Raw genomic sequence first — 60,483 nt, 5'->3', positions numbered from 1 at the left:
CGGGAGGTCCACCGGAGCCGCCTGCCGCCCTCCCACGGGACGCTGCCCCAATCGTGTGCTTGGCGTGCTGGGGTCTGGAGCTGGCCCTGGTCTGATCTGTCCTGTGGAGTTTTGAAAGAGCAGCATGTGGTTAAAAATCTATTTCAACTGACCTGAAAGCAGAGTGACACCAGAGCCACCACCAGCTCCCAGAACATTGGGCAGGCCAGGAACCTTTGAAACACAAACAGACTGGAGCTGGGGAGGGGAGAGCGGGGGCGGGTAGCTGTGTAACTTCAGGTCACTTGGTTCTGCACCAAGGCCTGGGCTTTCAGAAGGGCTAGAACCCACAGTCAGGGTCAGGTCGTCAAAAGAGCTCAGCTCCCATTGAGGACAATGGAAACTCAATAGAAGCTATTGGGCTCAACACTGGGGCATCAGGAGGGAATTTTCTGGCCTGGGTTAGACAGGAAGTCAGACCAGGGCCGGCTCCAGGCACCAGTGGAGGAAGCACGTGCCTGGGGCGGCACATGCTAAGGGGCGGCATTCCGGCCATTCCTGGGGCGGCACAGTCCGGGCGGCTTTTTTTTTTTTTTTTTTTGGCTTGGGGCAGCAAAAGCGGCAGAGCCGGCCCTGGGTCAGACTCGATGATCTAATGGTCCTTCTGGCCCCTTTATCTCTAGGAATCCTCCCTCCCCTCCAGTCCCTTGTTCTCGGTGGGAGCTGAGCTCCTTGGCAATCTGGCTGCAGTTTTGGGTACCACAATCTCTGGAATACGTGACCCTAGCTGGGCCCCCTGCCCTGCCTGTCAGCAGCCACTGGCATGGTGGGGAAACAGCCTCTGCTTTCACCCCCTGGGATTTGTTCTCTCTGGACAGGTGTAATACTGGGCTGCTGTAGCATGTAGTGGAGACGCTACCTGAGCCAATGGGAGCACTTCTCCTGTCAGCGTAGGCTTCTTTCGCCCCTCCCACCTGGTGCTTCTGCTGGAGAGCGGTGTCTTGGGGTGGGGTGGGGTGGGACTTCCACCGTCTGTGACTTCTGCTGGGGACGGGGTTGGGAGCCACTGGGGGGGATTCCTCTGCCCATCCTGCTTAGCACTGCTGCTGGGGAGTGGGGTCGGGGCGAGGGGGCTTCCTCCACCCTGCCCATCCGGTGGCCAGGGCTCCAGGGGCCCCCAGTTGGCCGGAGCCCCTCACCATGGACCCCAGGGGCCCAGTGGCTAATCCGCCACTGATCTCATGCATGCAAATTGCGCATGAAAGTCATGAAACGGGCTACAAATGCAATAAAACAATAGGATAATGAAATGTTTAACAAATGGGGGAGCGGGGGCGCCACAGATGCTCCTCGCTGGTACATCATTTGGTCTAGGGCCAGTCCTGATTCTGCCTCTTTAAATGGTTGGACGCTCTGTGCTCAGAGCCCAGCCTCATTTTCCTTGTTCCTGCTGGTGCCAGAAGACTCAAAGTCTCCACACAGCAGCTGGCTGTGATCAAATCAGCTTCCTCACTCTGGGCTGCAAATATAAAACACTGAGTAACTGGATTCAGGCCCAGCCTGCAGCTTTTGCGTGTGAGCGGGACACCACATAGGAAGTAAAGACACGTGGCCTGGCAGGCAGCCTGCGAGCCAGACTCGCCTCGTGGTGACCCCCTCGCTAAGCCACTAACCAACTGCTTCCCATGATCAACTCCATCTGCTCCAGAGAGGCTGCTTTGCACTGGGCGTTTCCCACACAGGTTCTCTAGCCAGAGCAGATCCCTTGTGCGCACGTGCAAAGTTTGAGCTCGACGGCTGTGACTTGCCCACGGTCGCCCAGGGAGTCTGGGGCAGAGCTGGAAACTGAGCCCACATCTGCCAAGACCCAGCCTGGTGCTGTAACCCCAAGGCCAGGTGCTCTCTCTCTCTCTCTCTCTCTCTCTCATTGAATTTATCTTTGTAAATCCATCAGTCTCTCCACCCATTGGGTAACTGATTGTACAAGGTTCAAGGCAGGAGTGGATCATGCTGCTCGTTCTCACTTGATGATGCTGCACAGCCCTGCCCCTGCCCACATCTCCATCCCTAGCCCTGCCCCCGTTCCAGTTCTTGGGCTGCACTCCCAGGATCACAGAGCTTGCCAGACTGGGGGTCCCTCTACCCACTCTCCTGTCTGTGACACTGGCCAGCACCAGAGGAAGGAGCAAGACACCCACAGTTCTAGGATAACCTGTGCCCAGGGGAAGGTCCCTCCTGACCCCACTCCACCACCTCCTTCCTCCTTGGGTCTTCATCTTCTCCCCCTTGAGCCTACAGGGTTTTGTTCATGGAGCCCCCAGTGTCTGGATTGGCCTCTCTCTCCCGGGGCTCAAAGGAGCCTCTCAATCCACCTTCAGATCCCTCTTCAAACCCCATTCGCTGGGCCAGCTCCCATCACCGCCCTTTGCTCTGCTGCTACCGGTCCTCCCCCGGGGCCCAGCCTCAGTCTGGGGTTTCATGACCTGCCCTTTCATGCTACACAACACTGGTCTGGCGTCTTCCTGTCGTTACCCTTCGCCCCTCCCCACCCCCATCCCCTGCAGCCCCGCCCATCTCAGCAGTGGGTGCGGCTGGTCTTTGGGACACAGGCAGAGCCCGGGGAGTGGGAGGTGAGAGCAGCAAATGGCAGCACCCAGCATGGACAGGAAGCGCCGATCTGAGCTAGCCCACAGGATCAGAGGATGCCGATGGTGTGAACAACCCCCCTGATGCTTCTTGACCAAAGACAATTTCCTGTGAGAGGCCGTGGGTCAGGCTCATGCACACTTGTTTGCTGAAGTGGCTACAATCAATTTCCAGCGAGCTCTCTGGCTGGCTGCAATCCTCCCTAGTTTCGAACCACCTGTGCTAATTCCAAAACCTTTCCATTGACCTGCTGGATTGTAGGTCACTGATGTATAAACACTCAGAGGGAAAATCCACACCCCGCAAAACAACCTTAACTCTGCCCTCTTTGAGCCCTGCCTCAGGGTGCCACTAACACACATACCAGCCCTCTGCCCTCACACGTGCTACAGGACACGCTGAGCACAAAGCCCATGAGCGCTGTAGGACAGAGAACTTTTGGGGTCATGGTGGATGATCAGATGAACACGAGCTGCAGCCAAACAGAGCCAGTGAGATCCTGGGACGTAGAAACAGGGGAATCTGGAGAAGGAGCCAGGAGGTTATTTTGCCTCTGGATTTGGCCCTGGTATGATCGCTGCTGGGATCCTGTGTCCAGTTCTGGTGCCCACAATCCAGGAAGGATGCTGATAAATTGGAGAGGGGTGAAAGAGGACACAGGAGGATGATTAGAGGATTGGAAACGCATCCGTGTGAGCACAACAAGCACCAGCAGGAACTGAACCAAGCCGCTTCAGAGCTAAAAGCGTGAGCCTCTCTACAGTGTGAACAAGAGAGCCAGGGGCTGTACGTGGGGCTGTAACAGACCCACATCCTCTGCAGATCAGCACAGCCGGGGACACAAAACACGCCGTGGCCAATGATTTATACAGGTCCATACACCCCCCCACCACTGCTGCCCCTCAATGCCCTGGTGGGGCTGCTGTGTTTCCCAGAATGCACTGCTTCTGGGGGCTGGGCTGGGAGGTGTGGAATCGGTACCCAAGGACATCTCTGTGGAAACCATTTAGGAGCCCGCAAGTGCGGACTCAGGGCGAACTTGCATCAGTTTGACACCCGGTTCAGCAAAGCCAGCCGGGGGCCCTGACCCGCTTGTATTCAGAGCTGTTCTGTCCAACCAGTGCAGGTCTCCAGCACAGTCCAGGGGAGGTTGGAGGAGAGATGTAGCTCAGAGCACACATGCGCTTGGTACCTGCATTTCCTGTGTGGTTTCCCTTGAAGAACGGTCAGTGCTGGTGGGAGCCCTGAGCTGCACAGACCGAGTCTGAGGGCCAGTTAATGGGGTGGGGGGGCTCCTTCCCCTCTCTGAGCACCTGCTGGGAAATCAAACCAGGGCCGCGCTTGGCCAATGGAGGATGAAGAGGGCTACACGGTATTAAACCTCCGGATGAAGCAGAGACAACCAGGCCGCCCTCCGGGAGCTGGGCCCCAAGGTAAGTGACTGAGCATCCTCCCGGGGCGTCCACTTTCACAACACAGCGATTACAGGGTGCGGCTGGGGCTTCACAGTGGGTAGGTCTACACTTACCTGCTGGGTCGACGTGGTGAGTTCGACTTTTCGGACTAACTATCGCGTCTAATTTAGACGCGATAGTTCGAACTCCGGAAGCGCTCCGTTCGACTCCGGTACTCCACCACTGCAAACGGCGGTGGCGGAGTCGACCTTGGAGCTGCGAAGTTCGGTCCCGCGGCGTCTGGACGGGTAAGTCAGTCAAACTAAGGTAGCTATTTGCGTAGCTGAAGTCGTGTACCTTAGTTCGACACCCCCCGCCCCCCGTAGTGTAGACCCACAGGAGCTGAAATTTACTGGGAGTTGGCGCCCAACTCCACTGGACGGCTCTGACAGTCCCAGCCTGGGCCTTTACACGCCGCATGTCAGCGAGGGGATGAGGGAAAGCGTCTCGGGGCATGTGGATGACCCACAGAGTGAAGCACAACTCCCTGCAGCAGAGAGTGAGTGAAGATACTCCCTGTATTTCCAGTGTCGCTGCTAAGGGCTTGATCTGGCTAATACTTACTCGTGGGTGTAGGATTTCCTACTGTGAGTAGCACCATTGACGTCTGGCATTTTCTTCAGCATTGCACAGCAGGAAAGTATCAAACCGACAAAGCGCCCAGTAAATGTTAGGGCTCCGATAAATCCACCGGTGCGGTGCGTGACTGACCACCAGTAAGTGTATTTTCAGCGGACATTGAATGCAAACAATGGGATACGTTGACACTGCTGTGATAGACAATGGAAAATGCCCTGTAGCCTTATTATGAAATCTGAATGTGCATCATCATTCAGGGGGTTCCCGCAGCCTAGGATCTTAGTCTAAATGAAGACTGATGCCACATTTTCCATAAGGACGAGGTAGCCAGACAATGTTGCACCAATTTAATGTGAACGTCAGTGGTCCCAGACGTTATTCTTTCCTTCCTTTGCCAGCGAGGACTGGGGAAATACTGTAACGGATCTTCCCAGAGATTTGTTTGAATTTTGAGCTGCGTTTGGGCCCCTTTTGTGCTCACTTCCTGCAAATATCCTAACTTACAAGCTCCTGGGCAGGAATAATTGCTCAGGAAATTATTACATGCTTGGAAACAGGGAATTTTTAGGCAAATATTGGAGAAGTTCCCCAGCAAGGGGCATGGTGAGTTTCCAGTCTGCAGGGGAAGGAGATCTGTAGGGGGCAGGGGAGGAAGTGTGGCACAGCGCCATCAGGTGGTCACTGCAGGTATCTCTCTGGATGGGCAGTGGCAGGAGGGGGAGGCTAGAGAGACACCTGGGATAGGTCTACACAGGGGCTGGACACGTGTCTCCCAGCCCAGGTAGCCAGACACACTCTGCCACCTCCCAGCTGCAGGGCAGGCAGGTACCCTTAGAGCTGCAGTTCCGGGGGTCTCTGAGCGAGGGCTGATCGGCCCCAGGTTTGGTACCACGGCAACTATCAGTTTAGAAACAACACAGTGACACTGGTGCAAGTGCTGGGGAGGATCCGGTTAGAAAGGTGCCTTGTGCTGCTCTAGCTCATTCCCGTCCTCGTGGGTATTAAACTGTTCTTCAACTTTCCAATGCTGCATTCTGGGGGCACTGCCCGGAGGATGCTCCGCTGGGGCTGAGGGGGAGAACGACCCCCGGTGGGGGCTGCGCTGGCCCCAGAGGGGGGCCCATCCCCGGGTGTGTTACTGTCCCTCCCGCTGGGGCTGATGGTGTGTTACCAAACACAACTCTTCCAGGTTCCCCTCGGTACCCGCGCTGGATCTGGGTGGCCCTAGGGCTGGCCGGGGGCCTCGTCCTGCTGGGAGCGGTGGTAGCGCTGGCTGTTTGGGGTGAGTAACTCAAGGCCACTGAGGCATTTAACAGGCTCACGGACGTTATTTGTACTAGAGGGTCGCACACTTCGTAGCTTATGTCGAGCTCACTGCACCGACCAGCGGCTCCTGGCAGCCCCCTCATCCCCCATTGCAGGGACTCCCTGCAACCCATCCCCCTCCCTCATCCCAGGGGTTCATTGTCCCCCATTCTCCCCCCATTTGCCAGGCACGCTGTGTACCCCTCCCCCCATGCCAGGGGTTCTGCACGTCTCTCCCATTCCTCCCTCCCCCCACACCAGATTCACACATTGTATCTCCCCCATGGCAGGGTCTAGATGTCCCCCCACTTCTGCCTCCCCATCTCCAGGTCCCCACTTTCCCCCCCTAGGTTTGCCGCCTGGCCAGGTTTTCCCAGGATTGCCCCTTTGTTGAGGTCGCTGTCCTGGGAGATCTGCCTGGGTGCTCAGTGCACGCTGCCAGCTGTGCAGCGTTATGGGCTCAGGATCACCCTGGGTATTTGTACCGCACAGGTGGCAACCTTCCCCTGCAACCCCATCTCCACTACAAGTGTCTGCTTCCCCCCACCACTGCCTCATCCCTCTCATCCCCACTCCGCTTCCCCCCTACTAACTGTGCCTGGCAGGCTTGTATTTCTGTTAGAGGTCAGGCTACAGACAGCGTCCACACGCAGCAAGTTAAGCTGCTCTCTGTGATCTGTGCAGGGGATGCCAGAGAGACTTTCTGCTGGCAGCACCGGGTAGCCTAGGAAGCCTGATTTTCCCCTGAATCCGACTTTCCTGGGGTTCCGATTTGCACCAGAATCAGCTGGATTCTGCCCATCAGTGCCTAGAACAGTCCTGGAATGGCAGGATGGGTCGGATGCAGCGTTCCAAAGTTACCACGTTACAAACAGAGAAATGCTGCCACATTGGGTCCAGGCCCCCACCCCAGTGCAGCAGCACCCAGAGGCTCAGGCGAGATCGGGGCTGCACAAACATACCACGAGACAATCCCTGCTCCAAGGGGCTCAGAGTTCAGCTAAGCACCATGAATTCCCCCCTCCTTTCACAACCCCGCTGTGAGTCCAGCTCTGAGTCCAGTCCATGTGTGACACTTAATCGCCACCCCGCGGGTCAGATGTTATCCCAGCAGGTGCAGTTAGGAGCTTAGTACATGACATTTGTGTGAGCTGACTGGGACAGCGTCACTGTTACACTTCCCCGGCGTGTGTGACACACCCAGCCTATGTGTAACCCCTCTGCCAGGTGGTGTCACCAGCAACAAGGGCCAAGTTCAACATCTAGGGGTTCCTCTTAACAACACAAATCAGAACTGGCTTGAGCCCCCAGCCAGTAATCTAGGAAAACTAAATATCCTTGGGTGCTTCTAACATACAAAACTTCCCATGTGTACAACAAACAAAAACTTTTAGTTAAAGGGAACCCAGCATTAATTTGGGAAAACACCCCCTCCCCCCCACGATTGGTAAGTCCAAATACCCACCCCCCTGTACGCTGGGCAGTGTCCTTTGCCTCAGTTTCCCACCTTCCAATGTGAAAGTCAGATGAACAAACATGCCACTCCCTGCTCCCTCCACTGCACCCCACTCACAGCTGCCGTCCTTAGTCAGTGAAGATCCAGAGTTTAGAGGTGCAGTCACATGGGCTCCCCCCTCACTGTCGCTGCTTGTCGCTCACTGCCGCCTGACGTCTAAGAATCAGCCCCTAGACCCGCTCAGCAGTGATCTCAGCTCTAGGAACCACTGAACAGAAACAAGGACTCTCAGTTGAGTCCAGTCAGCTCTCTTTAAACACTGGAGAAGGGAGGATGCGTCTACACTACAATTAAACACCTACAGCTGGCCTGGAGCAGCTGACTCAGGCTGTGGGTCTGTAAAATTGCTGTGTAAACATTTGGGTTTAGGTTAGAACCTAGGGTCTAGGACTCTCCCCACACTAGCAGACTCCCGGCACCCAGTTTCCAGCCTAAGCCTACATACGTACATTACAATTCTAAAATCCTGCAGCTCAAACCCAAGGCAACTAACACCAACCAACCACAGATATTTAACTACTGTGGAGACATAGCTTAACACTACTGGCAGACACCACAGACAATCATAACTCTATTTTACCCATACACCAATCCTTAATGAGAGTTGGCATCCCTACCCCGTGCTTAGCAAAGTGAGGTTCAGGTTAGGGTGACCCCCTCAATCAGGTCAGGCAAAGCACAGTTCTGCTGCCCTTGACCTGCACAATCAGTAGAACAACATTTCATTACCCTGCATTCAATTTGTAACCTATCACCAGCCAAAATTGATCACTTTGACAAAGCGGGTCTGTCTGCTGAATGCCTAGCCAGAGTAGGCGTGTCTATGCAAATACATTCTGCTCCTGAGACCTTCCCCCAGCTCATCACTAGATATCAGGGGAGAGCTCATCAGACCCTGTTTACAGGTGTAGTGAATGAGTTTCTCTCTCTCTGCCCCTGGCCTAGCTGTGATGGAACCTTGATTTTTACACCCTCTGCAGGCTGGTTTTTAATCCCTACATAGTTGCCTTAGAAGTGACTGTGATGATGTTTTGAAGTTTCCCAGTTGCACGTCTCGTGTGAAGGACAGACCAGAGGAGCTACAAACGCATCAGAGAATGATGGTGCCAGAATCATCAGCAGCACTGAATGCAGCTCCTGCCTGGAGGATTTCCGGTCTCGCTTGAAATCAATTCTGTGTGAACCCCATAATGGCAGCTTGGCAGGTAACCCCGACTCCTACTGTCCCAGAACCAGGAGTCACTCTCCCTGGAAGAGTTTGCAGACTCCCTGTGACTGAAAACCCAGTCACCGTGTTAAAGGGACACTGTCAGCTAGAAATACCATGGGCTAGATTCTCATTCGCACCAAGGTCCCTTTATTTACACCACTCTGGCATTGCCATCCCCTGCTGCTCAAAAACCATTAGTCAGGCACTCAAAAATCATAAGATTTTAGAAAAATAATACTTTTGCAGTTGGGTTTTTTTTTCTCTTACTCACTTTCTGGTTTCTGAGCTTCTAGGTTGCACTAAAGTCACATTTTCAAACTTTTCTTTTTTTAAAAAAAGTGAAATTCTCACAATCCCCTGACTCCAAGAGCTGGGGCTCAAAGGAAAAAACACCAAATATAATTAAACTTGTGATTAAATGTGAGAGTTGGCAACACTGCCACTTGGGCAGTGAAAAGGAGGCTAAATGTAGGAGGAAATTTACAGTTTCCAGGGGAACACGTTTATTTTAACCAAAAACTGGAAAATTTCAACTGAAACATTTTCTGCGGTGATTTTCATTCTGAAAGAAAAAGGCAATTTTTTGGGTCAAGAAAAGTGGACAGAAAATTTTCAATCAATTCTGCTCATAACTATGGCAGGAGAACAATGTTCAGCCAGCAGGGTGATGTTTAAGTTGATGGGGGGGCGGAACGGGATGACCTTTTAATATGCTTGAATGCTTTGGGTGTCATGATGTGCTATACACCCCAAGGGCCTCTGTCTTTTTTCACTTGATCCATCGCAGTGGGTGGGTGCAAGACACATGCTGTGGCTGCCTTTGTCTGTACCAATATGGCTGGGTTACTCTCCCTTGTTGGCTGCAGTGGTGTTGTGGCCGGGTTGGTCCCAGAAAGTTAGCGAGACAAGACCATGGGCTAACTTCTGATGGTGAAAGGTACAAACTTTGGAGCTCCACAGAGCTCTTCTTCGGGTTTCCTCTGATTTCCTCCCCCAGCCCGGAAGAAGAGCTCTGTGGAGCTCCACGTTTGTATCTTCCACCAACAGAAGTTAGTTCAGGAACAGGAATTACCCAGCTTGTCTCTCTCTTTCCTTGTTGCCGTCGTCCTCTTTATCTCCACCTGTTTCACATCAGGTGTCTAGGCTGGGAGCTCTTTGTGGCAGAGATTGTCTTACTATGTGTGTGCAGTAGGGTGACCAGATGTCCCGATTTTATAGGGACAGTCCTGATTTTTGGGACTTTTTCTTATATAGTCTCCTATTACCCCCCACCCCTGTCCCGATTTTTCACACTTGCTGTCTGGTCACCCTAGTGTGCAGCGTCCCTAGCCCAACCCCAAACCCGATCCAGGGCAGGAACCTCTCAGCTCTACTGTATTTCTTTGTATTGCAGTCCTGCCTCGGGGATCGAGGACCCCTTGTGCCAGCTGCCATAAAAAAAACATCCCCAAAAGACAATCCCTTCCCCAGGGAGTGAACAGTCTAAGCACAATAAACAAGTCTCAGCCCTTCGTGCAGAGGAGCAGCAGTGACATCTAGTGGGCAGAATAATTCCCATTGCTAGAGCACAGACAATCTTAACAATAGTGTAATAAATAATACAACTGCTCGAGAGGCGGGATCCCAAAGTGCTTTACAAACCACATAGTACTTATGGGAATCATTTCCCCCACTACTGACATGCAGCCACCTCTGGGGTGAAACTCAACAGCTGTTCAGCAGCACACAACACTGGCAGACGATCTCTTAGGGGAATGGTTGAAGCAGAATCCACTCTCCTATTGGAATTTCCCAGGGCATTTGCAGGAGGCAAATTGTAGTCCCCCAAACTGTAATTTGAACCGACTCAGACCTCCACCATTAAAGAAGATCCATAGGATTTGTAATGAGCATAATGGAACCTTGCTTTAACACTCAGCTGAATCGTGACACCAGCAGAGATACAGCACCCCCAGCTGCCAGGTTGGGTCTCTGGGTTCAGTTCTGCCTTAGTCGCCCCTATTATTTGTTTCAACACTGAGTTTCCCTTGAGGTCTCCCACTGGGGCACAGACTGAGTCTGTCTCTGTTCAGCTTTTATAAGCTCACACAATCAAACCTCAAGGAACTACATTTGAATGCACCAAGCCAGAGATTCCTCCCAGCCAGTGATTCCTGCATCGAGCCCAGAACTTGTGACTGAGTCAGAGCAGATTTTTAATAAGCCCTGGTCTACATTACGAGTTTAGGTCAAATTTAGCAGCATTAGGTCAATTTAAACCTGCACCCATCCATACAACGAAGCCATTTTTGTCAACTTAAAGGGCTCTTAAAATTGATTTCTATACTCCTCCCCAACGAGGGGATTAGTGCTAAATTTAGCAAATTTGGGGGAGTATGGATGCAATTCAACGGTATTGGCCTCCACAAGCTATCCCAGAGTGTTCCATTGTGACCGCTCTGGACAGCACTTTCAACTCAGATGCACTAGTCAGGTACACAGGAAAAGCCCCAGGAACTTTTGAATTTAATTTCCTGTTTGGCAGTGGAGACTGTGGGATAGCTACCCACAGTGCACCGCTCCAAAAGTCGACGCTAGCCCCACACTCTGCTGACTTAATGTGCTTAGTGAGGATGCACACAATCGACTGTATTAAATCTCTTCCAAAAATCGACTTCTATAAAATCGACCTAATTTCGTAGTGTAGACATACCTAAGAGAGCAACTCTGTGTAAAGACTTTGAGTGAATTCTCTCCTCTCTGGCCTCCCAGCTCTGCCAGCACCTTGCTGTTCTGGCCTCCAGCGTGCCGGGCTGCTTGAGTGCTGACCCTGAGAAAAGCCCTTGCTAGTACATTGAATCTGATGGCTTTTTACTAGGACTGTCAAATGGTTAAAATATTAATTGAGATTAATTGCATGGTTAAACAATAACAGAATATCATTTATTTAAATATTTTGGATGTTTTCTACATTTTCAAATATATTGATTTAAATTACAACAGAATACAAAGTGTACAGTGCTCACCTTATATTTTTGATTACAAATATTTGCACTGTAAAAAACAGAAGAAATAATATTTTTCAATTCACCTAATACAAGTACTGTAGTGCAATCTCTTTATCATGAAAGTTGAATTTACAAATGTAGAATTATGTACAAAATATAACTGCATTCAGAAATAAAACAACATAAAACTTTAGCGCCTACAAGCCCACACAGTCCTACTTCAGCCAATCGCTTAGACAAACAAGTTTGGTTTTAATTTGCAGGCGATACTGCTGCCTGCTTCTTGTTCACAATGTCACCTGAAAGTGAGAACATTCGCATGGCACTGTTGTAGCCGGCATCACAAGATATTTACGTACCAGATGTGCTAAAGATTCATATGTCCCTTTATGCTTCAACCACCATTCCAGGGGACAGGCGTCCATGCTGATGATGGGTTCTGCTCGATAACAATCCAAAACAGAGCAGACTGACACATGTTCATTTTCATCATCTGAGTCAGATGCCACCAGCATAAAGCTGATTTTCTTTTTTGGTGGTTCAGGTTCTGTAGTTTCCACATCAGAGTGTTACTCTTTTAAGACATCTGAAAGCATGGGCCACACCCCGTCCTGATCAGATTTTGGAAGATACTTCAGATTCTTAAACCTTGGGTTGAGTGCTGTATCTACCCTTAGAAATCTCACATTGGTACCTTCTTTGCATTTTGTCAAAGCTGCTGTGAAAGTGTTCTTAAAACAAACATATGCTGAGTCATCATCCAAGACTCCTATAACATGAAATATATGGCAGAAAGTGGGTAAAACAGAAAAGGAGACATACAATTCTCCCCCAAGGAGTTCAGTCACAAATTTAATTAATGAGTATTATCAGCATGGCCGCGTGTCCTCTGGAATGGTGGCCGAAGCATGAAGGGGCATAGCATATCTGGCACGTAAATACCTTGCAACACCAGCTACAAAAGTACCAGGTGAACACCTGTTCTGACTTTTAGGTGACATTGTAAATAAGAAGCAGTCAGCAGTAGCTCCCATAAATGTAAACAAACTTGTTTGTCTTAGCAATTGGCTGAACAAGAAGTAAGACTGAATGGACTTGTACACTTGAAAGTTTTACATTGTTTTGGTTTTGATTGCAGTTATGTAACAAATCTATATTTGTAAGTTACACTTTCACAATAGAGATTGCACTACAGTACTTGTACGAGGTGAACTGAAAAATACTATTTCTTTTATCATTTTACAGTGCAAATATTTGTAATAAAAATAATAATGTAAAGTGAGCACTGTACACTTTGCAGTCAGTGTTGTAATAGAAATGTAGAAAAACATCCAAAAATATTTAATAAATTTCAGTTGGTATTCTATTGTTTAACAGTGCGATTAATCGCGATTAATTTTTTTAATAGCAGTTTATTTTTTTGAGTTAGTCGCATGTGTTAACTGTGATTAATCGACAGCCCTACTTTTTCCACAACTGTAGGGGAATCCAGCAATGTCTAGAACTAGAGCTGATACATTGTAAACCTAGTTCATGAAAAAGATGAAAATAAATGACAGTTTGATGTTCTTTGAAGGAAGCAGAAAAGTAAAAGTTCTCCCCCTCTTTTCCAATGGAGGAAAATGTTAAGAGTAAATGTTTATTTCCCCTCCAAAACTGAATGAAATCCTCGCTCCCCTCCTCAAAACCAGTATTTCCATTATAAGTCCACTCCCCCCATCAAAAAATGAAAAATGGCAATCAAAATAAAAACTTGCCTTTTGGTCAAAATGCAATTTTCCATTAAAAAACAACTTTGAACAAGCATTTTCACCCAGCCATCATTTGAATTTTCAGAATTAATGACGTCTCTGTTCCCATCTCCCCCTCCAGAGGGCTCCGGGTGCAAACTCTGCCCCAGGGACTGGCTGCTGCATGGGGACAAGTGCTACTGGCTGTCTAAAGAGCGAAAAGACTGGACTGGGAGCCGTGATGACTGCTCGGGGAAGAGCTCTCGCATGCTCGTGATCCAGAACCAGGAGGAGATGGTAACATAAAATACAGGCTCATCAAACTCCAGCTGGAGAGAGACGTGTGTGTCACTAGTTACAATCCCAGTGTAGCCTGACTCTACCCCCCTGACGTCATTTCTCCTTTTCTCCCCGTTAACCAAACTCCATACTGGGGTGTTTTCTCCCCTTCAGGGCATCTGGCTGATTAACATACTGTTCAGAACAAGAACCCCTCAGCTTTCCCACCCAAGATTTCCCAGCTGGTGCCTGCAGGTGTTTCACTCCCAGGCCCCCTGTCTGAGAGCTCAGGAGAGCCGTTCTGCACAGAGCTACTCACACAACCCCCCTACTCCATCAAATCTCACCCTGCCTTGACTGGCTGCCCTCGCAGCCCCACCAGGCCTGGCTCCTGGTCACCTGCTTCCCTCACCTGAACCTCCCAGTCCAGGGGCACCTAGTCACAGGTGAGGCTGAACCCAGGACTCCCTTAAAGGGCCAGCTCACCCCGTGACACCAAGGACTGGTGCTGGCGTTACCACGCCTGCATAGAGAGAGCCACATTTCCCTGCACTGGGACCCTGCCCGCCCAGGGGAGAGGGTGAACTAGCTCAGGTGCTGGTGGGTTCTCCTGCTGGTGTTATGGGCAGAGCCACGGAAGCTAAGAGCAGGCATTTAACGGAATCGCTAAGGGAATTCAAGCATGTTACAGGATATTCACCCCCCACAACCTGCTCTGCTTTGCACCTCACAGGATTTCATACAGGATGTTGTACAAGATGCCAACTACGTCTGGATTGGCCTTAAAGGGACACTCCCGGGGGGGAAATGGACCTGGGTGGATGGTTCCCCGTTAGATCCAGTGCGGTGAGTGCTGCCTGACGTTTACTGTTTGAGATGTTTGGGAAAAGCTCCCATTGTATAACTTGCTGATGTTAAACGTCCTACGTCGGTTTAAGGCCTGGTCTACACTGAAAAATGTTACCAGCGAAACTATGTCAGTTAAGGGTATTTTTCCTAACATAGGTGTGCCAGTAAAGGCCCTAGTGTAGCTGCAGTTATACCAATGTACCTGTGCTTATTGCAGTGTAGCTTATGCTGATCAGGGGAGCTGGCATAAGCTGTAGTGGTAGAAGCACTTGCATATGGATATAACTGTACTTATCCTTAGGGGACGCAGCTATTTTCCTCTTTCCATTGTGAAAACTGAGCATTTATTCCTGTTCTTTGTTTTCTATCTTTTAACCAGTTACCGATCCATGAGAGGACCTTCTCTCTTATCCCGTGACAGCTTACTTTGCTTAAAAGCCTTTGGTGCGGGACCTTATATTTTCCTACTTCTAATGTACTTAAATTTTTTGGTTTTTTGGTTTTGCATCTTTAGGAAAGATGCTAGAACAGGGCCTCATCCTCCCTGATTGATCTAACCTCCTTATCTCTAGCTTGCTTCTTGCTTGCTTATATATACCTGCCCCTGGAAATTTCCACTAATTGCATCCGAAGAAGTGGGTATTCACCCACGAAAGCTCATGCTGCAAAACGTCTGTTAGTCTATAAGGTGCCACAGGATTCTTTGCTGCTTTTACAGAACCAGACTAACACGGCTCCCCCTCTGATACTTGACATCTTTAGGAAGTTGCTTCTCAAACTCTTCCTTGACCTGCCTCCTTATACTTTACAAGTCACTTGCTGGAATTTGACTCCTTCCTATTTTCCTCATTAGGATTTGACTCCCAGATTTTAAAGGATGCCTTTTTGCCTCTAATGGCCTCATTACTCTGCTGTTTAGCCAGGGTGGCATTTGTTTGGTCCTCCAACTGTCTTTTTTTATTTGGGGTACACACTTCTTGAATACTACGTACAGATGTGGTCTCCTCATCTCAAAAAAGATATTCCGGCACTAGAAACGGTTCAGAGAAGGGCAACTAAAATGATTAGGGGTTTGGAACTGGTCCCATACGAGGAGAGGTTAAAGAGGCTAGGACTCTTCAGCTTGAAAAAGAGGAGACTAAGGGGGGATATGATAGAGGTCTATAAAATCACGAGTGCGATAGAGAAAGTGAATAAGGAAAAGTTATTTACTTGTTCCCATAATATAAGAACTAGGAGCCACCAAATGAAATTAATGGGCAGCAGGTTTAAAACAAATGAAAGGAAGTTCTTCACCCAGCACACAGTCAACTTGTGGAACTCCTTGCTTGAGGAGGTTGTGAAGGATAGGACCTTAATAGGGTTTAAAAGAGAACTGGATAAATTCATGGAGGTTAAGTCCATTAATGACTATTAGCCAGGGTGGGTAAGGAATGGTGTCCATAGCCTGTTTGTCAGAGGGTGGAGATGGATGGCAGGGGAGAGATCACTAAATCATTACCTGTTAGGTTCACTCTCTTCCATTGGCCACTGTCAGTAGACAGGACACTGGGCTAGATGGACCTTTGGTCTGACTCAGTATAACAGTTCTTATGTTCACTTAGCCCTGGTCTACACTACAGACTTATAACAGTATAACTGTGTTGCTCAAGGGTGTGAAAAATCCACCCTCCCATGCAACGCAGGTATCCTGACCTCCCCCCCCCCGCCCCCCGTGTAGACAGAGCTATGCTGACGGCAACGCTTCTCCTGTCGCCATAGCTACCGCTCTTGGGGAGGTGGATTATCTACGCTGATGGGAGAAGCTCTCTGGTCAGAGTAGGGAGTGTCTCCACTGCAGCGCTGTAAGTGTAGACAAGCCCTTAGTCTGAGCCTCTCTGATGGTGTTTTTAAGTAGTCTCCATGCGGCTAGGAGGCATTTTATCCTGGTAATAGCTCTGTGCAATTTCCATCCAAGAAGTGTCCTCGTGCTTGTGTGGTTCCCCTTTGTGAAGTGAAATGTGACTGTTGTGGGCTGGTTTGGTATTATGTCCCCTCCAGGGAGGCTAAATGTCATTACCCTGTGGGCACTGTTACCGGGCAGTCCAGCTCCATTCACCTCTTGGGGCAGATCCTGTGCTCCACTGGGGACTAAATCAGGAATTGCCTCTCCCCTTGCGGGTGCCAGGCCCAGCTGCTCCAAGCAGCCGTCACTGATGGGGGCTAGAAATCATCTCTCTGCATCATGCCCTGAGGTGACATTTAGTCCCTCTGCTCCAATCGCTCTATCCCCAGGCTGGAACAGTGTTAACAGGAGAGAATCAGTGACCCCCCCCACACACACACCTCAGACTATCCCCAGCTCAGTGGTGAGAGGCTTCACCTAAGAGATGGGAGACCCCTGTTCAAACCCCTTCTCCTACCCAGCTACAGGGGGGACTTGAGCTGGGGTCTCCCTTTCCAGCTCAGTGCCCAAACCCCTGGGCTTAACATTACCAGGGAGAGTTGCAGACACACAGACACCTCGTAAACTTTTACTCAGAAGTTTGAGGCACTGAGAGAGTTCAGGAGCCTCCAGGGTTTGGTGACCGCTGAGCCGGGGTTTCGTGAATCCCAGAGGGACATGGTTCTGGAACAGAGGTGCCTGAAGTGGCTATTAGCCCCTTAAGTCCCTTGTGTGAATCCAGCCCTAACGGTTCATCCAGACAAGTCCTCAGGCTCCCTGCAGTCGTCCCATTACCCAGGTCACACAGTGCCAGTTTCCTCTCACCCATCGGCCTTTGTTTTTAAAGGAAAGCCGAGATGTGGGAGATCAAGGTGGCATTTCCAATGAACAAGTACCAGGTCACCAACCCCATGAGACTCACCCTAGTTTATTCCTTGCCACAGACCCCCTCACTCAATGGTTCTCAACCAGGGGTACATGTATCCCTGGGAGTACACACAAGCCTTCAAGGGGGCACATCGACTCATCTAGAGATTTGCCTAGTTTTACAACAGGCTACATAAAAAGCACCAGTACAAACTAACATTTCATACAATCACTTGTTTACACTGACATGTAAGTACAATACTTATTTCCAATTGATTTATTTTATAATTATATGGTAAAAATGAGTCTGCCATTTTTCAGTACTAGTGGCTGTGACAACATTTGTATTTTTATGTCTGGTTTTGTAAGCAAGTTGTTTTTAAGTGAGGTGAAACTTGGGGGTACGCAAGACAAATCAGACCCCTGTAAAGGTTGAGAGCCACTATCCTGACTCATCTCACATCCTGGGACGTCTTCTCCACTGACGCTCTGCAGGAAAGTTACAGAGAGGAAGGACAACGCCAGAGCCAAGCTTCCCATTAGAGTGAGGGGACGAAAGACTCACCCATGGGCCTTTCCTTGTTACAGGGACCCACCGTGACACTGACTCTCTTTAACTCTGCAGCTTCTCAGTCTCAGGCTCTGCTGCTGGGAACAGCTGCGGGTGGATAAGAGGCACCCAGGTTCTGTCTGAGACGTGTGATGCTGAGCTTCAATGGATCTGCCAGAAAGAGGCTGCCGTGATATAAACAGTGGGGCTGAGGATCCGCATTTGTGTATCTGTAACGTGAAGTACCCTGTGTTTAGTCTCATGGGTAGGGCCCTACCAAATTCACGGTCCATTCTGGTAAATTTCAGTCATGGGATTTTTTTTAATTTAAAATGTCAGTTTTAGCTATTTAAATCTGAAATGTCACCGTGTTGTAACTGTGTGGATCCCATCCCAAAAGAGGGGCATGGGGGGGGGGTCTCAAGGCTATTGTAGGGGGTCACGGCATTGCCACCCTTATTTCTCTGCTGGTGGCAGCACTGCACAGCTGGGCTCCCAGCCAGAAGCTGCAGAGCTTTCTGCAGCTGGGGGAGGTTCCCAGAAGTGGTTCTGACCTGGCCCTGGGACCGGCCTGTGCAGGGGAAAAGGAAGTCCTGTCCCTCCTCAGCATGGCTGGGACTAGCAGCTGGAGCCCGGAGCCTGGTAGGAGCCCCCAGCTGGGGCTCCCCTCGCCTCACCCCTCCCCGGTTCCAGGTCCAGTGCTCGGAGCTTAAAGGGGCCTTGGGCTTGCTGTGGGGGAGAGGGAGTTTCCCACCTGACCAGTGTCCTGGGCAGTTGCCCACATCACCCACAAGGTTGGCCCTACCCCCATACATGCCACCCTCACTTCCGTGCTGTTGCTGGCAGCAGTGCTGCCTTCAGAGCTGGGCACCAGGCCAGCAGCCACCGCTCTTCGGACCCCCAGCTCTGAAGGCAGCGCACAAGTAAAAGCGGCAATACTGCAAAAGATGAAACAAAACCAATAGCCAGATATTACAGGGGAGACCAATTTCCCAGTCCATGATGTGTTTTTCCATGGTCATGAATTTGGTAGAGCCCTACTCATGGGGGCAGAGCAGAACCCCGGGAGACGCTGGGACTCAGGTGCCCCTCGCAGTCACAGTCCCTCCCCTCACTGGGCTGGGGCTCTGGAGTGTAATTTATAACTGCCCCAAACCTGCAGTAAGTTACTCCCTGGGCTGCTTCCCGGGGTACCCAGGGCTGGGAAGCAACTCACCACCTCCTGCCCTTTGCCTGAGGGAGCCTCGTCTGTGCCTGCCAGGGGTCAGCTCCCCAACTCCACTGGCCACACGCATTTGCTGCTGGGCCTGCAGTCAGCAATAGGCCCACTCTGCCCTCAAGCCCTCTGAGCATCCCCCTGGTGCGTCTGTCCCCTGGTCACTGGCAGTATTCACAGATCTGCCATTTCCAAAGGAACAGTAACCCTCCTCTCCCAGCTTACTAGCTCCACCTCAGATCACTGCTCCACTTAACACACAGCACTGATGTCTGTTCATAGTGAAATCACACATCAGTTTAATCAAGCCAAGATTCAATTAGAAGTGATGGAAACAAATGGTTACATATCAAATAAAATCGTAATGTGTTTAGAGCCTAGACTTATTTAAAAAAAGATATTCTCCTGTCTAACCAAGTCCTGCTCACCCAAAATCCTTGCAGTGCTTTCAGCCAGGCAGACCGTGACCCTTCTTTCATGAGACCTGTGTACTGTCAGTTTGTCTCTGAGGGGAAGGATCCAGCATCTCTGCACATCAGGACAGACCAAACCAATCCATTGTCTTTACGCTTAAACAGGACAGATGGAGACACACACACCCCTGCTGTTAGTTTCTTCCTGTTTCTTCCTGTAGATTTCCTCTTTCGTGGATTTTGCAATCTCTCATTTTGCACCTGGCTCAGTGCGCAAATAGGCATCCAGCATCAGGCACACAATACACAGCTGGCTAGACAGGGAGGTAACCTCAGTTACCACCTGTCTGAAAGGAACATCTGAGGTATATCCAGTGATGAGCTGCCAAAATATTAACAACTAGTTCCCTCCTCCTCACCCCATGAAGGGGTCATGCCCCCCCAGGGACTCCTGCCCCATCCAACCCCCCATGTTCCTTGACAGCCCCCCCCCAGGGACCCCTGCCCTATCCACCCCCCTTCCCTGTCCCCTGACTGTCCCCATCCAACCCCTTCTCTCATTCCTGATGGCACCCTGGGACCCCTACCCCATCCAACCACCCCTTCTCTCTGTCCCCTGACTGTCCCTGGAATCCCTACCCTGACTGCCCCCCACCGCCCCATCCAACCCCTGCTCCTTCCTGACTGCCCCCCCGGGACCCTTGCCCCCGTTCAATCCCCGTTCCCAGCCCTCTGACCGCTCTGACACTAATCCACCCCCACAACTCCCTGCCCTCTATCCAATACCCGCTCCCTGCTCCCTTACTGTGCTGCCTGGAGGTGGGGTCTGGGCTGGGCTGGGGCTGGGACCTGAGCTGCCCAGCCGAGTTCGCGGCTGGACCTGGGGGCCAGGCAGGAGCCGCACTGCACTGCGCCGCCAAGGTCAGGGATGGACCCGGGGACCGGGCAGGAGCCGCGCCGCGCCGCCAAGGTCGGGGATGGACCCGGGGACCGGGCAGGAGCCGCGCCGCGCCGCCAAGGTCGGGATGGACCCGGGACCGGGCAGGAGCCGCGCCGCGCCGCCAAGGTCGGGATGGAGCCGGGATCGGGCAGGAGCCGCGCCGCCAAGGTCGGGATGGACCCGGGACCGGGCAGGAGCGGCCCCGCGCCGCTAAGGTCGGGGCTGGACCCGGGGACCGGGCAGGAGCCGCACCGCGCCGCCAAGGTCGGGGATGGACCCGGGACCGGCAGGAGCCGCACCGCGCCGCCAAGGTCGGGATGGACCCGGGACCGGGCAGGAGCCGCACCGCTGCCCGGCCGAGGTCAGGCCGGGCAGGAGCTGTGCCACCCAGCCCCTGGGTCCGGCCACAACCTCGCCGGGCGGCGCAGCGCCGCCGCCCCCCGCGGGAAGCCACTGCTTCCTTCTCAGCCCTCCCAGGCTTCCCGTGCGAACAGCTGATTCATGGGAAGCCGGGGAGCGGGAGGAGAAGCCGGAGGAGCGTTCAGAAGAGGAGGCAGAGGCAGAGTGAGGTGAGCTGGGGCCGGGGGAAGGGCAGGGAGCTGCTAGAGCTTTTGTTAAATTTAAAAGCCCTTTTCGAATCAGTTGTCCCTGGCGGGACAACCGGTTCTAAACGGGGCTTCTAAATTTAACAACCGGTTCCTGCTAACCGGTGGGAACCGGCTGCAGCTCACCACTGGGTATATCACCTCCTGTGACCTGCCTTAACTCCAAGACCTTCGGGACATCATTGTCAGTCTAGATACAGGGCTGCTTACATAGTATCTGTACAGACGTCTCGCAGTGATTATGGTGACCATTGGGCTACTGGCTCTTGGTACAGACCTCACATGCCCCATTTGGTGAACTATTATGTAGACAAGTGGTTCTCAGCCAGGGGTACATGTACCCCTGGGGGTACGTGGAGATCTTCCCGGGGGTACCTCAGCTCATCTAGAGTTTGCCTAGTTTTACAACAGGCTACATAAAAAGCACTAGTGAAGTCAGTACAAGCTAAAATTTCAGACAGTGACTTGTTTATACTTCTCTATATACACTATACGCTGAAATGGAAATACAATATTTATATTTCCATTCATTTATTTTATTACATGGTAAAAAATGAGAAAGTCAGCCATTTTTCAGCACTAATGTGCTGTGACACTTCTGTATTTTTAGGTCTGATTTTGTAAGCGAGTCATTTTAAAGTGAGGTGAAACTTGGGGGTACACAAGACAAATCAGACTCCTGAAAGAGGCACAGTCGTCTGGAAAGGTTGAGATCTACTGATGCAGAGATCAGCCCCAGGGGATCCCTGTAAAACCCTCTGTGCCGCCTGCCAGTTGGCACCCATGGGTCCCTGGGTCACATACACCTGCCCCCAAACTCCCTCTCTGGGCAGGCTCAGTTCCTGTCCTGTAAGCAGAGGAACTGAAGCCAAGGCCCTGCTATCCAGCTGTCTGCGGTGTCTTGAGAGTGCACATGCCAACCTCAGGGCAGACTGCTGGGAACCAGACACAACCCCCAATTGGTTGAGAATTCTAGACTCCGATTTCACTAACCAAACATCCAGTGTAAACTCCTCAGGCACCGTAACAGCCTAACCATGCAGTCCCCTTGGCTAGTCCGATCTGTCTCGCAACCCAGGTGAGCCTGCCTTTGTGAGCTAGATGGTCTCACACTCAGAATCACAACAGTATTCCGCTTACTCCCAGTCCCACCAAAGACAGCGCGTGTAGCCAATTTTTTTAATACAATGTAATATAATAAGAAAATAAAGAGTTATTTACAAGGCTAAAGCAGGTGAATATATACACACAACTAAGCTACAATCTTAAGTTTAAAAAAAGGTAAGAGAAGCGTCTGTAGCAGTGATACTCAGAGCTCAGTGGTTCAGGAGCCAAATTAGTGATCAACACTACCCAAAAGAGCCACAGTCATGTGAATCCATTGTTTATTTACAATAGTACTACCCTTCTTTAAACAGAAGGGCAGGGGAAATATTTAGTTTGTATATACATTTTCACAGCAAATATCATAGTGCAATTTGATAACTTAACAGCTAATAACATAGTAAAAAAGTCTTGATTGGTAAATAATTTAAATTGCTTAATAATTAAATCAGTGTTTTAATATCATCTGCTACATTAAAGAGTCACTTGCGGTTCATGAGCCACAGTCTGAGTATCACTGGTTTACAATAAGCTCTATGTGCCCGTTAGGGCTAACCCAGGCTAAGCAGCTGGGGATCTCTTGCTTGTGCCAAGAAAACCTTGCCCCCCAGAGTCCAAGCAGCACCGAGATACACGAAGGAACTGAATCTATCCCACCTCCTCCCTTGTGCTCTGAGCTGTTGGAGATCAGCACTTCACATTCCTTAATGCCTTAATTCACTCTCCTCTCTGGAGACTTACACAGTCAGAGGCTCCCAACACAAACACTCCAATATCACCTTACAATGTGGGATACGGATGTCAGAAGAAATGAGATTAATGCTGCAGCAGCGCACAAGCATTCAATAAAAGCTAAGCACATTCTTATAATTCTAGTATCTATTTTAACACACAGGTGAGCCAGCCTGACCCCGGCTGGGTATTTCTCAGGGTCCCATTGAGACATGGGGACTTTGGCATGAGCTGGCACCTGGTCTGCCAATGTCACACCTACTCACTCCCTGTCCTCTTCCAACCCACTTGGCTCCAGGAAGGGAGAGAACAGACATTTCTCCTCTTACTCCTACAAACCAGACACTAGGTGTCCCACAAGGAGTGTAATGGGTTCTACTCCCTTGGCAGGTGCAGCGCTCTTAAAACTAAATGGAAAATTAAAACCAGTTTAAACATTCAAGCTTTTATCCAAAGCAAGGTCTGGCAACAAAAACCAGAAATTGGTGGTGTAAGCCTGCAAACTTTAACATCAAGGGGGTTTTCAAAACACCCCAAAACTGACCCATAAAAAAATCTTATTAAAATATTTCTTGGGGGAAAGAGGGCGTGAACACATCCCCCTCAGCTCTAGTCCAGTCCATAGAATGGGAATTACAAATATTTTAAAAAGTTTCCTGTCAAAAATATAAAGGAAAGGGTAACAACCTTTATGTATACAGTAGCAAAATCCCTCCTTGGCAGCTATACTGGATTGCCTTACCTGTAAAGGATTAAGCAGTTCAATTAACCTAGTTGGCACCTGACCAGAAGGACCAAGGAGGAAAGAAGATACTTTCAAATGGGGAGGGGAGGGAGAGGGGGACAGCAGAGGGGAGAGGATTTGTTTATGGTTCTCTTTTGTTGGAGGGAGAAACCAAGCAGGTACATCTCCTGAAATAATCTATCTAAACCCACAGAAATTGTAAGTAAATAGTGCAAGGAAATGAGTTAGGTTCTCTCTTGTTTTAGCTTGTGAATTTTTCCTATGCTACAGAGGTCGTTTCATTCCTGTTTTTGTAACTGTGAAGCTGAGCCCAGAGGGGAATCCTCTGTGTTTGAAATCTTTTTATTACCCTGTAAAGTTATCTTCCATCCTGATTTTGCAGGTGCGAGGCTTTTACTTTTTTCTTTATAATAAAGGTCTTCGTTTAAGAACCTGATTGATTTCAGTGCCCTGAAGACAAAGGGTCTGGTCTGTGCTCACATTGCTAAGGCAATCGGTTGGTATATGATTCTCAAGCCTCCCCAGAAAAGGGGGTGAAGAGGCTTGAGGGGATATTTGGGGGGTGGGATAGGGATTCCAAGTGACCCTTCACTGAATTTTTGTATAAATCACTTGGTGGTGGCAGTGATACCGTCCAAGGACAAGGAAAGGAATTTGTGCCTTGGGGAAGTTTTAACCTAAACTGGTAGAATATAAGCTATGGGGGGCTTTCATGTGAATCCCCACATCTGTACCCCAGAGTTCAGAGAGTGGGGTGGGGAACCCTGACAGTTCCATAGATAATTTTCTATAGTAAAGAGTTTCTGTGGCGGAATGTTAGGACAGTGAAAGCAGAAGCTGGCATCAGTACTTGTGGATTTTTCCTCAATTAAGCAGAGTCCCTGGTCCAGCTGAGGTAAGTTGGAAAGGCTGATTTGAGCAGTTTCACTGGCAGAAAAAAATAGGTGGCAGGAGATCAAGATGTGCAAATGGCTTTTCCGGTTTTCACTTGAATCAACAGTGTTCTGCCCAGTGATGCGCAGAACATTTCCTGATATTCCGGAACTGGTCAGATGTGATATTGTAAAGAGATCAGTCCGGCTTTTCCAAGACTAATTCTACAATACTCTTCTTACGAGTCCCCTTCCGCGGCAGCCTCCTGTGCTTGTGTAAATGCATCAGGTTTGGTGCAGATCCAGTGTCTCTCACTGGTGCATCGCAAGCTGCTGACCCCACCCAGCTCATTCAGATACGCGCAGTCACCTCCTCCTCCTATCGGAAACCTGAAAGAAAAAGCTGGTGTCAGGCAGTAGTTGGGCGCTTCCCGTAAGTCACAGACAGGGGGAGACACTCGCACAGTGCAGGGAGCTGCTGCACTCACAGCCCCTCACGATTCCCACTCCTGCACCAGCCACAGGCCCCATCCCCAGCAGAAGGGGGCAGCTAGAAAGGGGGCAGCGGGGCAGCTGGACCAAGAGAGGTTCTAAGATCAACTGGCCTCCATGAAGCATTTATGCCAGGTGGATATTTTAACCCTAGTTCTTCTCCTTCTCCTCTCTCCCTCCTCTCCTCCCGGATGGGCCCCTGCAGGCCCAACCTATCTGAACAACCCACCCAAACTTCCCCGGCTGCAGGTTCCAGGTGAGTGTCGGCGTGGTGAGGAGCAGCAGTAACGCCGCACAGCTGGGTGCAGGGTTCCCTGGACAGTTTACAGCAGCTCTGAGGCCAAAGCCCATCAGGCCAGGCTGTGTTGCGGGGGGAGGGCTGGAGCGAACTGCCAGCAGCACAGAGACTGCAGGCTCTGCCTACCTCGCGGCATTCTTGCTGGAACACATGACAATATCTGACTGGGATCAAATAACAGGTCATCAACTGACCCGCTTCCTAAGCCCACTGTGGGCACATTTTCCAGCTTCCCACCAACCACACAGGGCTTCTTTTTAAAAATGCGATTCTGCTGTAAGCACATAAGACCGGCCACATGGGGTCAGACCAACCATCCATCTAGCCCAGTGTACCGTCCTCCGACACTGGCCAGTGACAGGTGCTTTACAGGGAATGAACAGAGCAGGTCAAACACTGAGTGATCCATCCCCTGTCGCCCAGTCCCAGCTTCTGGTAGTCAGAGGTTTAGGGACACCCAGAACATGTTACACCCTGGATTTGAGGGGTGTGTGTGCCCCAGAAATTGATTAAGCTAATTGCAACCATATATGTGCATTCAGTCACCATGAATTAATAATAAAATACATCATCACTTAGTTAAGGGTTAATTTGAAAAACGGGCTTTTAGAGGCAAGGCCAAAACTAGCTGGCATTTTCTACTAATCAGAATGGGAGGAGGGGAGAGAAAAAGTCAACAACGGAGACAAAGAAAATAAGTGGACGGAAAACCTTGAATTTGGGAGCCTCTGATATAGAAGTTTTATTATGATTAAGACTGTTAGGACTATTTCTTGATAAGTAGTTTATTGAAAGTTAGGAAAAGTGCTGATTTAGTAGGGGGTCACTATGACCTGTGTGTTTTGTAGACGTTAGTTATAAAAGGCTAGCTAATGTACTGTAGAGCGGCAATCCTCTGAAGCCCTCTTAAGAGACTTTATCTGACACTTTTTCTTCCAGGTGGGTGAGCAACTGGCCACCGAGAACCTCTGTAAATTACTCCATATTCTTCCAGATTTTCTGTAAATATTTGGGATGTTCTAAACCCATTGGTTATGTCTTTGTGGGCTTAAATCTAACAAACTGCAGTTTTAGATAGAGCCCACTTACTTGCATTAATCTTTCATCAGTTGGAATTGCGGTGTTCCCAATGATTTATTCCTCACACTGCCTGGAGTGAAACAGTTAAGTAACGGCTGCTGTGGGTTCTGAGAACCCTGAACAACCCAAGGGGTCGCATCCCTGACCATCTTGTCTAATAGGAACTGGTAGACCTATCCTCTGTGAATTTATCTAATTCTTGTTTGAACCCAGTTATACTTTTGGCATTCACAACATCCCCTGGCAACAAGTGCCACAGGCTGACTGTGCATTGTGTGACAAAAAACTTCCTTGTGTTTGATTTAAACCTGCTGCCCATTAATGTCATCGGGTGACCCCTAGTTTGTGTGTTGTGTGAAGGAGTAAACAACACTAGCTTATTTACTTTCTCCACACCCGTCATGATTGTATGACCACTATCATATCCCTCCTTAGTTGTCTGTTGTCCAAGCTGAACAGTCTTTTTAATCTCTCCTCATAGGGAAGCTGTTCCATACTCCTAATCATTTTCATTGCCCTTCTTTCTACTATTTATAGTTCTAATATAGCTTTTTGGAGATGGGGTGACCAGAACTGCACAGTATTCATGGTGTGGGCATGCCATGGATTTATATAGCGGTATTATGATATTTTCTGTCTTATTACCTATCCCTTTCCTAATAGTTTTTAAAGGATTTTTTTTTGCCTCTAACCACCTCTTTTATTCTGCTGTTTAGCCATGCTGGCTTTTTTTAATTGGGAGTATACATTTAGTTTGAGCCTCTATTATGGTATTTTAAAATAGTCTCCATGCAGTCTGCAGGCATTTCACCTTGTGACAGTTCCTTTCAATTTTCCATTAACTGGCTTCTAATCTTTGTGTAGTTCCTCTTTTTTGAAGTTAAGCGCTACTGTGGTGGGTTTCTTTGGCATTCCGCCCCCCACAAGGATGTTAAATTTATGGTCACTATTGCCGGGCAGTTCAGCTACATTCACCACCTGGAGCAGATCCTGTGCGCCACTGAGGACTAAATCAAGAACTGTCTCTCCCCTTGTGGGTTCCAGGACTAACTGCTCCAAGCAGCAGTCATTGATGGTGTCTAGAAATTACAACTCTGCATCCCATCAAGAGGGGACGTGCACCCAGACAATATGAGGATAGCTGAAATCCCCCATTATTATTGGGTTTTCTATCTTTGTAGCCTCTCTAATCTCTGAGAATTTCACAATCAGTCACCATCCTGGTCAGCAGTATTTTCCTACTGCTAGATTCTTGTTCTTCAGGTGTGAAATTTCTATTCTTAGAAATGTTATGATACAGTTGGATTCATTTTCACTGTACTTGACTATGCGTTCTTTCACACACAGTGCCACTCACAGCGTGACCTGCTCTGCCGTTCTTTTACTTCTGAAGGTCCAGGATTCAACCTGCTATTGGCTCACGTGGGGTTGGTTATTTGATCCCACCCAGATCCCACTGAAATCAGTCTTGGGATATCGTCTGGGCCAACTCTGCTGTTCTCATGGCAGCCCCAGGCACTCAGCACATGTGACTATCAGGCACCTTTAATGTAGATGTCTCGTTACAAATTCAGGGCCTCAGTACAGCCAGAGAAGATCTGAAGGCTTTGGCCAATCTCCCAGGAGGAGATGCTGGCTTCCACCCATCACTAATACACAGAGTACATAAGAACCTGAGCGCTCTCTGGCTGTTTGCACAGCACTGACTGGTGGGTCAGCCTGAACTCCCAAACTCCAGGGAATGCACAGAGATGGGAGAAAGACTCACAGGTTGTTGAATTTGGTCCCGTTGGCCCATTTCCAGGGCTGCCCTTGGTCCCTCCGGAGGCCGATCCAGTGGTCGGGTTTGCCTTGATAGCGCTGCAGGAAATCCTAAAAACAGCAGAGGGAGAGGCGGTGTCAGAGCCCCGACCCTGCTGTTCCCCCAGGCTCTGGGGGCGGAATCCCAGGTGTACATGGAAGGGCTCGGAGAGTTTCCAGGGACTGGCTGGGGATTTTCTCCTCTCTCTTGCCCAGCTCTGGGTAATTCAGTATTAACCCTCCCAGCCCAAACCCAGCTCCCCCTCACCCCAATCTGCCCTGGGCTGGGGCAGCTCTTGGGTGCTGCTGGGTCTAAAGTGCCCCCTGCACCTCTCCATGCCAGGCCAGGTTCTGTGTGAACATCTCCCCATCTTACCTTGGGCTCCCCTGGGGAGAGATAAGGAATAGGGAATGCTGGGAGGAGCCAAGACTGAGAGAAGACGCACTCCCCACCCCAACCTCAGCCAGAAGGGGCCAGGGCTAAGACGATCCCCTCCCCCCCCTCAGCTGGCTGCCCTTTCCCTACCCAGGAGCACTGGCTCTTCAAGTCAAGCTTGGGTCTCAGTCCCCCCTTCCAGACCCATGCAGCCCAGCAGACACCTGAGCCCACCTAGCCCTAGAGAGGGACAGTCTCCTATTGGGTAGCCTGAGAGTTGGTGATCCCCACAGTCACACGCTGACACTAGAGGAGCCTCAGATCCAGCCAGGCCTGGAAGTCCATTCGCTCTGGCCTCCCAGCACGAGAGGGCTCAGAGCTGCTCCTCACCCCACCGGGGTAGAGCCCAGGTCCTGCTCCAGCAGCAGCGGATGTGCCAAGACCAGGCCATTGCAGTGAGAGTCGCTCACCATTTCCTGCTCACTGTCGATCCCAGCCAGGGAGGCACTGAGGGAGGAGCAGTGTCTCTGGCTGTTAGTCCAGTTTCCTTCAGTCTCGGAGAAATAGTAGCATTTCCCTCGGTACCCGACCCAGCCGTCCGGGCACGCAGGGCCTAGAGCAGCTGAAGAACACTTAGAGAACAACACTGAAATGAGACAGTAACATATGGTGTAAGAGGGGACCTGCCCGTCTGCAGGGAGAGATGAGCCCCAGCACCCCAGGCTTCTGAGACTCTCCTGGCAGCTGCGGGGAGGGCGTGAGGGAGCCAGGGGAATGCTGGGAATCCAGCCCCAGAGGGGGGTTATCTGACCCTGGTTTCACTGGGCCACTGTCTCGTTCATTAGGGATGCAGCTGACAAACAGCTCCTGCTTCAGAGCGCAGAGAACCAGGCCCAGGGGAGTGTTAGAGCAGGGGCTGGGCAGGGAGCTGCAGAGGGAGGGGACAGTTATCAAGAGGAAGAAGAGTGACACTGGATAAGAGGTCGAGTTCAGTCATGTTTGTCAGGTCTGTTACCCTGAGGAATCCTGCTAGCCTGGGCCGCTCGCTCGCCCCACCCCGCTCCGCGCTTGGCTCCCCAGGAGAGGCAGGTTGAGATGAAGATGGGAACAAACTCCCTTCCCTTCACCAGACTGAACACCTGCTGCCCCGGACCATCCAGCACAGCCAGACACAGGGCGATGGAGACACTTGTTGTGATACATTTGCCTGGCAGGAAGGATTCCTGTGACACTCCCAGCCTGGGAGGACTAACACAGCTCAGAACATTTCATCCCCGGCACAAGAGCAACAGTCGGACGTTCAACAGAGCAATAAAAGGCAGGTGAATAACTGAGAAGTGAAGTGACTTTCAGTCAGGGACATGAAACGCCACAAGGTGGCGCCAGAGCTCCAGTCACAGGAAATGGCCATTTACACTGACCCGCCAATTGCAACCCGATGCAATTCTCACCTACAGACATTTCTCCCCCCCGAATACAGCAGCTAGTACCCAGCTGCTCCGCCTGCAGTGTAACCCTTTCAGTGCCAGAGAGAGCAGCAGCAGCGGGGCCACCCATAACTGACACCAAGGAGCTATTGGCAAGGTCAGTGCAGTAGGTGAATAACCAGAGGCGGGGTTATTAGGGTCACTATGGGGAAGGGGTTGCTAACCCATTCCAAACACCGTGTCAGTGAGTGATTTGCACCCCCCAACAGAGTCACTCCTGCTCGCTCTCAGTCTCAGGGGGATCTCGTGTTGTTTCCTTTTTGGGGTGGGGACAAGTCTGACCCAAACACCTCCAACCATTTTTGTGCATGTCATTTATTTTGCTCCTCATGTTGCACTAGTAACTCCACAGCTGGTTTTAAAGCCTCCCCCTGTGGCTGGGACACACAAGTTTGGGAGAACATTAGCAGCTGAGGCAGCGATGATAAAAGAACAAGCAGGTCACATGCCATGTCCCTGGAGATTTCATGGTGCTGTGTGCCGTACATGCTAGTGCTCACACACAGAACAGAGCAGGGCAGTCAGTGCATACGATGCTTTATAGTCCTGCTCAGTGTGTGATCTGAGTCACTCGTTTCAGGGAGCAGCTGCAGCTGTGGGGCAAAAGTCACATTTCACACCTTACACAGAGTGCTGAATATGGGAATACACAGGCCCCCAGGAGAAAGGCTGCCAGCCAGGCCTGTGTGCTCCTTCCAGTGCTGCCTAGGAGGGACAGGGCACAGCAAGGAGCTGACTGTTGCCAGCTCCACCATCTGACCCCACTGCATTCTGGGGGCTCCCTGCACCCACGGGTGGGGAACCCCAACCTCACAGATCCCATCTTACGCTGTTTGAGCCAGTGCTGCCCATTCCAATAGCCGGACAGTCCAGCAGGGAGCTGGGACTCACGGCCCATCTGTAGCAGGGCAGCTGGCACCAGTGGAAGGATGAGGAGGCAGATACATCAGTGCAAACCCCTCACACAGATGTGCTGGAACAGCATGTCCTGCTGTGGTGACTTATTGCAGTGAGCGGCACCAGGGCAAGCCCCTTTCTGCACCATTGCAGCCCATCTACATTAGCAGTTCGTACCAATTCAACTGTATCAATGTTACATCAGCACGAAGGATTCCTAATGCAGAGAGACCTGGCTTCGCCCCCCTCTGCCAGCTGCTAAACCCTCCTAGGGCCCAGTGATCAGATCCTAGGGCAGTAGATAAATCCCACCCCTGACAGTCTCACAGCCCCTCCCACCCCCCAGACTATTGGCAGATACAGCCAGGCTCACGCTCACCATGAACAGCCGCCCTCTGCGCTAGCACTCGCTGTCTGTGCAGGCGGGGGAGTCAATAGCGCTACGGGACCCTGCACTGCTGAGGTCACTAATTGGTGGGTTTCACACGGCGTTAATGGAGGTGTCTGTGCTGCGTTCTACAGCTCATTTCAGTGACACGCCAGCACCTGCCAGCCCGGCCCTGGGCACAACCCGGGGATGCAGGCAGGCCAGGCTGGTACCTCATGGTGACACACTGCAGGCAGAGGGCCCAGATCATTGCTGCCCTGCATCTTCTCCTGTCAATCACCCCCACTCTGCACAGGTATCAGTGACTGTGCCTGGGGCCCGGCAATAGTGACTTGGGCGCTAAGTGCTCAGAGACGGGCTTGGGGGAGCGAATGTCAGTCAGATCGTCCAACACAGAGTGCCCAGGTGCAGAGGTCTGGGGGGAGCGGGAGGAGGGTCGTGGAGGAACATCCCCCAGGAATCCTCTGTCCCAGGGGCAGAAACCAGACAGGCCAGGAGAAGAGACTGTGAGTGTGGTGGCTCCAGGGGGAATGGGATGCGCAGAGAGGGGGCAGAGAGGGCTGAGAACTCACCTGCCAGGACAATAACAGCGATGATGAGACCTAAGAACACAATTGCGAGGGCGACTGTGCGTCTCTTGCAGTTATGACGAGGTTCTGAAACACAAAGACCCGTCAGGCCGGGCCGCGAGGACACGTCTCACTTACGGCACCAGGGCTGGAGCTGTTCTAGAACATGCCCCGTTCTGTCGATTGCTCCTGTCAGACGCTCTGGGAGAGGAGCCCAGAGGCTCAGGCAGGATGAGGCTGGCAGAACAGCCCCTCCTTCCCCTCAGCCCAGTGCCCTCCCTGGCACCCCAGCCAGGCTGTCACGGGGTCTGGTGAGCTCAGGGGCACAGAGGGGAGGGATAGCTCAGTGGTTTGAGCATTGGCCTGCTAAACCCAGGGTTGTGAGTTCAATCCTGGAGGGGGCCACTTAGGGATCTGGGGCAAAAATTGGTCCTGCTAGTAAGGCAGGGGGCTGGACTCAATGACCTTTCAAGGTCTCTTCCAGTTCTAGGAGATTGGTATATCTCCAATTATAAAATATAAAAAAAGAGACAAGGACCCTCATGTTCTGGTTGCAGGATCTCAAGCTCCCGCCCCCTGCTGAGCGCTGGCTGGGCCCACACTGCTGAGTGTGCCTGTCCGCGCACACTGGGGTCTCACACTGGCCACACACAGCAGAAGGGGGGAGAAGGAACCAGGCTGGGATGGGCCAGGGCTGTCACAGGAGGTCTGACACACCCACCCCAAAAGGCCCCTATCAGGGCCGGCTCCAGGATTTTTGCGGTCCCAAGCAAAAAAAATCTTGGCTTCCCCCTTTTTTGTGCCCTCCCTAACTCCACCCCTTCCCAACCCCTTCCCCAAATCCCCGGTCCCGCCTCCTCCCCCCGGGCGTGCCGCATTTCCCCTTCCCCATTGCTTCCTGCGGCCCCCCTGCAAGCTCACCTCCGCTCCACCTGCTCCCCTGAATATGTCGCCACTCAGCTTCTCACCCCTCTCTGCCAGGCTTGCCAGGCGCAAAGGAAGCGGAGCGGTGGTGGCTCGCTCAGGGGAGCAGGCAGAGGCGAGCTGGGGCAGCGGGGGCACATTTCTAGGGGCAGCATGGCCAGCGCTGGAATGCCACCCCTAGGAATGTGCCGCTCAAAGCACCTGCTTGTTTTGCTGGTGCCTAGAGCTGGCCCTGTCCCCTGCGCAGCCCCACAGCCACCGCTGTGTGCGCCAGGCAGCGGCTGTGAGCCGGGATCGGTGCCCTGAGAGCCCCTGGGGAGATCCAGTCCCTGCTGCCCACAGATGGGGGGTTGCTGGGCACTGGCTGCTGCCACTGAGAACATGGGCCCACGTGGGGCAGCCTCAGGGTCTCTCTCCAGCCTGGTCCCAGGCAGCGACGCCCCATTACCTGGCTTCCATCCAGTCTCCAGGTGTCTAATGTCACCATTACGGTTCCCCTCCTGCAGCGGCTCTTCGCTCTCAGCATCCCCAGTTCCTGGCCCCATTGACACTCAGCGACACTCAGGCTAGAGACGCTGCCGCAGGCGCTGGGCTGGGATCAGCTCCTCACTGTGTGACTGGGTCCGATTCAGCAGCAAAGCCGAGCCGGGCGGGTCCCGGCCCCAGCTCCCCTCCCTGCTCCGACTCTCCAGCCGATCTGGAAGCCGAGACGGACCCAGCAGGGCAGGTCAGGGGTGTTGATTTGTGGTTTCTCGTTCCCTGCCCAGCGGCCCAACCTGCCGCCAGAGGTGGGGCCATGATGATTAAACCCCCTTAACTACATCCGGCCCCTCCGCGCCCCCAGGGCTTCAGAGACCCGATCTGCTATAGAACCCCCGCCGGGCTCTACCCACGTGTGACAGGCACCCACGGGGCAGAGCCGAGCCCCCCAGCAACAGGCGCGCGCAGAGATCCGCACGGGGCAGAGGCCAGTGCCGGAGGGACCGGGGGGGGGGGGGGAGGCGGCTCATTTGCATAGAGCGCGCACGCCCAGGTCCCTAACTGCGCATGTGCAGCATATGCCCGGTTTGCCGCTAGGGGCGCGCTACTAGCTAAGCCGGCAGGTTACCTCGGTCCCAGGCCGGCGGGGAACCTCCGCCTTCTTTCAACGGAGCCTCCGACTCGGTCCTTCGCCCCATAAGTTAACGGAGGGGAAACTTTCCCCCCGGCCCCGTCATCCGGCTTCCGCGCGCGGCCGCGATACACACACGGTCCGTGTCTGTCTCTCCCCCCGCCCGCCCGCCCGCCCGCCCGCCCCGCTCGGCCCTTCGGCCTTCCCGGGCGGCGGCAGCGCCTCTTACCCGAGCGTCCCGCGGGGACCGGACACGGGGAGAAACGAGCCGCGCTCCCGGCCAGACTCCGCCGCTAGTTCTCGGTGCGGCTGAACATGTGTGTGCAGTGGGTGTGGTCTGCCGCCTGGAGCCGCTCCACCACTCAGCGCCGCGCAACGCCAGCCCCGGCGCGCCCCTTGGCAAACCTCCCACCCAGGGCAGGATCATATGACCGGCTCCCAGAGCTCGGCACGGCCGCTACCCGGCCAGGCAGGTGGAGTTAGAGAACACGCTCCTCCCCGAGACCAACACCCGCTGCCCGGCCCGCCCGGCGCAGCCACACGCAGGGCGAGGGAGACGGTCGTTGTGATGCGTTTGCAGCCCGACCCCAACATCTCCCCGCAGCCCGCCCGCAGCCTGCCCCGCCCGGGCCAGAGCCGCCTGCCGCGGGCCGGCCCGCGTGTCTGACCGCCCGTGCAGCGCGTGGGCCCTGCCCGGGGCGGCCAGGAACGTTGTAACTCGTGTCACCGCTTTTCAAAGACCTTTCTGCCCCCCCCCCCCCCCCCAGTACAGCAGCGAGAGGGGAACTCGCCGGAAGCCCGCACACAGCGTCACCCGTTCAGTGCCAGGGAGCAGCAGTGGCAAGGTCAGCGCAGCAGGCGGATAACCAGAGGCAGGGGGATTAGGGTCACTAGGGGGAAGGGGTTGCTCAGCCGTTCCAAACACACTGTTAGTAAGTGCCCCCCACCCCCTCCAAGAGTCATGGGCGGCAGGTTTGCATAATTTTGGTTGGTGCCCAAGTGGATCCGTCCCATCCATAGGACAGACCAAGGCAACCACCCTGGGCCCCGCACTTTGTTTCGGGGGATGGGGGCTCCAGGATGGCCGGAGGGGGGGTGTTAGCAGGGTGCCTGGCACCAACAGCAGTAAGCACCCCTGCTCCACCCCACCTCTTCCCACACAGCCCCCCCTCCACCTCTTCCCCAAAGCTCCCGCCCCTGAGCAATGCCAGGAGCCGGCGAGGTGAAGCAGAGTGGGCTGGGGCCAGGTCCCCCGCTAAGTCCCCAGGCCCCCTGAAGCACAAGGCAGAGGTGGGCACCACTATGTTGTGTGACAAATACTTGACAAAATTACAAGACTTAGTGATGGACAGTGCAGGGCCGGCTCTAGGATTTCTGCCGCCCCAGGCAGAACTGAAGAGCACCGCCCCCCCCCCCCCAGCAGCGCAGCGCGTGGCCCGAGTCCCAGCGGCACGGAGCGCCGCCTAGCCCTGCCCCTCCCTAGCTGTGCGGCCCGGCCAGCCCCGTCCCCCGCCCCAGCAGCCCTAGCCCCGCCCCGAGCGGCGCGAGCGGCCCGAGCCCCCGTCCCCCTCCCGAGCGGCACAGCCGGAGCCCCCACCCCCCGAGCGGCACAGAGCGCCGCCCTAGCCCCCGTTCCCCCGAGCGGCCTGGCCTGGCTCGAGCCCCGTCCCCCGCCCGAGCGGCCTGGCCCGAGCCCCGTCCTCGCCCCGAGCGACCCGAGCCCCCTCCCGTGGCGGGAATCAGAAGGCTCTGAGCTGCCCCACAGCAGGCAGCTCAGAGCCTTTAAATCCCAGCTGTGGCGGGAATCAGAAGGCTCTGCGCTGCCCGCTGCGGCGGGCAGCCCGGAGCCCTCTGACTCCCGGCTGTGACTGGCGGCAGGGCGGCTCTAGGATTTGTGCGGGGGCAGGGGGCGGCGGCTCCGGTGGACCTCCCGCAGGCATGCCTGCGGGAGGTCCACCGGGGCCGTCTGCTGCCCTCCCCAGGATGCTGCCCCAAGCACGTGCTTGGAGCGCTGGTGCCTAGAGCCGGCCCTGGGACAGTGGGAGCGGGGGATATTATGTCATTCAATCATTCAACCCATAAAATAGCGCACATTTTTCCACACGGGGGAAAAAACAACAGTAACTTTAATAATAATGTAAGTATAGCGCCCTCGTGGCCAAGATGGAGTCTGCTCTGCAGGCAGCTCTGGCCAAGAGACAGCGCGCGCAGGAACGCAGCAGGAGAAATCCCTTCCACCCCAGGGGCACCTGTTCCAAACCCCCCAGAGTGAACACACACCCGCACAGGAAAAGTACAATGGACATAACAAAGGGAGATATTTATTTACAGAGGGCTGGGAGGAGAAAAACAACAAGGGGAAATATAGGGGGAGCAGTAAAACAGGGCTGCATCCAAACCAAGGCCCCACAGGCCCAGTGGTAGCACAGTCTGACAGGACAGACACTGAGCAATGTGCCTGCGCACAGAGTTCAGGAGGCCTGAGCAAAGTTCCAGTCCAGTGGTGAGTCTTGGGTGCTCCTGGTCGTCTTCGGCGCCAGTGAACTCTCCCCAGCAAACCCCTCCGGTGCCTCTTCTGCCGCTCTCTGCAAAGCCACACAGAGCGACCACCTCCCCACTTAACTAGCTACAACCTCCCTCCTTGTTCCCAACGCAGTCACAAGCCCCAGTACTCACAGCCCCAGGCAGCTCCGGGCAGCCATCATACTGGGCCCAGCTCTGGCCTGTCCTTCTCGGGTGATTCCCCCCGGCACAGGGCTCCTCCTGGCTCCTGTCCTGGGCTGTCCCCGATCGGACCTGTCCTCCTCAGGCAGGTTCTCTCTGCTTCCTTCTCCAGGGCCAGCCCTGCCCGCTGGAGTTTCCCTCCTTTTTCTTATTCTCCCCCTCCCCCCTGGGAAAAAGGTTTAACGGGGCCATGCTCTCTAAACCCCAAAGGGGTTACAATAACAATAATAAATTCATCTCATAATTAATGAAAAGTGTGTATACTGCATATGAGATTATATGAGAAATGAATACAAGCTTCCTTTGGGCTTTTACAAGGCACTTCTATCATTTAAACACATTTGGTACCTTGAGTAATGATAACACTTCTTGCAAATCACATAAATAGGGAATTCATGGTCCCCTTCACGCCCCCCACTGCAAAGGCAGAGGGGTTATTGCTGGCTGCCCTAGGGCTGCAGAAAACCCTTTGGGCAAAACATATGCAAAGAAGGGGATCAATTTATACACAGGGCTAAAGGGGGGGACTCCCATAGTGCATTAATTAACACTTAATAAATACATCAAAATTAAATCCATTACAGAGACAAGAACCTGTAATGACAGACTTTACTTCATGAGACGCTCCAGAGAAGGACGACCTACAGGGAGTAATGGGAGAGGGAATCCTAGGGAGACCAAAGGGGCTGGTAGAGGGAGTGGACAGAGAACAAGGGTAGAGGCAGAGTCACTGCAGGGTTGACCCCGTCTTCTGCCTCTCCCCTGGGGGTGGAGACACTGATGACTGTCACTATAGGAGGGAACAGTAGAATGGAAAGCCCAGAAGAATGACTGACGTGAGGCCAACGTCCTGAGGGACCCTAACCCTTGCAGAGCTTTTCTAGCGCCAACATTTACATTTTTACACAGGGGTTTGGCCCACACAAATAAAAATCTGCACATCTTCCACATGCTTTTGGACCAATGGAAAAAAACAAATACAATTCAATGACTTTAAAATTGCCTCTGAAACGGAGTTAACAAAATAAATGAGCTTATGAACAACCAGAAAAGATGCTTCTCAAGTGAAACAACTATAACTGGACTTCTTGGCAAAGACATTGTACATTTTCTTACAGAAAAAGCCATGAACTGTCTGGAAAGGAAGAGCAGAGTGAATTACTTGCCTCAGTGAAATTAAATATCCAGAGAACTGCTGGGCCTGTGATGATGATGACCAGGGCTTGCTCACCTGTGGCTCCCCGTCCCTGTGCTGTGGAGGCACAGCCAGGCAGATCTGCATCTGCAAGCAGGCACCTGCCTCAGGTACAGCTCCCACTGGCCATGCTGGCCAATAGACCAGGAGCCTCCTGGCCAATGGGCTGGGGGGAGGCAAAGGTGGAGACTGTAGGAAGTTCTGGAGCAGGGGAGGCAGTGGGGGAGGGGAGTTGTCTGGCACAAAGGGGGGGGCTCTCTGGAGAGGGGTGATGAGCACAGGGGTCATTGGGTGTCTCTCCAGGGGACAGAGGGTTGTGTGGGTCTCTGTGGGGCGGCGGGAGTGATGGATGGAGCCAGCCACAGCCCAGGTCTGCTCTGCATGTGTGTGTGTGGGGGGGGGGTTGCTATAGCCCCCTCAGGAAGCCCCCTCTGTACTGTGTATTTTATGCCATCTCTGGCGTGCCCATCGCTGCTCCTTTCTCTGCCCCCAGCTCCGTCTGTCTTTCTCCACAACTCAGCAGCTGTGTTTGTGTGTCTCTGTCTGACAGTGATGACTCCTGCTGCTCGCTCTCTGCAAGCTGCCTGTGGCTCCCTCCCCGGCTCTGTTGGGGAGGTGTGGCCAGGCAGCTCTGGCATTGGCCCCTGCAGCTGGGGCCTCTCCACAGCACGCAGCAACTCTGGGGACAGGGGGAGCTGCCCCAAGGTGAGAGCCCCACATTGACAACCCGTGGCACAGGGCCCCCCAAAGCACAGGGCCTGGGGCCCAAATATCAGTGGAGCTGGGCCCACCTTTATCAATATTGGTGGAGCCTGGGCACCACGAGCCCATATCACTCGCTGCCTATGCCAAGAGTCCCTCCTGCTCACTCCCATCAGCAGGGGGGGGTTCATGGGGCTTTTGGGAGGAGAAGAGAAGTCCAACTCAAACTGCTCCAGTTAGTGCTGTGCAAGTCTTTTTTTTTTTTTTTTTTTGCTCCTCATGTTGCACCGATAACTCCACAGCTGGTTTTTAAGCCTTCCTCTTGGGCTGGGACACAAGTAAGTGTGTGAGCCATTAGCAGCTGAGGCAGCGGTGATCAAAGAGCAGGTCATGTGCTAGGCATGTATTTCCCTGGAGATTTCATGGGGCAGTGTGCTGCACACCCACGTGTGAGCACTAGTAACAGAGCAGGGCAGCCAGCGCATACGATGCTTTCTGGTGCTGCTCAGTGTGTGATTTGTGTCACTCATTTCAGGGAGCTGCTGCAGCTGGGCAGGCACAATTTTACATTTCACAGCCTGTGTTATACCAATATAAAACCAGCAGGATCTTATTAAAGGGGACAAGACATTTGTCACATTTATTGTAAATACCATAATAAAACAAAAGATAACAGCAAACAACGTTGTTTGGCTACTTATTCCTATGATTACTTTATATATATATATCTCCATTCACACAATCATTCATACAAGTTCTGTGTAGATATTATAGTTACCAGCCTAAAGTTGCTTGTGACAGAATACTGGCCAGGTATCCTGTACACAAGAGTGGAGCCAAGTCCGGGTCAGGTGCACCTGATGCTCCTGGAGGCTGGCAGCAGAACAGTAGGCTCGAAGTCCTTATTCTTCAGAGTCCAGTTTTATAGGAATTTATTCCTATGTCAGCCCATGAGAGTTGCTTCATTCTGCTGTTGCTAAATCAATCAGCAGGTGGCTGGCTGTGATGAAGCAGGGGCTGTCTGTGTGCTTGGTAGGCAGAGACAGGTATGCAGCTGTAACATGAGCCTGGCCTGGGGGAGGGGAGGTCTCACCTCTGGCTGGAGCTAGACAAAAGGGAACGGGGGAGTGGAGGCATTCCTCGGTTTTGGGAGCTGGGAGGTGGGTTTCAGGGGATCCTAGGCTGGGATCCAAGCACCCTGAACCCCCAGAAAGGCCAGATTGAGGGGTCCTGGCTCTGCACACAAGCTGGGCTGTATCCTGTGTTCCGGTTGTTCAATAAACCTTCTGTTTTACTGGCTGGCTGAGAGTCACTGTGAGTTCAGGAAGAGGGGTGCAGGGCCGGACTCCCCCACACTCCGTGACACTGGCTCCATGCTGTCAGATGTTTGTTTTTTTTCTTCCTTTGAGGTGCTGGGGTGGATTCCAGTTCGTCCTCCGGGGTCATCTGGTTGATTCCACTTGACACCTTTTTCGGCCGACACTGAATTCTTCAGGCTGGTAACTCCCTAACCATTCATTCATCATTTAAACTAGACACTCATTCACATACACTCCCTATCTTAATCACATTCATTTCACTGTCTCTTTACCTTTCTGGGTGTTACCAATTTATGTGAGACTCCCCGTCTTAACATTAAAAAAAACTAAAGTGAGATGAAAATGAATTTACAGAGGGTGGGGGTCTCTATTTATACACTATAATAGCCACTGTTTTGGTTTACCTCGGTGGTTACAAAGTAGTAATTACACAGTTTTGCCTGAGGCACAGGGTCAATTGACAGCTCCCGTGCTGAGTCAATTAACCAATTAGCAGCTTACAGGGTCAATTGATGGCTCATGCCCTGAGTCAATTAACCATTTAGCAGCTTAGTAGCAACTACAAAGTTTCACTTAGAGAACAGGCACTTAGAGTCAATTGACGTTTAACAAGTTTTATACAAAGTATCTCTTTGAGCAGGCTTCACACAGATACAGCTGGTGGCTTGCAGGTTAGTGGGTAAATCTTGAGAATCACATTTATTTTTAATGTAAACCTTTTAATTGTAAAGTCTCAAAAAATCATTTCTAACTAAATCATTTTTCATATATATAGACATGGTATATATAGACATTATAGACATTAACTCCACCAGAGAGGTCCTTTGGGGCCATCTGCCTGTCCCAAGTCAGGGTAAAGGAGGAGGGTTGGGCGTGGGGCTAGCAACTCCACCCTGTAAAAATCAGCTTGCTACAGAAACGCCAACAATAGAGTTAACAGAGACTTTTAGCCTAGAAAAAGAAGGGTCTTCAACTCGAAGATGCATGACGCTGGGTGGTGAAAGCCGCGAGGAAGCCACTAAGCCGATCACCCTTCTTGCAGCCAGGAGGATTACCATCGGCACATGGAACGTGAGGACCATGTACGAGTCAGGAAAGACGGCGCAGGTTGCAGCAGAGATGAGGAGCAACATATATAGACATTATATATATATATATATATATATATATATATATATATATATATGTTTATGTTAAACCATGTCTAATATAAACCTTCTTTAATATTCCTACATAATCCCCCTTTTGACACTATGATATACATATACTCGTTAGTGTCACTTTTTATGTAACCCGTTTAAAAGAAGGTACTGTGAGGCAACATGGGTTTGTGATTCCAATCTATTGTACATTCTTTTTATCCAAAAGCACATGCTAAACATTCCAATAATACAAATACCATTCAATACTAAGACAACTATCAAGGGATGTAGCATTACTGATAGGATGCCACTAGTGACTGGGGACCATCCAGAGAATATATCATACCAGTGATAAGTTATTTGTTTCTCTGCAGTGGCAATCCTTAACATGTCCCTGTTGGCATGTATAATATGAATAGTCTGATTTCCTACTTGGTTATTTGTCTGTTCTAAAAATTTGGTCACTTCTTTGCTTTTAATTAGGCTATCAGTAAGATCTTGCCCTTTAATTCCGAGGTCAATTGAGAACTCGGCCAGCTCAGCTGTTAGTGTTAGCTGAGACTTTTTTGGCCGAGGTAAATAGTAAGTGTGATTTTTAGTAAAAACAGTACTAACATTACATTTACATTCATCTACTGGGGGGGCTGCTAACACTCCCATCCTCCCAAAATACTTCCTCCCACGAGTGGATACATACACATTGTCCATTGTATAATACCCTGGTGTCATTATCCAATTCATCCCACATACGTGATCCCAATGAAACATCTTTACTACAAGGCTCTGGGGCGACAGGTAAGGTGAGGCATACCCACTTTTGAGGAGTCCATTGTGTACAACCTCTAGTGTCCAATAGTTTTCCTTTTTCTCCCGCCCACTGGCTCGAGGTCCGAGGCAGCCGGAATGATCCCATGTGTAATATGGGGAGTGGGCTAACCTTCCACACCTTTGCCTCCAGAGACTGTTGATGTGCTATTTTTACAATTATTTCCCCAATTAACAAGTGGGCTTTTACAGTGCTGGAAACATACTGCATCCAGTCATATTGGTAAGTATTGAACAGAGATCTTTTCCTTTGGTTTAACAAATGCATGAAAACCTTAATATTACCCGAAATTACCCCAAACCTTTCATGTTCCAAAGTGGATAGGGCAAGTATCTGCATTTCAGTGCATCCCATAGCTATAGCCGTGTGGTTTCCAATTTGTAGATTTTTCTTATGGAGTAACCAGGTGGTAGTATTCAGCCATTGCCATAGATTCCATTTGGCTTTTAGGTTACCCAGGCCAATTTGGACTAAGTCTACATTCGCGTGTACTTGTTTTTGTATAAGGCTGTCCTCTGGTTGGGCCAGGGAGCTTAATTTGTTCTTAATAGTTTCCAAGTCCACTGAGTCCGCAAGTCCCGCTCCTGCTCCAAATCCACCTAGCATAGTGTCCATAATATCTCTTTTAGTTCTGGGATGTGGTGCATTTGGGGGGGGGACAGTTTCTGTGTCCTTATCCAGGCTTGTAGTATAGGGAGGGAAAAAGGCTTGCACTTTGGTTCTGCTTTTGAGACATTTTATCTTGTCCAGTCCATGTCAATGTTTACTTCTACCAGCAGGGGGCTCACCAAGACTTTCACGGGAGAAGTCTGAATTTTAAATAAGGCTGGTTTTGTCATTGGTAATGGGGTGGCTTTTATAAACATATGTTCTTTCTCCCATTTCCAGTCACCTCCATCAGGGAATGGTATCGTATGTGCATGGTCTAGGCAGTAAACTACAATTACTGTTACAAGGGTCCCTGATTACATGAACCCGTCCCATATATAAGGGAGTGAGGGGTAGTCTGAAAGCATCGTGGTATCTCCTGCATATCCTTCCGTGCGTACCCCTACCATTCAATGTTTTTCCCGTCCTATGGGGACTGAGATGTTTGCTTGCAGTCCCAGTTCTCCATCCCCAACATATACATGAGTTTCCCCTACAGGTGTTATTGTTAAATTAGTTTTTAAATCGATCCATGTGTTGAATCATGGCTATCATTGTTAGGGATTGGTGGAGATTTGTGCATTTTTCCTTTGGGGACAGGTTGTGTCTTTATCATCGAGATCAGGGCCAATGTTGTGATCCAGACCAAGAACTGTTGTGGCTCTGTGTCCCATTTTGTGCGAGGCATCGTTCCGTCTGATCTTTTACTGTCCTTTTAAGAAAAGCGGAGATAAGGTTAGAACTGGCAGTCTCAGCAGCCGCATTTCGCGTCTGATAGTCCTGCAGGAACGAAAATACACCGCGTCCACGGGAGGTGTTGTATCTGGAAATATAGTTAACAGAATAAAATTAGTTTATGCAAACAACTTCATTTGTGAAACATGGACCCACTTAAATTTACCATTTTTGTCTATGCAGTAGATGAGAGGGCTGAAGCGGTCCACTATGGAGTAGGGACCGGTCCATTTCAACTCATGTGTGTGATCCCTTTTGCCCTGATCCCCTGGTTCCCACAGTAGGGAATCCCCGTTTTTATTTTGATCCATTTTTGTATTCATGAGCTCAATGGCTTGACTTATTCTATGCTGCAGGGTGGCTTTGTCTTCCTGCAACTGTTTTAACCACTGCCAGTGCTCGTGAGTTGTAGTCTCTGGTTCTGCTGCTTGTTCTGGGTTGATGACTAACCTCATTGCCTGTCCAAAGAGGATCTGGTATGGCTGGATTTTAGTTCTCAGCCTGCTACTGCTGCCAATGGCTGCTAATATTAGCGGCAGTTTTTCCGGCCAGTTCTTACCGGTGTTGTCTACAACTTTCCTAAGGGCTTCTTTAATAGTGCGGTTCATTCTCTCTAGTTGTCCAGAAGACTGCAGTCTGTATGGGACATGGAGTTTGTGTGAAACTCCTAATGCTTTAAGTAGTAGAGTAAATATGTCTCCCACAAAGGATCCTCTGTTGTCTGAGTAAATAATCTCAGGAGTCCCGTATTTGCAAACTACTTCGGAGAATAGTTTCTTAGCAGCTGTGCAGGCACTATTGTTTCTAGTAGGGAAAGCTTCCACTCAACCTGAAAAGGAATCTCTGATTACAAGTAGATATTGAAATCCTTCTTCACTCCTTGGCAATTTATCAATGAAGTCAATTTGGATTCTATGCCAGGGTCCCAGCCTTCTTTGATGTAGCATCTGAAGCTGGTGTGGAGGACGAGCTTTATCTTTGGCACAATGTATGCAATTTTTGACCCATGTATCCACATCATCTCTCATCCCCTTCCATTCTGCCACTTGCTTTAACCTTTCCAGTGTCCCTTCCACTCCTTCATGCATGAACTGATGAGCTATGTTCACCAGTTCCTGCCTTTCAATTCTTCCTGGGATGCAGACTGCTTCTAACACCTTCTTTTCCTGCCTTCGGGTCATCGCTGCTATCCCTTCATAATCTCTGGCTATGGCATCAGCATGGTTATTCCATACTGTTTCAGCTGTGGAGCCTTTTCCATGTGCCTTGACATGTTTGATTTTAAACTGGTTGGGATGAGAGGTAACCCAGGCACAAATCCATCTCCATATGCTATCTCTTTCCCGTCTGCGGCTTTCCAATTGTTCCTCTTGAAGCCGGTGTCCTGGATCAGTGCAAGGACGTCCTCTGTAAGTCTTTGCACCTATGTCTCGAGCTGGCCAAAAACCAAAATATCATCCACATAGGAATAGACAAGTGGTCGGTCAGAAGGACTTAACTGGTCCAGCATATCTACCACATGTTTGTGGGCGATAGCTGGAGAGTCTTGGAATCCTTGGGGTAGGCGCTGAAATGTGTACTGCTGGTCTCTGATGGTGAAGGCAAACCGGTCCTGTGAATCAGGATGGAATGGAATGGCAAAGAAACAGTTACCCAGATCTATAACTGAAAAATACCTGGAGGTGGCTTGCACCTTTTGGATGACCTGTGTCACATCTGCCACGATGGGGGCCAGGGTATACTTCCTTTGTTGAGTATCAGAGGGGTAGCCGTGTTAGTCTGGTTCTGTAAAAGCAGCAAAGAATCCTGTGGCACCTTATAGACTAACAGACGTTTTGCAGCATGAGCTTTCGTGGGTGAATACCCACTTCTTCGGATTCTTCCTTTGTTGATTCTCCTATAGTCAATGGTTAGTCTCCAGGATTGCCCATCTGCCTTCATGACTGGTCAGACAGGGGAGTTATAAGGGGAGTTAGTTTTTCTAATTACTCCCTGCTCTTCCAGGTCCTGAATGATTTGGACGAGCTGTGTCTCTGCTTCCCTGGGATACCGATATTGCTTCTGTGGGGACACCAGTTCACCTACAATTTTAACACAAGAGTTAATTCTACCACAATCTGTTTTCTTCTGGGTCCAGACCGTGGGGAATTTAAGACGCCACTTCTCCTGTTGTTCTGCCGTGAGCACAGCAACTAGTTTATCACTTCTGTTACTGACAAACTTATCACGGGTTGCTGTAGGGCGATAAGGGGGGAGGGTTTCCAGTCTCCATAGAGTGCTTCTGGGGAGATCAATAATAATGTTATTTTTGAACAACCAGTCCGTGCCCAGGATCACGGCATCTGTCATATGTTTTGTTTGAATCAGATTCCCAGTGGTGTGGAATCCTTGTACAGAGAATGGTACCTGCACCCCTTCTTGTCCGGTGCTGGGTTTTCCCTGAAATGAGTGTAATATCATATTTTGCCCTTTTGTTCCTGCCAGAGGAGCGGTTTTAATTAGAGAGACAGAAGCTCCAGTATCAATTAGAGCCATCATAGGAGCTTGATTTCCCTGCTGGATGTAGATATAGGGTCTTCCTCCTGGATCCCAGGTTAATTCTCCTATAAACCTCCACTGTTGGGCTCCTATGCCAAGTGGGGGTTCCACGTCCAGTGGGCTTCCCTAGGAGTATTCCTGATAATCTAAAGGAGCACGTGGGGTGGTTACCTCTGATACGACTCCTCGCTGGTCCTGCAATCTAAGAATCTCAGTCATAATATCAGCCAAGGGGGCCTTATCCCATTTTTGTCTATCTCCTCCCATCTGTAATAATAGCCTCCATGTCATGCGGTGCACATCAACACCGGGTTTTTCCAGCTGATTACTGCTTTCGGCTGACTGAGATCTTTGAAGGTCTGGATATAGCCGACCCCTAGACTGGTTATTCCCCCTTCCCCTGAATTTAACTTTTGAGTGCCCTCCACAGGATCCTGCAAATCCCTTTGTCCCACTTTCATTTGAATAGGTGACTGTTGGCTCCATTGCCGCCACATACGCCACCCTTTCCTTTTTAATATTGGGTTTGGGTCTGGCGTGGGTAGTTATTTGTTGTACCATCCCTTTTAATTCTCTTAAGGTGGCAGGGTGCCCGTCCTGCCAAACGGCAAGCTTGCCTGAATAATAGGGAAGTAGTGAGGCAGCGCAGTCCCTGAGAGATGGTACGGAGAAGGGGATTAAATCTAAATCCTAATAATCTGCATTAGGGCCCACCAGGTGAGAGAATTTTCAGGATCTTCATTAGTGTCCTGAGTAGAAGCCACGGCTTGAGCAATAAAATTGCACCTGCCTGTCTGTTCTCCAAAGGTGGCCATTAGGGCTAGCCCACTATCATCAGCACCAATTCTTATGCGGTCCAGGGCTGCTCGTATTTCTGGTGCCGCACATATGCCCATGAGGCAATAAATTTCCTGAGTGTTGAGTGCTTCTCTCCCTGCCAACAGGATGGCATTGGTACACCATCGGGAGAAGGTTTCTCTATTTAGTGTTCCCAAATGATCAGCCATTGCTTTTAAGTCTGAGGCTGATGCTGGAATGATAGTTACCTGTTGATTCCCCCCACTGTCTACTGGGGTGGTCACAGTGCGCCGTTCTATAGCTGCCACCGGAGCTACAAGACCCTCTTGTGGGTCATGCCAGATATCTCTCTGTCCAATTTCCCGGGGGTCCCAAATATGTGTCCCAATCCGATTGTATTTTACATTCGGTTGGGTTCCATTCTCCTAATGTGACAGCCGCTACTTGGCGGGTCGCAAAACCGAATTTGTGTTTCAACTGCTTAATAGAATCGCAGTGGGTATGGCTTCCCGAGGCTTTGCCCTGTTCTAATATTAATTTCTTAACCATGCCCTGTAGGATTTGGTTTTTTTTGATCAAAGCCTGATTTTCTTTTTCTAATTCTGTGAGGGCTGTAATTTGGTCTGTCAGGAATCGTTCTTTACTTTTACTTTCCTGTAACGCTTGTTTTATTATTTCCATTTGGTTGTGAGAATTTGTTGCCATCACTTTCCAATTTTCCACCCCTTTTCCTAATTGGGATATTTTTTCTGTTAAAAATATTTTCTCCTCTTTAAAGGCTGTTAGGCGGAGGTAGCTGTTATTACAAGCCTCCCATAGCAGCCAGATTCCTGCGGTGTCTCTTTTTGCCGCAGTTAGGGGTTTGCATATTGGGCCAATCTATCCTCTAGGTCCGAAATGGTGCAAATATCTGCAAGGGCTTCTTCAGTCCAAGGACTGTGCCTATATCTTTGAAGGATTTGTTGAAAAGGTGTTGTCTCTTTAATAAAAGGTGAAGTAGAAGCTACTTTTGACTTCATTTCTTCCTCTGAGACTGTTTTCCCTTGCCTTTTCTTAAACATTTTTAATTTTGTTCAGCAAGCAGCACTGTCTGGTCCCTGAGACCCTCTTGTTGCCCCTGATTTTTCTTTTCCTGCTACCTATCCAGAGGCCAGCAGGTTTTGGTTAACCAAGAATAGAACTGTGCTCTGTAGAGCCGGTTGTGTGCACACAGATTGGTTTACAATAAGTGAGGCAAAAATACCAATAATCCCCCTTTCGCTGTTCTCCACCAAAATGTTATACCAATAAAAAAAACTAGCAGGATCTTATTAAAGGGGACAAGACATTTCACATTTATTGTAAATACCATAACAAAACAAAAGATAACAGAAAACAATGTTGTTTGGCTACTTATTCCTATGATATCTCCATTCACACAATCATTCATACAAGTTCTGTATAGATATTATAGTTACCAGCCTAAAGTTGCTTGTGACAGAATACTGGCCAGGTATCTTGTACACAAGAGTGGAGCCGAGTCCGGGTCAGGTGCACCTGATGCTCCTGGAGGCTGGCAGCAGAACCGTAGACTCAAAGTCCTTAGTCTTCAGAGTCCAGTTTTATAGGAATTTATTCTTATGTCAGTCCATGAAAGTTGCTTCATTCTGCTGTTGCTAAATCAATCAGCAGGTGGCTGGCTCCATGCTGTCAGATGTGTGTTTTTTTCTTACTTTGAGGTGCTGGGGTGGATTCCAGTTCGCCCGCCCGGGGTCATCTGGTTGATTCCACTTGACACCTTCTTCGGCCCGACACTGAATTCTTCAGGCTGGTAACTCCCTAACCATTCATTCATTATTTAAACTAGGCACTCATTCACATACACTCTTTATCTTAATCACATCTATTTCACTGTCTCTTTACCTTTTGGGATGTTACCAATTTATGTGAGACTCCCTGTCTTTTAACATTAAAAAAAATAAAGTGAGATGAAAATGAATTTACAGAGGTTGGGGGGTCTTTATTTATATACTATAATAGCCACTGTTTTGGCTTATGGGCGGTGGTTACAAAGTAGTAATTATACAGTTTTGCCTGAGGCATAGGGTCAATTGACAGCTCGTGTGCTGAGTCAATTAACAGCTTACAGCTGCCGTTACAAAGTAAAGTAGCCACTACAAAGTTTCACTTAGAGAACAGGCACTTAGAGTCAATTGACGTTTAACAAGTTTTATACAAAGTATCTCTTTGAGCAGGCTTCACACAGACACAGCTGGTGGCTTGCAGGTTAGAGGCTAAATCTTGGGAATCACATTTATTTCTAACGTAAACCTTTTAATTGTAAAGTCTCAAAAAATTATTTCTAACAATAAATCATTTATATATATATATATATATATATATATATATATATATATATATATATATATATATATATATATATATACACACACACACACACACACACAAAAACCATATCTAATATAAACCTTCTTTAATATTCCTACAGCCACTTCCAACAAAAAAGCACCAGGTCACTGACCCATGAGTTTCAGCCTAGTTTATTCCTTGCCAGAGACCCCCTAGCTCAGCTCACCTCCTGGGCTGCCTTCTCACCTGAAGCTCTGTAGGAAAGTTACAAAGATGAAGGACAACACCAGAGCCAAGCTTCTCATTAGAGAGAGGTGTTATCTTTCTTCCCCCTATGGGCCTTTCCTTGTTAAAGAGAACCACAATGACACTGACTCTCTAATTCTGCAGCTTCCAAGTCTCAGGCTCTGCTGAAGGGAACAGCTGTGGCTGGATAAGAGGCAGCCGGATTCAGGCTGAGACGTGTGGTGCTGTGTTCAGATGGATCTGCCAGAAAGAAGCTGCCGTGATATAAACAGTTGGGTCTGAGGATCCACATTTGTGTCTCTGTAATGTGCAGCATCCTGGGTTTAGTCTCACGGGGCGGGATTGTGGCTTTAGGCAGAGCTCTAAGCCGGGGGCAGAGCAGAGCCCCGGGAGGTGCTGGGACTCAGGTGCCCCTCGCAGTCACAGTCCCTCCCCTCGGTCCTTCTCACTGGGCTGGGGCCTTGGGGTGTAATTTATAACTGCCCCAAACCTGCAGTAGTTACTACCCTGGGCTGCTTCCCGGGGTACCCAGGGCTGGGAGGCACCTCACCAGCACCTGCTCTTTGCCTGAGGGAGCCTTGTCTGTGCCTGCTGGGGGTCAGCTCCCCAACTCCACTGGCCACACACGCTCGCTGCTGGGTTTGCAGTTAGCAATATGCCCCTCAGATGCTCAGAGGGCTTGAGGGCAGTCCCCAGACACTGGCAGTAGTCACAGAGCTGCTGCTTCCAGAGAACCAGTAACACTCCCCTGGCCCCTCCCACCTTCACACACACTTACCAGTTCCAATTCAGATCACTGCTCCGCTTAACACACAGCGCTGACCTATGCTCATAGTGGAATCACGCCTCAGTTCGACAAAGCCGAGAGTCAAGCAGAAGTGTTGGAAACAAACGGTTACATATAAAATGGTCATGACATGTTCTAGAGCCTGGACTTATTTACCAAGCGAGTCTCCTGTCTAAGTCCTGGTCACCTGAAATTCTTGCAGCACTTTACAGCCAGGCTGGCTGTGACCCTTCTTTCAAGAGACCTGCGGGCTGTCAGTTTGTCTCAGATGTTGTACAGACAAAACTACAAAGGATCTTTTCAGGGGGCAAGACAGATTTATTATGATCATTTGATTTATGATAAATAACTAATATTTTAATTCTTATACACACATTATACCTAATACCTACCCACCCACCCCTCCCATTGGATGTTCTGTAGCTGCCGTATAGTTACCAGTCCTGAACATAGCTTGGAGTTTGTAGCTTGTGGCGGTAACTGGCCAGGAAAGCCAGGCACAAGGACGAGCTGGGTCTCTGTTGGGCCTGCACCGATGCCCTTCCATGTTGGCAGCAGAATGTTACCCTCCAAAGTCTTTCATCTCACCCATCCTTTTTGTAGGCTTGAGTTTGAATCCAGAGTCTATAGGTCTTGCTGTGTCAGGCTGCCTCTGGGTTTGGTGATTGATCACCCATCAAATGCAGGTGTGACTTTCAGCCTGGGACCTGGCTTTGATCATCCTTCTATTGGACCTTTGTTCTTTTCTTCTTAGGGTGGACTCTTTTCACTTTGTTAGGGCTCTTGTCTGCATCTTCAGCAGGTGGGGCTTGAACTCTATTTCATCAGGACAGGCTGGAGCTGGAGGTTGATTCCATCATCCATACGTACCTCAGTCACACATCTAACCAAAACTAATAAGATTACAGCAGGGTTTGCAAAAAGGAAGATTGGAGGAAGCTTTTACAAAATGGAGTGAGCGTTTTAAAATGGGATTTGAATTACAATATGGCAAACAGTGAACAGAAGTTACAATATAGACAAGTGTAGTGGATTGCACAGTAAACAGAAGTTACAATATTGAAACAGTGCAAGTCTCAGTGATATAATGCTAATACCTATTTTAACACACAGGTGAGCCAGCCTGACCCCAGCTGAGTATTTGTCAGTGTCTTACTGAGACATGGGAACTTTGGCATGAGCTGGTACCTGGTCTGCCAGTGTCACACCTACCCCCTCCCTGCCACTTCCAACCCAATGAGCTCCTGGAAGGGAGTGAACAGGCTTTTCCAGGGCTAATTTTGATAGACTATTGTTATGAGCCCCCTTCCACTGCCGCCTCCTTTGCCTCTGTAAACGCATCAGGTTTGCTGCAGATCCAGTGTCTCTCACTGGTGCATCGCAAGGTGCTGACCCTATTCTCATCATTCAGATACGCGCAGTCACCATCTGCTGTTATCACAAACCTGCAAGACAGAAACCAGGGAGCTGGTGTCAGGTAGGAGTTGGGTGTTTCCCGTCAGTCACAGACCAGGGGAGACACTTGCACAGTGCAGGGAGCTGCTGCACTCACAGCCCCTCACGATTCCCCCTCCTGCACCAGCCACAGGCCCCACCCCCAGTGGGGGGGCAGTGGGTGGCAGGGCCAGGAGAGGTTCTAAGATCAACTGGCCTCCATGGAGCATTTATGCCGGGGAGGGGGGGGATATTTTAACCCCAGTTCCTGCTCCCCCCGCACATGCAGCTGGGTCTGGATGGGCCCCTGTAGGCCCAACCCACCCAGTCTTCCCCAGGGGGAGATTCCAGGTGAGTAGCAGCATAAGGAGCAGCAGTAACGCCGCACAGAAGAGCTGGGTCAAAAAGACTCACAGGTGGTTGAATTCGGTGCCATTGACCCATTTCCAGGGCTGCCCCGGGTCCCTCCGGAGGCCGATCCAGTGGTGGGGTTTGCCTTTATAGCGCAGCAGGAAAGCCTAAAAACAGCGAAGGGAGAGGTGGTGTCAGAGCCCCGACCCTGCTGCTCCCCCAGGCTCTGGGCAGGGAATCCCAGATGGACACAGAAGGGCTCTGAGTGTTTCCAGGGGGTGGCTGGGGATTTTCTCTTCCCTCTTGCCCAGCTCTGGGTAATTCAGTATTAACCCTCCCAGCCCAAACCCAGCTCCCCCTCACCCCAATATGCCCTGGGCTGGGGCAGCTCTTGGGTGCTGCTGGGTCTAAGCTGCATGGCAGGCGGGGGGAGGGGAGGGGAGGGCAAGGCCACGTTCTGTGTGAAAGCCTCTCCTTACAGAGCAGCTGAGCTCCCCTCACCATCGCAGGGGAAGAGGAAGGAAAGAGCCCAGCTGATCTCAATAAGGGATGCTGGGAGGGGCCAGGGATGAGAGAAGAGCCCCCCCCCCCAAGTCAGAAGGGGCCAGGGCTGACAGGAGCCTCCCCCATCCTCAGCTGGCTGCCCTGGAGCACTGGCTCTTCAAGTTGAGCTGGGATCTCGACCCCCCTCTCCAGTCCCATGCAGCCCAGGAGACACCTGAGCCAGCCCAGCCCTAGAGAGGGACAGTGGCCTATTGGGAAGGCTGACAGGGGATGATCCCCACGGTCACAGACTGACACTAGAGCCACAGGTCCAACCAGGCCTGGCATTCAGTGGCTGGAAGTCCATTCACTCCGTCCTCCCAGCACGAGAGGGCTCAGAGCTGCTCCTCACCCCACAGGAGCACAGCCCAGGTCGTACTGCAGCAGCCAGCGCTGAGCCAAGACCAGGCCATTGCAATGAGATTCTCTCACCAGGTCCTGCAGGGTGTCGATCCCAGCCAGGGAGGCACCAAGGGAGGAGCAGTTGCTCTGGCTGTTGTTCCAGTTCCCTTCGGCCTCTGAGAAATAGTAGCATTTCCCTCGGTATCCGACCCAGCCGTCCGGGCAGCAGGGGCCCAGGGCAGCTGGAGGACGCCTAGACAGCAACACTGAAAATGGGAACATAACAAATGTCGTAAGAGGGGACCTGCCAGTCTATGGGGAGAAATGATCCCCGGCACCCCAGGCTTCTGACACTCCCCTGGCAGATGCTGGGAATCCAGCCCCCGAAAGAGGTTACTTGACCCCGTCTCACTGGGCTGCTGTCTCGGGTTCACGTTCAATAGGGATGGAGCTGACAAACAGCTCATGCTTCAAAGCACATTGAACCAGGCCCAACCTCAGTGTTAGAGCAGGGGATGGGCAGGGACATGCAGAGAGGGTCTTTGCTGCATTCTACAGCTCATTTCAGTGACATGCCAGCACCTGCCAGCCCGGCCCTGGGCACGACCCGGGGATGCAGGAAGGCCAGGCCGGTACCTCAGGGCGACACGCTGCAGGCAGAGGGCCCAGCTCATCGCTGCCCTGCACCTTCTCCTGTCAGTCACCCCCACTCTGCACGGGGGTACCAGCGACTGTGCCTGGGGCCCGGCAACAGTGACTCGGGCCCAAAGTGCTCAGAGCTGGGCTGGGGGGAGCTAATGTCAGTCAGATCGTCCGACACAGAGAGAGTGCCCAGGTGCCGGGGTCTGGGGGGAGCAGGAGGAGGGTCATGGAGGAACATCCCCCCGGAATCCTCTGTCCCAGGGGCAGAAGCCAGACAGGCCGGGAGGAGAGACTGTGACTGTGGTGACTCCAGGGGGAATGGGATGCTCAGAGAGGGGGGTGGGAGGGAGGGAGGGCTGAGAACTCACCTGCCAGGTCAATAACAGTGATGATGAGACATAAGGACACAACTGGAAGGGCAACTGCGAGCACAACTGTACATTTATGGTAGTAATTACATCTCCTGTAGTTACAATGAGGTTCTGAAACACAAAGACCCGTCAGGCCGGGCCACGAGGACACGTCTCACCGACAGCACCAGGGCTAGAGCTGCCCTAGAACAGGCCTACACAACTCGTAAAGCAGTGAGGGCCATATTACTCCAAAGAAAACAGCTGAGGGCCAACCCCCACCGCCCCCCCTCTGTGCCAAGCCCTCCCGAAACACAACATCCCCCCCAGCGACACCCAGCCACCCCGAAATACTCCCGCTCCCAGCGCTGTCGGCCCCGCAGAAACAAACCCTCCTTCCCCAGCGCTGCTCCACCAAAACAGCAGTATTGAACCTTGGTAATATGTTATAGGGGGCCCCTAAGGCAGTATAATTAAGGTAAAAGAAAAATGTCTTTTTGCTAGAAGTAGAATAAGATCTTCCCCCCACTTCGTAATCAATTGTCCTGTTGAATGAACGAGGTGGGACTGAGGAAGGCGTGGAAGGCAGCACCTCCAGACAGCTGCAACGCTTGGAGAGGGGATGGGAGCCAGACCAGATCAGTAGAACAGGTCAGCCACCAACTCGCAGCTCGTCTTCTCAGCCCCACTCCCCCAACACCGGCTCACCTGCCCCCCACCCCCCCCCGCCAATGCCCGCCTACTCACCCCCCACAGGCCACATGTTGTGCAGGCCTGCCCTAGAACATGCCCTGTTCTGTCAATGGCGCCACCTGTCAGACGCTCTGGGAGAGGAGCCTGGAGGGTCAGGCTGGGGCTGGCAGAACAGTCCCTCCTTCCCCTCAGCCCAGTGCCCTCCCTGGCACTCCCAGCCAGGCTGTCACGGGGCCTGGTGAGATCAGGGGCACAGAGACAAGGACCAGCACTGGCCACACACAGCAGAAGGGGGAAGAAGGAACCCGGCCGGGGCTGTCAAAGCAGATCTGACGCACCCAGCCCAAAAGGCCCCTGCACAGCCCCACGGCCACCGCTGTGTGCACACGACAGCAGCTGTGAGCCGGGATCGGTGCCCTGAGAGCCCCTCGGGGAGATCCAGTCCCTGCTGCCCACAGATGGGGGGTTGCTGGGCAGTGGCTGCTTCCACTGAGAACATGGCCCCATGTGGGGCAGCCTCAGGGTCTCTCTCCAGCCTGTTCCCAGGCAGCGACGCCCCATTACCTGGCTTCCCTCCAGTCTTCAGGTGTCCATTGCCGTTAACTCTCTCCTGCAGCGGCACTTCACTCTCAGCAGGTCCAGTTGTTGGCTCCATTGTCTCTCTCAGCGACACTCAGGCTACAGATGCTGCTGCAGGTGTTGGGCTGGGGTCAGCTCTTTATCTGTCTGGGTCCAATTCAGCAGCTGCCAAGCCAAGCCGGGGCGGAGGTCCTGGCCCTGGTCCCCGCCCTGCTCCAGACTCTCCAGCCGATCTGAAAGCCAAGATGGACCAAGCAGAACAGGTCGGGGGGGGGGGGGGGTTATTTGTGGTTTCTTGTTCCTGGCCCAGCAGCCCAACCCCTGCCAGAGGCTGTGCCATGGTGATTAAACCCCATCGGCCCCTCCACCCCCTAGGGCTTCAGAGACCTCATCTGCTACGGAACCCAATCGCTGAGACTTGCCCACCTGTGATGGGGGAGAAAAGAGCCCTTGCCTCAGTTCTGCCCTGCTCCCCACAAAAGAGTGAGCACAGAATCATAAGGGGGCAGCATCCTGGCAAATGACTGAGGGAGGGAAGAGCGATGCCCATCCACTAGGTGTTTCCCACCAGAGTACACAGGCGGGCTGGGGGTATCATTGCCCTGCAACCCAAACACATGGGAGGTCGGGGGGGGGGGGGGGCACAGGGACAGGTGGGTTATTCACATACAGCTTGTCCTGACAGTTAGCAATGCACCGCACTCACTGCAGACACTGGCTGTGCATGTGCAGAATGTCCCTGGTTTGCCTCCTACACGCACGTATCATGCAGCGCATCTGCTTAAGAAGTGGGGTCTTAGCCCCAAGCCCGGACCACAGATCCTGGCACCCACACAGGAGGGGAAAATGTGGGGCAACAGGCATCCCTGCCTCTACTCTGCCCCAAATCCCACACATGTGACCACCCAACACTTCTCCCCACCCCTACTGCCCCTCTCTGCCACAGGAACTTCTTCTTGAGACCTCGTCATGGCAGCTTGCACGAGTTCATGGAACTTCTTACTGGGCTCCTGTTAAGGCAGAATCCCCACTCTGGCACTTTGAGTGCAGAAGGTGGGGGCCCACAAGGATTCTAAAAATTAATGCTGGCCATTCCAGGCTTGTATTAAAACTTCCAAGGTTACAGCTTCTCTTTGACCTTGGTTTGGTAAATGCTGCCACCACCCAATCCAAAAAGAAACACCCCCTTGAACCCAGGAAGGCGCATTTGGGAATTCCTCCCCGTGGAGTACCCTCAAGCCCTTTCACTCCCCCTCTGGGGAAGAGCTCAGAAAGAAAAGAAAGGAAATTATCTGCTGCCACCAGTTAATTAACCAACATGTGCTCAAACCTTTTATGACACCAAAAATCCAATTCTGTTCTTAAAAAAGGTAAATTAAAAACAAAAAGGAAGAAACTATATCTGGAAGTTAGGCTTTTGCTAGATTTTAAAAGAGCAATTCCAAAATTCAAGCACCCAAACTAGCTTTCTTGGGGGTTCAGCTTAAAGGTTACAAGCAAACAAAGGCATCTGGAGTTAGCACAAAGGAGTCCACAAGCCAAAATAAAGAAATAAACCTGATCACATCTATCTAAACATTCCCTGTCCCAATGATTCCTTTTAGGTATGGAAGATAATTTTTCATACCTGGTTCAAACCTTACACAACATTCCTGCTTATAGCATTGCTGCTCCCTGTTCCTGCAGCCCAGAGAGAAGGACAGACCAAAGCAAAGTTTCTTTCCCCATTTTAAGAAGTCCCATTGGCTCTTTTGGTCAGGTGCCCACTTCCTTTCCTTTACCCGGGGGACTTTTAACCCCTTATAGGTAAAGCAAGTAGAGAACAGCCCCCAAGAGGGATTTTACAGCTAACTGGCTGGCTGGCTGTCCACAAAAGGCAGCTACCCCCCTTCATTTATCACAGCTCTTCTTGAAATATCCTCTTTGTTTCACTGCAGAGGGAGTCATCTCAGAGTCCCAGCACTAACTGCTCTTTCAGGATCATATCTGTGTCTGGAATGCGTTCTGGGTCCTGGAGCTCCACCCTGCTCATTCTCTCCTGCAGATTGTATACACAGGCATGAATGGGCCCACCTGGATTCTGTGTCTGCTCACAGAATTCCTTGAGACTGGTTCTAACAGGCACGCTGTCTCCATACACTTCTACAAGAGGCTGAAATCTCTTTTCTACATCTATCTTGTCAGCTGTTGCCGTGAACTTCACTGTGGATCTGGCCTCGCTTTTGAGATGCTTCTCCACAAAATCTACATGATCTTCTTCAGGTCCTCTCAACACCCATATTCCTGCCTTCACTGACTTAACCCATTCTTCTATCATGATGTCCCAACAAAGCCAGGGGAAGCCACTGAATTCAGATATCTTCCGGTCTCATGGAACATAAATGGTAGGAGGCTTCTTAGCTGCAGCAGCTGGTCTATCCCCACCTTGGCAAATGATAAAACTTCTCTCTGCTCAGATCTAGCTTGTTGTAATGCCTCAGCCTGGTCCAATAATTTGTGCTGAAGTTCAGCAAACTGGCCTCACAGTTCTTTAATTCCAGCCATTATAGGGTTCTTAACCAGACCTGGACAGTGCTACCAGGACTTAACCAGTAAAGAAATAGGGCAGATCCTACGGATACGGTCCTGTTTGGCCCACGGTCTGTGTCCTTGCCCTCCCTCCCTGCCCCAAGCAAACACATATGCACATTGCCCCACGGTCTGTCCCCTCCCCCCCCCCCCTCCAGCAGGCAGGCAGGCAGGCAGACAGAGTCCACGGTCTCTGTCCTCATCCCCACAGCAAGCAGACACACACACACTGACCCACGGTCTGTGTCCTCACCCCCCCCCCCAGCTCACACACACACACACACACACACACACACACACACAGTGTGTCCTCACCCACCCAAGACAGACACTGCCCCGCGGTGCGCGTCCTCACGCCACGCCCACCCCCGCCCCAAGCTGATACACACACTGCTCCACAGTCTGTATCCTCCCCCAGCCTTCCAAGCATAGAGACACATGCATTGCGCTGCGGTCTGTCCTTGCCATCCCCCGAAGCAGACACAAACACATTGTTCCATGGTCTGGGTCCTCACCCCCCAGCCCCACGCATAGATACACACACACACACACTGTGCTGCCCTCTGAATTCTCAGCCCCTCCCCCGGCCTGTGCGCACACACCCACAGCTCATGGTTCTATTCCAGGGATTCTCAAACTTCGTTGCACCCCCGCCTTCTGACAACAAAAATTACTACACGATCCCAGGAGCGGGGACCCAGGTAGGGGGTGGCCTGTAACCTGAGCCCCACCAACCAGGGATGAAGCCAAAACCTAAGTCTTTGGCTACAGCAAGTCTAACACCAGCCCTGGCCACTCCATTAAAACAGGGTCGCAACCCACTTTGGGGTCCCAACCCACAGTTTGAGAACCGCTAGTATCCTACTACTCGCTCCAAGCAAAAAAAAGAGCCAGAAGTTGCTGGGGCGGGGGCATCCCAGAGTATGCACTGGGGGTGATGCAGCCCTCCCCTCTCAGCGTGTCCGTCCCCCCCCCCCCGGTCCCTTCTCCCCACCCCATTTCCCCTGCACCCCGGGATGGGTCTCTAAATCCCCGCCCTTCTCCCCCCATCCCCACAGTACCTCCCTTACCCTGGATATCTATGAGTCAGGGACTGTCCTCCTCACTGGCGCCGGGGATTCGACACTCACCGGCGTCCGCTGGCTGCGGAGGGCAGGACAGGGATCCCTGCTGGGGCGGCAGCTCCGGCACTACCACTCGTGCAACGCCCGGCTTCCCTGGCTGTGACGTCATTGAAACACTGCTGTGCAGCGGCGGGCCGACTAGCATTGGCTGAGATCGCTCCGCAGCTAGGTTCTGCCGCGGCTGGTTGGTTGGCCGGCCGGGGACGGGCTTCTGACGCGGCTGAGTGACGGCCGGCCATTTTTTTTATGGTCGCTCCGAGGCTCAGGCAGCGGCTGGGGGGCTTGCCGGCCGGGCATTGGCTAAATTCTGTCACGGGTTTTGCCGCGTTCGGCTGGCTGGGATTGGCTGTGCGCGCAATGCAGGAATTCTCCTCCGTCGGGGGGATGTGCGCGGGGGGATCCCGTCTTCCCCCACGCTCTGGGCAGAACCCCCAGCCTGATCCCCAATATCCCCCAACACGGGTCAACTGCTCTGAGTGGAATCAGCAGCAACCATGAGCATTACACCGTCAGCTCCGAGGAAGTGCAACTTGCACAAAACCCAGCAGCTACACCGCCTCAGCAACACAGAATATACTGAGTACACGATACCTGTTCCCTACTCACCACACTAGCATCCCAGAGGGCACTCGTCTTCGAGGTACTTAACTGCCTGAGCCCAAGATAGCTATAAGATCTCACTCAACTTTGCTGCTCAGGCACAACAGAACTTTCTACCCCAAAGGACAGAGCTGGTCTGTACAGGGACCCAACCACAAGGCAGCTCTGTCTCAAGGCACCAAAAGATGTAATCAGCAGCCCAATCACCACTACCACCTTCTGTCCCAAGAGCAGGGTTCACTTCTTCAACCTGCCCTCACTAATATACACAGAGCAGCCACACACCCATCCACCAAAGGGGAAAATAAACATTTCAGGAAATGCAGAAAAGCTTTTCAAAAACACCTTTCCACTGTAACAAGAATTCCACTCAACAGAACTCAAACCAACCAACCAGTTCAAACAAGCCAAACCAACCTACCCCACGTGGAGGTCTTATCTCAAAAGGTAAAAGTGCTGGAGACTCCATGAAGACCACTAGGGATCTGGCTATTGATTTTACATGGAAAGTGCCCAAATACCCCGGTAAGGAGCATCAGTATAGAACACTAAAGCAAAACAGGCAGTTGTTCTTCTGGGGAGAGGAATAGAGACAAAGGAAAACAGTCTGGTTTACATGGAGAATTCTCAGAGACTGTGGAGGATGGGCAGCAATACAAAATCCTAAAACAGAACGACATGACAGGTGCTAGTCACTCCACTAGAGCACTGGACACCACTCAGATGCCACGGGTATGGTGTGGTATAAAGCTGAATAACCACATATTAAATCAGAGTTACAAATACCTTTCAGTAACAAAACACTACCACCACCTCCTAAAGCAGCATAAAACTGTGCATAAAAAAAATCCAAACAGCCATAAATTATCAAAGAATGGGTTCTGTAAGAGGTCCTTACCTGGCCTGGCATCCGGTGGGCCTGTTCCTCAGTTTCCCCATAGCAGTTAGGTAGTAAATTCAGTTTAGCTCTTCACAGTCACCATGTCAACAAATGTCCTCCCTCTTCCAGGGTAAGTGAGAATCCAAACAAAACAACACAAGCCCTTCACTCTTCCTGGCCCATCGTCCTCTTCCCAGCTCCTCCCCTTCATTACAGGGTTCACAGAAGTCCACAATTCCCACTTCAGGGTCTGTGCGCCACCTTCTTCCCAAGATGCTGTGGAATGAAGGGGGCAAGGAGACAGCGCAGGATTGGTGTCGTTAACTGGGTGGGGGGTGCACAAGCTAGGCCCACTGCATTCTTCCCCTCCTGCCACATACAGAGTCCTTCACTGGAGTGGTCTTGATGAGGGGCCTCCACAACAGCACGTCTTTGGGTTAACAC

General features: G+C 51.4%; 2 protein-coding genes and 1 pseudogene across 2 annotated transcripts; 1 reads left to right on the top strand and 2 right to left on the bottom strand.

The window, feature by feature from the left end:
• Nucleotides 1-3,973: 3,973 nt before the first annotated feature.
• LOC120394252 (killer cell lectin-like receptor subfamily F member 1) lies at nt 3,974-18,088 on the top strand. The gene is made up of 7 exons (XM_039518489.1): nt 3,974-4,058; nt 5,848-5,940; nt 8,517-8,672; nt 8,710-8,717; nt 13,551-13,703; nt 14,419-14,531; nt 17,951-18,088. Exons 1-7 carry the CDS (start codon nt 3,974-3,976, stop codon nt 18,072-18,074), a joined length of 732 nt encoding a protein of 243 aa, XP_039374423.1. The 3' UTR covers nt 18,075-18,088.
• A 6,146-nt stretch (nt 18,089-24,234) lies between these two features.
• On the bottom strand, nt 24,235-33,358 carry LOC120394245 (C-type lectin domain family 2 member D-like). The gene is made up of 5 exons (XM_039518482.1): nt 33,262-33,358; nt 31,893-31,976; nt 29,019-29,194; nt 28,141-28,244; nt 24,235-24,892 (listed from the first exon to the last, which is right to left on the bottom strand). Exons 1-5 carry the CDS (start codon nt 33,356-33,358, stop codon nt 24,742-24,744), a joined length of 612 nt encoding a protein of 203 aa, XP_039374416.1. The 3' UTR covers nt 24,235-24,741.
• A 21-nt stretch (nt 33,359-33,379) lies between these two features.
• LOC120394251 lies at nt 33,380-54,943 on the bottom strand (annotated as a pseudogene).
• Between the last annotated feature and the right edge of the window lie 5,540 nt (nt 54,944-60,483).

The sequence above is a fragment of the Mauremys reevesii genome, unplaced genomic scaffold, assembly GCF_016161935.1.
Source record: "Mauremys reevesii isolate NIE-2019 unplaced genomic scaffold, ASM1616193v1 Contig44, whole genome shotgun sequence".
Classification (NCBI taxonomy): domain Eukaryota; kingdom Metazoa; phylum Chordata; order Testudines; family Geoemydidae; genus Mauremys; species Mauremys reevesii.
Note: the sequence above shows the minus strand (reverse complement) of the source record. Positions and strands in the feature narration are given on the sequence as shown.

Coding starts and splice junctions, on each gene's coding strand:
- LOC120394252 (XM_039518489.1), top strand. CDS start 3,974: ATGGAGGATGAAGAGGGCTACACGGTATTAAACCTCCGGATGAAGCAG. Junction 4,059..5,847: donor TCCGGGAGCTGGGCCCCAAG/GTAAGTGACTGA, acceptor CAACTCTTCCAG/GTTCCCCTCGGTACCCGCGC. Junction 13,704..14,418: donor TCCAGAACCAGGAGGAGATG/GTAACATAAAAT, acceptor TGCACCTCACAG/GATTTCATACAGGATGTTGT.
- LOC120394245 (XM_039518482.1), bottom strand. CDS start 33,358: ATGGGGCCAGGAACTGGGGATGCTGAGAGCGAAGAGCCGCTGCAGGAG. Junction 29,195..31,892: donor CGCTGTTATTGTCCTGGCAG/GTGAGTTCTCAG, acceptor GTCTCATTTCAG/TGTTGTTCTCTAAGTGTTCT. Junction 28,245..29,018: donor TCGACAGTGAGCAGGAAATG/GTGAGCGACTCT, acceptor TGCTGTTTTTAG/GATTTCCTGCAGCGCTATCA.